This window comes from Ascaphus truei, unplaced genomic scaffold, assembly GCF_040206685.1.
Source record: "Ascaphus truei isolate aAscTru1 unplaced genomic scaffold, aAscTru1.hap1 HAP1_SCAFFOLD_1571, whole genome shotgun sequence".
NCBI classification, from domain to species: domain Eukaryota; kingdom Metazoa; phylum Chordata; class Amphibia; order Anura; family Ascaphidae; genus Ascaphus; species Ascaphus truei.
Genome location: NW_027454462.1, coordinates 1 through 70,657, shown reverse-complemented (window position 1 = coordinate 70,657; position 70,657 = coordinate 1). Strand labels below are relative to the sequence as shown.

General features: G+C 55.8%; 1 protein-coding gene across 4 annotated transcripts; it reads right to left on the bottom strand.

Annotated features, from left to right (window-relative positions):
- Positions 1-16,256: 16,256 nt before the first annotated feature.
- On the bottom strand, positions 16,257-70,570 carry LOC142476330 (thialysine N-epsilon-acetyltransferase-like). 4 transcript variants are annotated; one of them, XR_012791583.1, is made up of 9 exons: positions 70,404-70,569; positions 70,211-70,312; positions 67,427-67,467; positions 53,998-54,049; positions 23,912-23,995; positions 23,725-23,826; positions 23,492-23,561; positions 18,563-18,603; positions 16,812-16,863 (listed from the first exon to the last, which is right to left on the bottom strand). XR_012791583.1 is itself a non-coding variant. In XM_075581779.1 (8 exons), exons 1-8 carry the CDS (start codon positions 70,504-70,506, stop codon positions 16,669-16,671), a joined length of 756 nt encoding a protein of 251 aa, XP_075437894.1. In that variant the 5' UTR covers positions 70,507-70,570; the 3' UTR covers positions 16,257-16,668. The 4 variants fall into 4 exon arrangements, 3 of the variants coding, with proteins under 3 accessions (XP_075437894.1, XP_075437895.1, XP_075437896.1); XM_075581779.1 differs by lacking the exon at positions 23,492-23,561 and having other exon boundaries at positions 16,257-16,863; positions 23,689-23,826; positions 70,404-70,570; XM_075581780.1 differs by lacking the exon at positions 23,492-23,561 and having other exon boundaries at positions 16,257-16,863; positions 70,404-70,568.
- Positions 70,571-70,657: the final 87 nt, after the last annotated feature.

Genomic DNA, 70,657 nt, shown 5'->3' with positions numbered 1-70,657 from the left:
GATACTCTCCTATCCTGAACCTGGCTACGCACCCCGACTATCCGCTACTCTCCTATCCTGAACCTGGCTACGTACCCCGACTATCCGCTACTCTCCTATCCTGAACCTGGCTACGTACCCCGACTATCCGATACTCTCCTATCCTGAACCTGGCTACGTACCCCGACTAGCCGCTACTCTCCTCTCCTGAACCTGGCTACGTACCCCGACTATCCGATACTCTCCTATCCTGAACCTGGCTACGTACCCCGACTATCCGATACTCTCCTATCCTGAACCTGGCTACGTACCCCAACTATCCGATACTCTCCTATCCTGAACTTAGCTACGCACCCCGACTATCCGCTACTCTCCTATCCTGAATCTGGCTACGTACCCCGACTATCCGATACTCTCCTATCCTGAACCTGGCTACGCACCCCGACTATCCGATACTCTCCTATCCTGAACCTGGCTACGTACCCCGACTATCCGCTACTCTCCTATCCTGAACCTGGCTACGTACCCCGACTATCTGATACTCTCCTATCCTGAACCTGGCTACGTACCCCGACTATCCGATACTCTCCTAGCCTGAACCTGGCTTCGTACCCCGACTATCCGATACTCTCCTATCCTGAACCTGGCTACGTACCCCGACTATCCGATACTCTCCTATCCTGAACCTGGCTATGTACCCCGATAATCCGCTACTCTCCTATCCTGAACCTGGCTATGTACCCCGACTATCCGATACTCTCCTATCCTGAACCTGGCTACGCACCCCAACTATCCGCTACTCTCCTATCCTGAACCTGGCTACTTACCCCGACTATCCGCTACTCTCCTATCCTGAACCTGGCTATGTACCCCGACTATCCGCTACTCTCCTATCCTGAACCTGGCTATGTACCCCGACTATCCGATACTCTCCTATCCTGAACCTGGCTACGCACCCCAACTATCCGCTACTCTCCTATCCTGAACCTGGCTACGTACCCCGACTATCCGCTACTCTCCTATCCTGAACCTGGCTACGCACCCCGACTATCCGCTACTCTCCTATCCTGAACCTGGCTACGTACCCCGACTATCCGATACTCTCCTATCCTGAACCTGGCTACGTACCCCGACTATCCGATACGCTCCTATCCTGAACCTGGCTACGCACCCCGACTATCCGATACTCTCCTATCCTGATCCTGGCTACGCACCCCGACTATCCGATACTCTCCTATCCTGAACCTGGCTACGTACCCCGACTATCCGATACTCTCCTATCCTGAACCTGGCTACGCACCCCGACTATCCGCTACTCTCCTATCCTGAACCTGGCTACGTACCCCGACTATCCGCTACTCTCCTATCCTGAACCTGGCTACGTACCCCGACTATCCGATACTCTCCTATCCTGAACCTGGCTACGTACCCCGACTAGCCGCTACTCTCCTCTCCTGAACCTGGCTACGTACCCCGACTATCCGATACTCTCCTATCCTGAACCTGGCTACGTACCCCGACTATCCGATACTCTCCTATCCTGAACCTGGCTACGTACCCCAACTATCCGATACTCTCCTATCCTGAACTTAGCTACGCACCCCGACTATCCGCTACTCTCCTATCCTGAATCTGGCTACGTACCCCGACTATCCGATACTCTCCTATCCTGAACCTGGCTACGCACCCCGACTATCCGATACTCTCCTATCCTGAACCTGGCTACGTACCCCGACTATCCGCTACTCTCCTATCCTGAACCTGGCTACGTACCCCGACTATCCGATACTCTCCTATCCTGAACCTGGCTACGCACCCCGACTATCCGATACTCTCCTATCCTGAACCTGGCTACGTACCCCGACTATCCGATACTCTCCTATCCTGAACCTGGCTACGTACCCCGACTATCCGCTACTCTCCTATCCTGAACCTGGCTACGCACCCCGACTATCCGATACTCTCCTATCCTGAAACTGGCTACGTACCCCGAATATCCGCTACTCTCCTATCCTGAACCTGGCTACGTACCCCGACTATCCGATACTCTCCTATCCTGAACCTGGCTACGTACCCCGACTATCCGCTACTCTCCTATCCTGAACCTGGCTACGTACCCCGACTATCCGATACTCTCCTATCCTGAACTTAGCTACGCACCCCGACTATCCGCTACTCTCCTATCCTGAATCTGGCTACGTACCCCGACTATCCGATACTCTCCTATCCTGAACCTGGCTATGTACCCCGACTATCCGATACTCTCCTCTCCCGAACCTGGCTACGTACCCCGACTATCCGATACTCTCCTCTCCCGAACCTGGCTACATACCCCGACTATCCGATACTCTCCTATCCTGAACCTGGCTACGTACCCCGACTATCCGCTACTCTCCTATCCTGAACCTGGCTTCGTACCCCGACTATCCGATACTCTCCTATCCTGAACCTGGCTACGTACCCCGACTATCCGATACTCTCCTATCCTGAACCTGGCTACGCACCCCAACTATCCGATACTCTCCTATCCTGAACCTGGCTACGCACCCTGACTATCCGATACTCTCCTCTCCCGAACCTGGCTACGTACCCCGACTATCCTATACTCTCCTATCCTGAACCTGGCTTCGTACCCCGACTATCCGATACTCTCCTATCCTGAACCTGGCTTCGTACCCCGACTATCCTATACTCTCCTATCCTGAACCTGGCTTCGTACCCTGACAATCCGATACTCTCCTATCCTGAACCTGGCTTCGTACCCTGACTATCCGATACTCTCCTATCCTGAACCTGGCTTCGTACCCCGACTATCCGATACTCTCCTATCCTGAACCTGGCTACGTACCCCGACTATCCGATACGCTCCTATCCTGAACCTGGCTACGTACCCCGACTATCCGATACTCTCCTATCCTGAACCTGGCTACGTACCCCGACTATCCTATACTCTCCTATCCTGAACCTGGCTTCGTACCCTGACTATCCGATACTCTCCTATCCTGAACCTGGCTACGTACCCCGACAATCCGCTACTCTCCTATCCTGAACCTGGCTACGTACCCCGACTATCCGCTACTCTCCAGTCCTGACCTTGGCTAAGTACCCCGACTATCCGCTACTCTCCTATCCTGATCCTGGCTACGTACCCCGACTATCCGCTACTCTCCTATCCTGAACCTGGCTACGTACCCCTACTATCCGATACTCTCCTATCCTGATCCTGGCTTCGTACCCCGACTATCCTATACTCTCCTATCCTGAACCTGGCTACGTACCCCGACTATCCGCTACTCTCCTATCCTGAACCTGGCTACGTACCCCGACTATCCGCTACTCTCCTATCCTGAACCTGGCTACGTACCCCGACTATCCGATACTCTCCTATCCTGAACCTGGCTACGTACCCCGACTATCCGATACTCTCCTATCCTGAACCTGGCTACGCACCCCGACTATTCGTAACTCTCCTATCCTGAACCTGGCTACGTACCCCGACTATCCGATACTCTCCTATCCTGAACCTGGCTACGCACCCCGACTATCCGCTACTCTCCTATCCTGAACCTGGCTACGTACCCCGACTATCCGCTACTCTCCTATCTTGAACCTGGCTACGTACCCCGACTATCTGCTACTCTCCTATCCTGATCCTGGCTATGTACCCCGACTATCCGCTACTCTCCTATCCTGAACCTGGCTACGTACCCCGACTATCCTATACTCCTATCCTGAACCTGGCTTCGTACCCTGACTATCCGATACTCTCCTATCCTGAACCTGGCTACGTACCCCGACTATCCGATACTCTCCTATCCTGAACCTGGCTACGTACCCCGACTATCCGCTACTCTCCTATCCTGAACCTGGCTTCGTACCCTGACTATCCGATACTCTCCTATCCTGAACCTGGCTACGTACCCCGACTATCCGATACTCTCCTATCCTGAACCTGGCTACGTACCCCGACTATCCGCTACTCTCCTATCCTGAACCTGGCTACGCACCCCGACTATCCGCTACTCTCCTATCCTGAACCTGGCTACGCACCCCGACTATCCGATACTCTCCTATCCTGAACCTGGCTACGTACCCCGACTATCCGCTACTCTCCTATCCTGAACCTGGCTTCGTACCCCGACTATCCGATACTCTACTATCCTGAACCTGGCTACGTACCCCGACTATCCGCTACTCTCCTATCCTGAACCTGGCTACGCACCCCGACTATCCGCTACTCTCCTATCCTGAACCTGGCTACGTACCCCGACTATCCGATACTCTCCTATCCTGATCCTGGCTACGTACCCCGACTGTCCGATACTCTCCTATCCTGACCTGGCTAAGTACCCCGACTATCCGATACTCTCCTATCCTGAACCTGGCTACGTACCCCGACTATCCGCTACTCTCCTATCCTGAACCTGGCTACGTACCCCGACTATCCGCTACTCTCCTATCCTGAACCTGGCTACGTACCCCGACTATCCGATACTCTCCTATCCTGAACCTGGCTACGTACCCCGACTATCCGATACTCTCCTATCCTGAACCTGGCTACGTACCCCGACTATCCGCTACTCTCCTATCCTGAACCTGGCTACGCACCCCGACTATCCGCTACTCTCCTATCCTGAACCTGGCTACGCACCCCGACTATCCGATACTCTCCTATCCTGAACCTGGCTTCGTACCCCGACTATCCGATACTCTCCTATCCTGAACCTGGCTACGTACCCCGACTATCCGATACTCTCCTATCCTGAACCTGGCTATGTACCCCGATAATCCGCTACTCTCCTATCCTGAACCTGGCTATGTACCCCGACTATCCGATACTCTCCTATCCTGAACCTGGCTACGCACCCCAACTATCCGCTACTCTCCTATCCTGAACCTGGCTACGTACCCCGACTATCCGCTACTCTCCTATCCTGAACCTGGCTATGTACCCCGACTATCCGCTACTCTCCTATCCTGAACCTGGCTATGTACCCCGACTATCCGATGCTCTCCTATCCTGAACCTGGCTACGCACCCCAACTATCCGCTACTCTCCTATCCTGAACCTGGCTACGTACCCCGACTATCCGCTACTCTCCTATCCTGAACCTGGCTACGCACCCCGACTATCCGCTACTCTCCTATCCTGAACCTGGCTACGTACCCCGACTATCCGATACTCTCCTATCCTGAACCTGGCTACGTACCCCGACTATCCGATACGCTCCTATCCTGAACCTGGCTACGCACCCCGACTATCCGATACTCTCCTATCCTGATCCTGGCTACGCACCCCGACTATCCGATACTCTCCTATCCTGAACCTGGCTACGTACCCCGACTATCCGATACTCTCCTATCCTGAACCTGGCTACGCACCCCGACTATCCGCTACTCTCCTATCCTGAACCTGGCTACGTACCCCGACTATCCGCTACTCTCCTATCCTGAACCTGGCTACGTACCCCGACTATCCGATACTCTCCTATCCTGAACCTGGCTACGTACCCCGACTAGCCGCTACTCTCCTCTCCTGAACCTGGCTACGTACCCCGACTATCCGATACTCTCCTATCCTGAACCTGGCTACGTACCCCGACTATCCGATACTCTCCTATCCTGAACCTGGCTACGTACCCCAACTATCCGATACTCTCCAATCCTGAACTTAGCTACGCACCCCGACTATCCGCTACTCTCCTATCCTGAATCTGGCTACGTACCCCGACTATCCGATACTCTCCTATCCTGAACCTGGCTACGCACCCCGACTATCCGATACTCTCCTATCCTGAACCTGGCTACGCACCCCGACTATCCGCTACTCTCCTATCCTGAACCTGGCTACGTACCCCGACTATCCGATACTCTCCTATCCTGAACCTGGCTACGTACCCCGACTATCCGATACTCTCCTATCCTGAACCTGGCTACGTACCCCGACTATCCGATACTCTCCTATCCTGAACCTGGCTACGCACCCCGACTATCCGATACTCTCCTATCCTGAACCTGGCTACGTACCCCGACTATCCGATACTCTCCTATCCTGAACCTGGCTACGTACCCCGACTATCCGCTACTCTCCTATCCTGAACCTGGCTACGCACCCCGACTATCCGATACTCTCCTATCCTGAAACTGGCTACGTACCCCGAATATCCGCTACTCTCCTATCCTGAACCTGGCTACGTACCCCGACTATCCGATACTCTCCTATCCTGAGCCTGGCTACGTACCCCGACTATCCGCTACTCTCCTATCCTGAATCTGGCTACGTACCCCGACTATCCGATACTCTCCTATCCTGAACCTGGCTATGTACCCCGACTATCCGATACTCTCCTCTCCCGAACCTGGCTACGTACCCCGACTATCCGATACTCTCCTCTCCCGAACCTGGCTACATACCCCGACTATCCGATACTCTCCTATCCTGAACCTGGCTACGTACCCCGACTATCCGCTACTCTCCTACCCTGAACCTGGCTTCGTACCCCGACTATCCGATACTCTCCTATCCTGAACCTGGCTACGTACCCCGACTATCCGATACTCTCCTATCCTGAACCTGGCTACGCACACCAACTATCCGATACTCTCCTATCCTGAACCTGGCTACGCACCCTGACTATCCGATACTCTCCTATCCTGAACCTGGCTACGTACCCCGACTATCCGATTCTCTCCTATCCTGAACCTGGCTACGTACCCCGACTATCCGCTACTCTCCTATCCTGAACCTGTCTACGCACCCCGACTATCCGATACTCTCCTCTCCCGAACCTGGCTACGTACCCCGACTATCCGATACTCTCCTCTCCCGAACCTGGCTACGCACCCCGACTATCCGATACTCTCCTATCCTGAACCTGGCTACGTATCCCGACTATCCGCTACTCTCCTATCCTGAACCTGGCTTCGTACCCCGACTATCCGATACTCTCCTATCCTGAACCTAGCTACGCACCCCGACTATCCGCTACTCTCCTATCCTGAATCTGGCTACGTACCCCGACTATCCGATACTCTCCTATCCTGAACCTGGCTATGTACCCCGACTATCCGATACTCTCCTCTCCCGAACCTGGCTACGTACCCCGACTATCCGATACTCTCCTCTCCCGAACCTGGCTACATACCCCGACTATCCGATACTCTCCTATCCTGAACCTGGCTACGTACCCCGACTATCCGCTACTCTCCTATCCTGAACCTGGCTACGTACCCCGACTATCCGATACTCTCCTATCCTGAACCTGGCTACGTACCCCGACTATCCGATACTCTCCTATCCTGAACCTGGCTACTTACCCCGACTATCCGCTACTCTCCTATCCTGAACCTGGCTACGTACCCCGACTATCCGATACTCTCCTCTCCCGAACCTGGCTACGCACCCCGACTATCCGCTACTCTCCTATCCTGAACCTGGCTACGCACCCCAACTATCCGATACTCTCCTATCCTGAACCTGGCTACGCACCCTGACTATCCGATACTCTCCTATCCTGAACCTGGCTACGTACCCCGACTATCCGCTACTCTCCTATCCTGAACCTGGCTACGTACCCCGACTATCCGATACTCTCCTATCTTGAACCTGGCTACAGTACGTACCCCGACTATCCGATACTCTCCACTCCTGAACCTGGCTTCGTACCCCGACTATCCGCTACTCTCCTATCCTGAACCTGGCTACGCACCCCAACTATCCGATACTCTCCTATCCTGAACCTGGCTACGCACCCTGACTATCCGATACTCTCCTATCCTGAACCTGGCTACGTACCCCGACTATCCGCTACTCTCCTATCCTGAACCTGGCTACGTACCCCGACTATCCGATACTCTCCTATCTTGAACCTGGCTACGTACCCCGACTATCCGCTACTCTCCTATCCTGAACCTGGCTTCGTACCCCGACTATCCGATACTCTCCTATCCTGAACCTAGCTACGCACCCCGACTATCCGCTACTCTCCTATCCTGAATCTGGCTACGTACCCCGACTATCCGATACTCTCCTATCCTGAACCTGGCTATGTACCCCGACTATCCGATACTCTCCTCTCCCGAACCTGGCTACGTACCCCGACTATCCGATACTCTCCTCTCCCGAACCTGGCTACATACCCCGACTATCCGATACTCTCCTATCCTGAACCTGGCTACGTACCCCGACTATCCGCTACTCTCCTATCCTGAACCTGGCTACGTACCCCGACTATCCGATACTCTCCTATCCTGAACCTGGCTACGTACCCCGACTATCCGATACTCTCCTATCCTGAACCTGGCTACTTACCCCGACTATCCGCTACTCTCCTATCCTGAACCTGGCTACGTACCCCGACTATCCGATACTCTCCTCTCCCGAACCTGGCTACGCACCCCGACTATCCGCTACTCTCCTATCCTGAACCTGGCTACGCACCCCAACTATCCGATACTCTCCTATCCTGAACCTGGCTACGCACCCTGACTATCCGATACTCTCCTATCCTGAACCTGGCTACGTACCCCGACTATCCGCTACTCTCCTATCCTGAACCTGGCTACGTACCCCGACTATCCGATACTCTCCTATCTTGAACCTGGCTACAGTACGTACCCCGACTATCCGATTCTCTCCTATCCTGAACCTGGCTACGTACCCCGACTATCCGCTACTCTCCTATCCTGAACCTGGCTACGCACCCCAACTATCCGATACTCTCCTATCCTGAACCTGGCTACGCACCCTGACTATCCGATACTCTCCTATCCTGAACCTGGCTACGTACCCCGACTATCCGCTACTCTCCTATCCTGAACCTGGCTACGTACCCCGACTATCCGATACTCTCCTATCTTGAACCTGGCTACGTACCCCGACTATCCGATTCTCTCCTATCCTGAACCTGGCTACGCACCCCGACTATCCGATACTCTCCTATCCTGAACCTGGCTACGCACCCCGACTGTCCGCTACTCTCCTCTCCCGAACCTGGCTACGTACCCCGACTATCCGATACTCTCCTATCCTGAACCTGGCTACGTACCCCGACTATCCGATACTCTCCTATCCTGAACCTGGCTACTTACCCCGACTATCCGCTACTCTCCTATCCTGAACCTGGCTACGTACCCCGACTATCCGATACTCTCCTCTCCCGAACCTGGCTACGCACCCCGACTATCCGCTACTCTCCTATCCTGAACCTGGCTTCGTACCCCGACTATCCGATACTCTCCTATCCTGAACCTGGCTACGCACCCCGACTATCCGCTACTCTCCTATCATGAACCTGGCTACGCACCCCGACTATCCGATACTCTCCTATCCTGAACCTGGCTACGTACCCCGACTATCCGATACTCTCCTATCCTGAACCTGGCTACGCACCCTGACTATCCGATACTCTCCTATCCTGAACCTGGCTACGCACCCCGACTGTCCGCTACTCTCCTCTCCCGAACCTGGCTTCGTACCCCGACTATCCGATACTCTCCTATCCTGAACCTGGCTACGCACCCCGACTATCCGCTACTCTCCTATCCTGAACCTGGCTACGTACCCCGACTATCCGCTACTCTCCTATCCTGAACCTGGCTACGTACCCCGACTATCCGATTCTCTCCTATCCTGAACCTGGCTACGTACCCCGACTATCCGCTACTCTCCTATCCTGAACCTGGCTACGTACCCCAACTATCCGATACTCTCCTATCCTGATCCTGGCTACGCACCCCGACTATCCGATACTCTCCTATCCTGAACCTGGCTACGTACCCCAACTATCCGATACTCTCCTATCCTGAACCTGGCTACGCACCCCGACTATCCGATTCTCTCCTATCCTGAACCTGGCTACGCACCCCGACTATCCGATACTCTCCTATCCTGAACCTGGCTACGCACCCCGACTGTCCGCTACTCTCCTCTCCCGAACCTGGCTACGTACCCCGACTATCCGATACTCTCCTATCCTGAACCTGGCTACGTACCCCGACTATCCGCTACTCTCCTATCCTGATCCTGGCTACGCACCCCGACTGTCCGCTACTCTCCTCTCCCGAACCTGGCTACGTACCCCGACTATCCGATACTCTCCTATCCTGAACCTGGCTACGCACCCCGACTGTCCGCTACTCTCCTCTCCCGAACCTGGCTACGTACCCCGACTATCCGATACTCTCCTATCCTGAACCTGGCTACGTACCCCGACTATCCGCTACTCTCCTATCCTGATCCTGGCTACGCACCCCGACTGTCCGCTACTCTCCTCTCCCGAACCTGGCTACGCACCCCGTCTATCCGATACTCTCCTATCCTGAACCTGGCTACGTACCCCGACTGTCCGCTACTCTCCTCTCTCGAACCTGGCAGGTACCTCACTATTCTCGCATCTCCACCCCTGACCTGGCTTGAACGACTACTCTACATCCTAGGCGCGCCCGCGTGGCTGTGGGTCGGCGTTAACCAATTCCCCGCCTCAGCGCTGCGGTCGCGCTTTGTTTGTGGTGAGCTACGCCTTACACCTATAAACGGAGACACAGGCCTTATAAACACAGACCCTATATCTCATTGGCCTTGAGACACAGACCCTATAAAAGTACTGTAGTATAAATAGTATATATAGGATGGATCTTCGAACATATATCCCGAGACACAGACATTCTCAAAGTTATTGTGAATAAATGGGATAAATAATCGTGAATCTGTCCTATAAACTCAAAGACCCTATACATGTCCAATAAACTCAAAGACCCTATACATGTCCTATAAACTCAGACAAAGACCCTATACATGTCCTATAAACTCAGACAAAGACCCTATACATGTCCTATAAACTCAGACAAAGACCCTATACATGTCCTATAAACTCAGACAAAGACCCTATACATGTCCTATAAACTCAGACAAAGACCCTATACATGTCCTATAAACTCAGACAAAGACCCTATACATGTCCTATAAACTCAGACAAAGACCCTATACATGTCCTATAAACTCAGACAAAGACCCTATACATGTCCTATAAACTCAGACAAAGACCCTATACATGTCCTATAAACTCAGACAAAGACCCTATACATGTCCTATAAACTCAGACAAAGACCCTATACATGTCCTATAAACTCAGACAAAGACCCTATACATGTCCTATAAACTCAGACAAAGACCCTATACATGTCCTATAAACTCAGACAAAGACCCTATACATGTCCTATAAACTCAGACACAGACCCTATACATGTCCTATAGTATAAATGGTTTATAGGAGAGAGTGTCCAACATATATTCTATTTATATTATAGGAAATGTATAGGGTCTGTGTCAGCTTATAGGACAGAGCGTCCAACATATACTCTGAGAAACAGACCCTACAGATATCCTATAGTATAAGTAGAATATATGTTGGATGCTCCGTCATATAAGCTGAGACACAGACCCTACAAAGTCCCGTTGAGGAAATAGAATATGCGTTGAGCGTACACTATCCCTATAGAAGTCCTGTACTATCGCGTTACCCCGTATACCTCAGCAACGCAGGTACACATCGCACACAAAGCCGGTGTGGAAACAGGTACCAGTAACTTGTTATCCGACCTGCCCCAGCATGTCCCACGGGCAAGGGACAACAAGCAAGTCCATTGTCCGTCCCTTCTACACCTTCCTCCTGGGAAAACACTTAGCCTATACCCCCCCCCCCCCCCCGCGCTACTCGCACGGCGTGAGCCCCGCTTTGTGGCAGAGGGGCAGCTGGATCAAGTGTGGAGTTAAAACCGTGAAGAGTTAAAACAGGAAATGCCACACCTATGCAAATAACACACACAGCGACACAACGGAGCGAAAGCCAGAACAGCCTGACCACACCGTTCCCCATTCTTGGCAGGCAGAATACTTTGTTGCCCTGTGGCTATGCCGTGCCACCCCACATACCTCCACCCGCCCCGTGCTCAAACACACAGAACAATAAGACACAACGGGGAGTGAAAGTGACCAGCAGGTGAACTTGTACGTCAGACACCAGCATTACCGGCCCGACGGGTACAAAACAGCACCAGAACCAACATTCCACGAGAGGACACCGTCTCCCCCTGCCGCTCAGTATCAAGTATTACCTCTGCCTCCCCCACCATGAGAGGACATCACACCGTTACCTGGCACGGGCTGTGACAGTCCCTCCCCCACCAAGAGAGGACATCACACCGTTACCTAGCACGGGCTGTGACAGTGACTCCCCCACCATGAGAGGACATCACACAGATACCTAGCACGGGCTGTGACAGTGCCTCCCCCACCATGAGAGGACATCACACATATACCTAGCACGGGCTGTGACAGTGCCTCCCCCACCATGAGAGGACATCACACCGTTACCTAGCACGGGCTGTGACAGTGCCTCCCCCACCATGAGAGGACATCACGCCGTTACCTAGCACAGGCTGTGACAGTGCCTCCCCCACCATGAGAGGACATCACACCGTTACCTAGCACAGGCTGTGACAGTGCCTCCCCCACCATGAGAGGACATCACACCGTTACCTAGCACGGGCTGTGACAGTGCCTCCCCCACCATGAGAGGACATCACACCGTTACCTAGCACGGGCTGTGACAGTGCCTCCCCCACCATGAGAGGACATCAAACAGATACCTAGCACGGGCTGTGACAGTGCCTCCCCCACCATGAGAGGAGATCACACCGTTACCTAGCACGGGCTGTGACAGTGCCTCCCCCACCATGAGAGGACATCACACCGTTACCTAGCACGGGCTGTGACAGTGCCTCCCCCACCATGAGAGGACATCACACAGATACCTAGCACGGCTGTGACAGTGACTCCCCCACCAAGAGAGGACATCACACCGTTACCTAGCACGGGCTGTGACAGTGCCTCCCCCACCATGAGAGGACATCACAACGTTACCTAGCACGGGCTGTGACAGTGCCTCCCCCACCATGAGAGGACATCACACCGTTACCTAGCACGGGCTGTGACAGTGACTCCCCCACCATGAGAGGACATCACACCGTTACCTAGCACGGGCTGTGACAGTGCCTCCCCCACCATGAGAGGACATCACACAGATACCTAGCACGGGCTGTGACAGTGCCTCCCCCACCATGAGAGGACATCACACCGTTACCTAGCACAGGCTGTGACAGTGCCTCCCCCACCATGAGAGGACATCACACTGTTACCTAGCACGGGCTGTGACAGTGCCTCCCCCACCATGAGAGGACATCACGCCGTTACCTAGCACGGGCTGACAGTGCCTCCCCCACCATGAGAGGACATCACACCGTTACCTAGCATGGGCTGTGACAGTGCCTCCCCCACCATGAGAGGACATCACACAGATACCTAGCACGGGCTGTGACAGTGCCTCTCCCACCATGAGAGGACATCACAACGTTACCTAGCACGGGCTGTGACAGTGCCTCCCCCACCATGAGAGGACATCACAACGTTACCTAGCACGGGCTGTGACAGTGCCTCCCCCACCATGAGAGGACATCACACCGTTACCTAGCACGGGCTGTGACAGTGACTCCCCCACCATGAGAGGACATCACACCGTTACCTAGCACGGGCTGTGACAGTGCCTCCCCCACCATGAGAGGACATCACACAGATACCTAGCACGGGCTGTGACAGTGCCTCCCCCACCATGAGAGGACATCACACCGTTACCTAGCACAGGCTGTGACAGTGCCTCCCCCACCATGAGAGGACATCACACCGTTACCTAGCACGGGCTGTGACAGTGCCTCCCCCACCATGAGAGGACATCACAACGTTACCTAGCACGGGCTGTGACAGTGCCTCCCCCACCATGAGAGGACATCACACCGTTACCTAGCACGGGCTGTGACAGTGACTCCCCCACCATGAGAGGACATCACACCGTTACCTAGCACGGGCTGTGACAGTGCCTCCCCCACCATGAGAGGACATCACACAGATACCTAGCACGGGCTGTGACAGTGCCTCCCCCACCATGAGAGGACATCACACCGTTACCTAGCACAGGCTGTGACAGTGCCTCCCCCACCATGAGAGGACATCACACTGTTACCTAGCACGGGCTGTGACAGTGCCTCCCCCACCATGAGAGGACATCACACCGTTACCTAGCACGGGCTGTGACAGTGCCTCCCCCACCATGAGAGGACATCACACCATTACCTAGCACGGGCTGTGACAGTGCCTCCCCCACCATGAGAGGACATCACACCGTTACCTAGCACGGGCTGTGACAGTGCCTCCCCCATCATGAGAGGACATCACATCCTTACCTAGCACGGGCTGTGACAGTGCCTCCCCCACCATGAGAGGACATCACGCCGTTAGCTAGCACGGGCTGTGACAGTGCCTCCCCCACCATGAGAGGACATCACACCGTTACCTAGCACGGGCTGTGACAGTGTCTCCCACACCATGAGAGGACATCACACCGTTACCTAGCATGGGCTGTGACAGTGCCTCCCCCACCATGAGAGGACATCACACCGTTACCTAGCACGGGCTGTGACAGTGCCTCCCCCACCATGAGAGGACATCACACCGTTACCTAGCACGGGCTGTGACAGTGCCTCCCCCACCATGAGAGGACATCACACCGTTACCTAGCACGGGCTGTGACAGTGCCTCCCCCACCATGAGAGGACATCACACCGTTACCTAGCACGGGCTGTGACAGTGCCTCCCCCACCATGAGAGGACATCACACCGTTACCTAGCACGGGCTGTGACAGTGCCTCCCCCACCATGAGAGGACATCACACCATCACCTAGCACGGGCTGTGACTGTGCCTCCCCCACCATGAGAGGACATCACACCGTTACCTAGCACGGGCTGTGACAGTGCCTCCCCCACCATGAGAGGACATCACACAGATACCTAGCACGGGCTGTGACAGTGCCTCCCCCACCATGAGAGGACATCACACCGTTACCTAGCACGGGCTGTGACAGTGCCTCCCCCACCATGAGAGGACATCACACAGATACCTAGCACGGGCTGTGACAGTGACTCCCCCACCATGAGAGGACATCACGCCGTTACCTAGCACGGGCTGTGACAGTGCCTCCCCCACCATGAGAGGACATCACACAGATACCTAGCACGGGCTGTGACAGTGCCTCCCCCACCATGAGAGGACATCACACAGTTACCTAGCACGGGCTGTGACAGTGCCTCCCCCACCATGAGAGGACATCACACCGTTACCTAGCACGGGCTGTGACAGTGCCTCCCCCACCATGAGAGGACATCACACCGTTACCTAGCACGGGCTGTGACAGTGCCTCCCCCACCATGAGAGGACATCACACCGTTACCTAGCACGGGCTGTGACAGTGCCTCCCCCACCATGAGAGGACATCACACCATCACCTAGCACGGGCTGTGACTGTGCCTCCCCCACCATGAGAGGACATCACACCGTTACCTAGCACGGGCTGTGACAGTGCCTCCCCCACCATGAGAGGACATCACACCGTTACCTAGCACGGGCTGTGACAGTGCCTCCCCCACCATGAGAGGACATCACACAGATACCTAGCACGGGCTGTGACAGTGCCTCCCCCACCATGAGAGGACATCACACAGATACCTAGCACGGGCTGTGACAGTGCCTCCCCCACCATGAGAGGACATCACACCGTTACCTAGCACGGGCTGTGACAGTGCCTCCCCCACCATGAGAGGACATCACACAGATACCTAGCACGGGCTGTGACAGTGCCTCCCCCACCATGAGAGGACATCACACCGTTACCTAGCACGGGCTGTGACAGTGCCTCCCCCACCATGAGAGGACATCACACCGTTACCTAGCACGGGCTGTGACTGTGCCTCCCCCACCATGAGAGGACATCACACAGATACCTAGCACGGGCTGTGACAGTGCCTCCCCCACCATGAGAGGACATCACACAGATACCTAGCACGGGCTGTGACAGTGCCTCCCCCACCATGAGAGGACATCACACCGTTACCTAGCACGGGCTGTGACAGTACCTCCCCCACCATGAGAGGACACCACACAGATACCTAGCATGGGCGGTGACAGTGCCTCCCCCACCATGAGAGGACATCACACCGTTACCTAGCACGGGCTACATGTTGGGGGGGGGGGGAGGGGAGTAAATACATATTCTGCCCACAGGAGCTGGGATTTCAAACATTTGTCAAATAAATTCAATAGAAGAAAAAGAGAATAATATATTGAACATTTTTAATGCCGCAAATAAATACTGAAATCGGATCGATAGAAATGTTTGAAATTGTTTTTATTCCTTGTTTTAAATTTTTTATTTAGAGGTTAAACCAGGGTCAGGGGTTACATTGAGGTTATGGGTCACTGTAAAGCCAGGGTCAGGTCAGGGTCATGTAGTGTCCGAGGTGACAAGGGGCAGGGATCGATGGTTCGGATGGTAGGTGGAAGGTCAGAGGTCACACAAAATTACGCTGGGGGAAAAGGTCAAGCATGGTCATTAGCGCCAGAGTTATTTTTTTGCTAGGGTCAGGGGTCAGTTGTGGTCAGAGGTCACCTTGGTTAGGAAGTCACTCAAGGTCAGACTAAACCGAAGTTAAACATAGTAAAGGGTCAGGGGTCATACAGGAGCATCATGGTCAGGGGTCATAGGACAACCCAGGGTCTTGTCAGGCTGCATCAGGTCGAACGTCACAAGGGGACAGAGGTTGAATGGCCAGGGTCAGAGGTCATCCGGCGTAGGTCGTCCGGTAGAAATCGGAAGATGCGCCAGCCCTCCGCCTGAGAGAGGTCCCGCGCCCCGCGGGAGAGGTAGAAAGAAATGGAGGGCTGATTCCAATCCAAGACGGAGAACTGGAGGTGTGAACAGCCGAGAGAGAGGCAGGACTGAGGGAGGAGAGGGAGGAGAGGGAGGAGAGGGAGGAGAGGGAGGAGAGGGAGGGAGGAGAGAAAGGAGAGAGAGGAGAGGAGAGAAAGGAGAGAGAGGAGAGGAGAGGGAGGAGAGGGAGGAGAGGGAGGAGAGGGAGGAGAGGGAGGAGAGGGAGGAGAGGGAGGAGAGGGAGGAGAGGGAGGAGAGGGAGGAGAGGGAGGAGAGGGAGGAGAGGGAGGGAGGGAGGAGAGGGAGGAGAGGGAGGAGAGGGAGGAGAGGGAGGAGAGGGAGGAGAGGGAGGAGAGGGAGGAGAGGGAGGAGAGGGAGGAGAGGGAGGAGAGGGAGGAGAGGGAGGAGAGGGAGGAGAGAGAGGAGAGGGAGGAAGGAGAGAGGAGAGAGAGAGGAGAGAAGTAGGAGAGAGGAGAGGGAGGAGAGGGAGGAGAGGGAGGAGAGGGAGGAGAGGGAGGAGGAAGGAGAGAGAGGAGGGAGGAGAGAGAGGAGGGAGGAGAGAGAGGAGGGAGGAGAATGGAGGGAGGAGAGAGAGGAGGGAGGAGAGGGAGGAAAGAGGAGAGGGAGGAGAGAGGAGAGAGAGGGTTGGAGAGGGAGGAGGGAAGAGAGAGAGGAGGAAAGAGAGGGAGGAGGGAAGAGAGGGAGGAGGGAAGAGAGGGAGGAGGGAAGAGAGGGGGAGAGGGTGGAGGGAGAGGAGGGAGGAGAGGGAGGAGAGAGGGAGGAGAGAGGGAGGAGAGAGGGAGGAGAGAGGGAGGAGAGAGGAGAGGGAGGAAGAGGAGAGGGAGGAGGGAGGAGAGGGAGGAGGGAGGAGAGGGAGGAGAGGGAGGAGGGAGGAGAGAGAGGAGGGAGGAGAGAGAGGAGGGAGGAGGGAGAGAGAGAGGAGGGAGGAGAGAGAAGAGGGAGGAGAGAGACGGGTGGAGGGTGAGAGAGAGGGGAAAGAGGAGAAATGGGAGAAAGAGAGAGGAGGGAAAGAGGAGAGAGAGATGAGGGGGAGAGAGAGGGGGGGAGAGAGAGAAGAGGGAGGAGAGGTAGGAGAGGGAGGGAGGAGAGAGAGGAGGGAGAGAGAGGAGAGGGAGGAGAGAGAGGAGGGAGAGAGAGGAGAGGGAGGAGAGGGAGGAGAGAGAGGAGGGAGGAGAGAGGAGAGGGAGAGAGAGAGGGGAGGAAGGAGAGAGAGGGGAGGAAGGAGAGAGAGAAGAGGGAGGAGAGAGGAGAGGGAGGAGAGAGAGGAGGGAGGAGAGGGAGAGAGAGAAGGAGAGGGAGAAGGAGAGAAAGAAGGAGAGGGAGGAGAGAGACGGGTGGAGGGGGAGAGAGAGGGATGGGAAAGAGAGGGGGAGATGAGAGAGGGGGAAAGTGGAAAAGCAGGGAGAAAGAGGGGAGAAAGAGAGGGGAGAGAGGGGAGAAAGAGAGGGGGGAAAGAGGAGAGAGAGGCGAGGGAGAGAGAGGAGGGAGGAGAGAGGAGAGGGAGAGAAGAGGGAGGAAGGAGAGGAAGGAGAGAGACGGGTGGAGGGGGAGAGAGAGGGATGGGAAAGAGGAGAGAGAGACGAGGGAGAGAGAGGAGAGGGAGAGAAGAGGGAGGAAGGAGAGAGACGGGTAGATGGGGAGAGAGAGGGATGGGAAAGAGGAGAGAGAGACGAGGGGGAGAGAGATACTGTATTATTATACATACTTTACAAGACTCCCCCCCCCCCCCCCCCCTCAGGTGCTCACCTCTGCAACAGCTGCTAGGAGCCGGGACCCGATACCTTTGCCTGACAAAGACAAAAGGAGTGCAGTGTATACCTGTGTGTATATGTACAGAGCAGTGTATACCTGTGTGTATACGTACAGAGCAGTGTATACCTGTGTGTATATGTACAGAGCAGTGTATACCTGTGTGTATATGTACAGAGCAGTGTATACCTGTGTGTATATGTACAGAGCAGTGTATACCTGTGTGTATACGTACAGAGCAGTGTATACCTGTGTGTATATGTACAGAGCAGTGTATACCTGTGTGTATATGTACAGAGCAGTGTATATCTGTGTGTATATATACAGAGCAGTGTATACCTGTGTATATGCGCAGAGCAGTGTCTACCTGTGTGTATATGTACAGAGCAGTGTATACCTGTGTGTATACGTACAGAGCAGTGTATACCTGTGTGTATATGTACAGAGCAGTGTATACCTGTGTGTATATGTACAGAGCAGTGTATATCTGTGTGTATATGTACAGAGCAGTGTATACCTGTGTATATGCGCAGAGCAGTGTATACCTGTGTGTATATGTACAGAGCAGTGTATACCTGTGTGTATATGTACAGAGCAGTGTATACCTGTGTGTATATGTACCGAGCAGTGTATACCTGTGTGTATATGTACAGAGCAGTGTATACCTGTGTGTATATGTACCGAGCAGTGTATACCTGTGTGTATATGTACAGAGCAGTGTATACCTGTGTGTATATGTACAGAGCAGTGTATACCTGTGTGTATATGTACAGAGCAGTGTATACCTGTGTGTATATGTACAGAGCAGTGTATACCTGTGTGTATATGTACAGAGCAGTGTATACCTGTGTGTATATGTACAGAGCAGTGTATACCTGTGTGTATATGTACAGAGCAGTGTATACCTGTGTGTATATGTACAGAGCAGTGTATACCTGTGTGTATATGTACAGAGCAGTGTATACCTGTGTGTATATGTACAGAGCAGTGTATACCTGTGTGTATATGTACAGAGCAGTGTATACCTGTGTGTATATGTACAGTGCAGTGTAGACCTGTGTGTATATGTACAGAGCAGTGTATACCTGTGTGTATATGTACAGAGCAGTGTATACCTGTGTGTATATGTACAGTGCAGTGTATACCTGTGTGTATATGTACAGAGCAGTGTATACCTGTGTGTATATGTGCAGAGCAGTGTATACCTGTGTGTATATGTGCAGAGCAGTGTATACCTGTGTGTATATGCACAGAGCAGTGTATACCTGTGTGTATATGCACAGAGCAGTGTATACCTGTGTGTATATGCACAGAGCAGTGTATACCTGTGTGTATATGTACAGAGCAGTGTATACCTGTGTGTATATGTACAGAGCAGTATATATCTGTGTGAATATTGTATTATGTGTGTGTGTGTGTGTTTGTCGTACACCGTGTGTGTGTGAATCTATCTCTATATATTTATATCTGTGTGTATACTGTATTGTATGTCTTTATTTATATAGCGCCAAAAGTGTACTCAGCGCTTCACAAAGAATACAGTACAAGGAATTATAATAATACAATAAGTGCAGCAAAATCAGACAATAGGAAAGGAAATCCCTGCCCCAAAGAGCTTACACTCTAAGAGGTTTAATGGGGAACTTACAGAGACAGCAGGTGAGGGAATAAGTGCTGTAGATGGCAGTGCTTGGCCACAATGGGTGGTACGAGTGATTATGAGTGTGGGACAGTAACCATGAGTGCAGGCTGTTGGGGTGCTTGATTTGTGGGGTGAGATTTAAGGTTAGTCAGTATTAAATCAGAAGGTTAACACCATTTGCACGAGAAGAGGTGGCAGGGAGGCATGGGTGAGAGGAGGTGGCAGGGAGGCGTGGGTGAGAGGAGGTGGCAGGGAGGCATGGGTGAGAGGAGGTGGCAGGGAGGCGTGGGTGAGAGGAGGTGGCAGGGAGGCGTGGGTGAGAGGAGGTGGCAGGGAGGCGTGGGTGAGAGGAGGTGGCAGGGAGGCGTGGGTGAGAGGAGGTGGCAGGGAGGCGTGGGTGAGAGGAGGTGGCAGGGAGGCGTGGGTGAGAGGAGGTGGCAGGGAGGCGTGGGTGGGAAGAGATGGCAGGGAGGCGTGGGTGAGAAGAGATGGCAGGGAGGCGTGGGTGAGAGGAGATGGCAGGGAGGCGTGGGTGAGAGGAGATGGCAGGGAGGCGTGGGTGAGAAGAGGTGGCAGGGAGGCGTGGGTGAGAGGAGGTGGCAGGGAGGCGTGGGTGAGAGGAGGTGGCAGGGAGGCGTGGGTGAGAGGAGGTGGCAGGGAGGCGTGGGTGAGAGGAGGTGGCAGGGAGGCGTGGGTGAGAGGAGGTGGCAGGGAGGCGTGGGTGAGAGGAAGTGGCAGGGAGGCGTGGGTGAGAGGAGGTGGCAGGGAGGCATGGGTGAGAGGAGGTGGCAGGGAGGCGTGGGTGAGAGGAGGTGGCAGGGAGGCATGGGTGAGAGGAGGTGGCAGGGAGGCGTGGGTGAGAGGAGGTGGCAGGGAGGCGTGGGTGAGAGGAGGTGGCAGGGAGGCGTGGGTGAGAAGAGATGGCAGGGAGGCGTGGGTGAGAGGAGATGGCAGGGAGGCGTGGGTGAGAGGAGATGGCAGGGAGGCGTGGGTGAGAAGAGGTGGCAGGGAGGCGTGGGTGAGAGGAGGTGGCAGGGAGGCGTGGGTGAGAGGAGGTGGCAGGGAGGCGTGGGTGAGAGGAGGTGGCAGGGAGGCGTGGGTGAGAGGAGGTGGCAGGGAGGCATGGGTGAGAGGAGGTGGCAGGGAGGCGTGGGTGAGAGGAGGTGGCAGGGAGGCGTGGGTGAGAGGAGAAGGCAGGGAGGCATGGGTGAGAGGAGGTGGCAGGGAGGCGTGGGTGAGAGGAGGTGGCAGGGAGGCGTGGGTGAGAGGAGGTGGCAGGGAGGCGTGGGTGAGAAGAGGTGGCAGGGAGGCGTGGGTGAGAGGAGGTGGCAGGGAGGCGTGGGTGAGAGGAGGTGGCAGGGAGGCGTGGGTGAGAGGAGATGGCAGGGAGACATGAGTGAGATCAGCTGTGTGTATGTCTGACTTCAGGCTTAGGGGAGATCCCCAGCAGCAGAAAGGAGTAGATAGAGGGTGTGAATAGAGGATTTGTGTGGGTGCTTTTATTGAGGGGTATAGAAGTTGTTGGGGGAGGGGTGTATAAATAATGGTGCAGTGGGGAAGTTGGAGAGAACAGAGACATTCACCAAGGAGTGAGGAAACCGTAAACAAAAAAAGCCGTAGGGTGGGCATAGTGAGATGCAGGAGGAGAGGGCACAGTGAGATGCAGGAGGAGAGGGCATAGTGAGATGCAGGAGGAGAGGGCATAGTGAGATGCAGGAGGAGAGGGCATAGTGAGATGCAGGAGGAGAGGACATAGTGAGATGCAGGAGGAGAGGGCATAGTGAGATACAGGAGGAGAGGGCACAGCGAGATGCAGGAGGAGAGGACATAGTGAGATGCAGGAGGAGAAGACATAGTGAGATGCAGGAGGAGAGGACATAGTGAGATACAGGAGGAGAGGACATAGTGAGATGCAGGAGGAGAGGACATAGTGAGATACAGGAGGAGAGGGCACAGTGAAATGCAGGAGGGAGGGCACAGGAGGAGAGGGCATAGTGAGATGCAGGAGGAGAGGGCATAGTGAGATGCAGGAGAGGACATAGTGAGATGCAGGAGGAGAGGACATAGTGAGATGCAGGAGGAGAGGACATAGTGAGATGCAGGAGGAGAGGACATAGTGAGATGCAGAGGAGGAGAGGGCATAGTAAGATGCAGGAGGAGAGGGCATAGCGAGATGCAGGAGGAGAGGGCATAGTGAGATGCGGGAGGAGAGGACATAGTGAGATGCAGGAGGAGAGGACATAGAGAGATGCAGGAGGAGAGGGCATAGTGAGATACAGGAGGAGAGGGCACAGCGAGATGCAGGAGGAGAGGACATAGTGAGATGCAGGAGGAGAAGACATAGTGAGATGCAGGAGGAGAGAGCATAGCGAGATGCAGGAGGAGAGGGCATAGTGAGATGCAGGAGGAGAGGGCATAGTGAGATGCAGGAGGAGAGGACATAGTGAGATACAGGAGGAGAGGGCATAGTGAGATGCAGGAGGAGAGGGCATAGTGAGATGCAGGAGGAGAGGACATAGTGAGATGTAGGAGGGAGGGCATAGTGAGACGGTGGAGGAGAGGACATAGTGTGATGCAGGAGGAGAGGGCATAGTGAGATGCAGGAGGAGAGGACATAGTGAGATACAGGAGGAGAGGACATAGTGAGATGCAGGAGGAGAGGGAATAGTGAGATGCAGGAGGAGAGGACATAGTGAGATGCAGGAGGAGAGGACATAGTGAGATGCAAGAGGAGATGGCATAGTGAGATGCAGGAGGAGAGGACATAGTGAGCTGCAGGAGGAGAGGACATAGTGAGATTCAGGAGGAGAGGACATAGTGAGATGCAGGAGGAGAGGGCATAGTGAGATGCAGGAGGAAAGGACATAGTGAGATGCAGGAGGAGAGGACATAGTGAGATGCAGGAGGAGAGGGCATAGTGAGATGCAGGAGGAGAGGGCATAGTGAGATGCAGGAGGAGAGGGCACAGTGAGATGCAGGAGGAGAGGACATAGTGAGATGCAGGAGGATAGATTCCCAGGTACTGGGGGGTAGGAAGAGTACAAAGAATCACAGCTTTTGGAAAGTAAAGTTCTCCCAGCTGCAGAGTTGTTGTTGTGCAGAGTCCCGATCTTCCTCCAATCTTCACCTCCAATTTCAACTCCAAAATGAACTCTGCCAGACACTTTCCATGCGACACTACGATGGGACTCACAGCCAATATAGTCTGTCTAAAATACTGTGATCACATGCATTTGACTAACAATTAAGGGAGGGGTTTGCCTAATCAACTCACAGAAACATACCCCAATAGTTAACTAAATTTTAAGTTCTCTTGCACTTGATGGTAGGAGAATTCAGCTCACAGACACATACCTGTTTGAAGAAGTAAATCAGGATGTTAGTCCAGATATTCAGCGTGCGTCCATGATTAAAGATATAGAAAGAAAACATCCAGAGATGATAACTCCAAAATGATATATATGCCCAGGGCAGCATGTACCTGTGTGTATACGCGCCGGACTGTGTATATTAATACCTCGGTACTCTGGCATGATATATAAATCCTCCAGGTATAAGGACCTCCCTTTCCAGGTGCTGTATGTAAGGTAGGACAGCGCGTACCCCACCAACGCGGGACCTGAAACACACATTCACAGAGGGGACTCTCCCACTTCAGAGGTTAGCATCTCATCCCCTCCTCCCCAGGCTCTACCGTGTCTCACCTGTGTCTCCTCTGTCACCGCCCCCGAGCTCGGCCACCAGGCAACGGAAGACGGGGGACTCCCCAAAACCGTCCCGCATGAGACCTGGGGGTTATATATATTTTTATATATATATATATACATACACACACACACACACACACACTCTCTCTCACTCTCTCACACTCACTCCCACACACTCACTCACATACAGTACACTCACTGACACACACCACAGATTTGTCCTACAAATTATATTTAAGGCAGTGTTTTCCAGAACTTTCTGCGGATAGAAAATCTGTTCCTGCCAGTGTTTTATCCTATACCCGAGGTCCACACGGACTTCCAGCGTCCTCCCGGGTGGCCAATCGCATCGGGGTGGGGGGGGACTCTATTTTACCACCTCTATCCATCGTCCTGGGTCCGTATTTGCAGACGATTGTCGTGGGAATGACATCCTATTTGAAGGACACATCGGAGCTTCAGCTCAAGGTCGGACAAGGTGACATACTATGCCCGGTAGAGGGAAGTCATTTCTAAACCTCCTTACCTAGGGTGGCCACATTTGCCCGGTGACAAAACTCGCGCATGCGCATTCACGAGCGCCGACCGTGCACACACGATGGGCACTTGCTGTCCGCGCATGCACGATTCGGAGCTTGCCGGGTCGCACATGTGCTTTTATGCAGCTGACAAACGCCGATGGCGCGTGAGCGGCCAGCGCAGAGAAAAACCTGGACGGCGGCCTGAAAAGTCAGGACAAAACGGCTAAAACCGGGGCGCCGGGTCACCCTATCAATACCACATGAGGAGCAGGGGGACAGGACCTGCGGGACATCAAAGGACGGTGGGATTAAAACAATTCTGGATTGACACACTGTGTGCTCATTTGCATGTCCTTTTCCCAGAATCCCTGGCTGCAGTGGGAGCGCTGTACGCTAAGAGGTAATGGGGAGGGGCGGGGCTGCAGACCTGCCGGAAACGTGGGAAAGTGCGCGCGCGTGATATGTTTATTTGCTGGACACGGCATGGAGGGATTTCGTCACTTTTTTTCCACTCACCATAACTTATTTAAGGTGCGGTGGAAACCTATCCCAGTTTCACATTACAAAGCCAGTGTAACCAGCCTCGCCAAAGGTCACAACTGCTGCCTGTGAGCAGGTTGCTGGCTCTGCGCTTTAACCCAGGCTGTGCTGAAAAGTTGTGTGACATGATAGGCAGATGTTTATAGGGGGGGGGGTCAATGTCAAAACGGATTTGAAGCAAAAAGGTGACACTGTGTGTGCTCATATGCATGCCATTACCCAGAATCCCCGGCTGCAGCGGAAGCACGGTATGCTAAGAGATAATGGGGAGTGGCAGGGTTGCAGACCTAACTGAGACGTGTGCTCACGAGTGGGGTCTTCCCTTGCTGATTGGTAGACAAACTTTCACGTTGACCAAAAACTATCTCCACTTTGATTGGCCAGTTCTTCTGCACGGACAAGGTACGGACATGGGGTCCTAACATGGCCCCGTCGTCCGCAAACATGTTCATGGGTTTATTCGAGCGCTCACACGTTTACGTGCATCCCTTACACTGGCGCCATGTTATCACGTGGCTCCGATATATAGACGATGTTTTTATGGTATGGCGGCAGGGGGGGGGGGCCACGAGAGGAATGGAGTGACGGTATTAACATGCTCCGTTCGTGTCACAGAACGATTGCTGCGGACACACTGGTGGCTGTGATCCACTTTTGGGATGTAATAGTGTGAAAGAGAGGGTGGGATAGGTACGGATATCTATACGAAGGAGACGAAACGCAATTCCTTATCAATCGCTTCTAGCTTTCATCCCAGCAATCTAAAAGAATCTCTTTCGTGTCGCCAGGGTCTGCGCGTCCGTAGAATTGTAGAGTAGGGGGTGCGCAAAGTTTCTTGCATGCGCCCCCGCCTCCTCTCCGGCTCGTGCCCCCTCCACCCCCCTCCCCCCCTGCACGGCTCCGGAGTCAACTGACGTTGCGGGGTCATGTCACGTCGCCATGACCCCGCAACGTCATTTGACGCCCGATTGCCGTGGAGACGCGTCGCTGGAAGGCCAGTTAAGTAACGTTACAGATGCCTCACGCGACACCCGGCATTTATTTAAATGCTTTCAGAGAAGCGCGGGGCCTCCGTATCAGCTGCGCCCCACCCCAGAAAATCTCGCGCGCGCCCCTGTTGTAGAGGATAAAGCATTGGTCAGAATGCGGAGTATGTCCAAAAATATATATATACACAACGGGGATATCAACAGGATAAATTAGAGGTATTAACAAATAGAGCTTTATCTGAAGAAAGAGATCGGTTTTATTGAGGTCACGGAAAAAGACAACAGAATTCCCTGAGTATCGACTTACTCGTTGCAATCGAACCATTAATGTAAAACGCGCTTCGCAGCAGTAATACACGAGACATAATATAAATCACAAATGTAGCACCTATCCCCCCTGCCACGGAAGATCCGGCCACTACATGGGTAGTGTCCCCGGTGCTGTCGCTCACCTGCTGGTTCAGGAGATCCGAGCGGCTCCGCAGGTGTAGTTTGGGAGCAGCAGCAGGGCAGGCTTTCTCGTGGTTCTTACTGGGCAGTGCCTCCATCCCATGAGGATTCCACAGGGAATACTACTTCCCAATAATCACACACCATAGTGGGTCCAACGGCAGTTACTTTTGTACAACAGCATGATCATCCTCCAGCCCTGGAGCAGACCCCACGGGGCTTGAGGCCCCCAGAGCCCCTCCCAATCTGCTTAACCCTCTGGTAGGGAAAAGGGTATCACGCTGTCCCATAATCACCCACTTCAATTTGGTGGAGTGTCAGCTTTTATACCCGGGGGGAAGGGCTTGTAACCCTGCCCCATAACAGGGCAGGTCTAGGTACTGACAGGCATCACACCATATACATGTGACCCAGTCAGTACCCTCCCCAGGTATGACACTCCAAATGCCGGTTTAGGCCTGCCCCTGGATATGGCAACATAGTACCCATACAGGCTGCAGCTGCAGGCTAGGCCCTGCGCAGGAGTTTAACCCCAACACTGCCTGTTCCTATCAGCACTTATAGTGTTGAGGCCAGTGGAAGGCTATAGCCAGGGGCACTTGGCTACATAAATAACACATAATGTGAAGAAGTGATTCAGACAAAAGTAACATTTAGGAAAAGGAGTCCCTGCCCCGAAGAGCTTACAATCTAATTGGTACGTAGGAGGGACGTACAGAGACAGCAGGAGGGCGTTCTGGTAAGTGCGTCTGCAGGGGGCCGAGCTTTATGTAAGAGGTGTAAAGTATCAGCCGCGGAGATACTCAGTGATGACGGAATAGCGGGGGAAGCTTGAAGTTCCTCCTGATGTCGTACAGAGGGTTGAATGATATTAAGGGTAAGATCGCACAGATGGATTTGATATCTGATGAGAAGGAATAATTATGGTTTACGTAAACCGGTGGGATTGTACTGGTGTGGACACTGCGGTCACAGCAATGAGGCCACTGAAGGAAAGACGTTCTCCCTGCCCTCCACCCTCCCCCCAGTGGGAAACCATGTACTATCAAACATTTCCTCAATTATCAATCTGATAATAACAAATGTGGAACAGTTCCCCGCATTCAGTAAGAACAATATGGTCTAGAGATAAGCAAAACTGAGTTTAATGTGAAAGCACATTCTGTAATAGACTATGCACACACAGCCACTGATGAGTTCTTAAAACTCTGTGATACCCATGCTCCACTACGCAGAATAAGGGTACGGGGTGCACACCTTCCATGGGTTACACCTGACCTTATATCGCTCTACCAGTACAAAATAACTGGCACTACCAAGGATCTCAATCACTACAGATGCATGCGGAACATGTGCACAAGGCAAACAAGGCACGCAAAAGCACAATATTACTCTGATAATCTCCTCCAGAATACATCAAACCCAGCTAACTTCTGGACAATATATTCTAGCCTCCTAACCATCAACAACCAAGTAATATAACTAAGGGGGATATTACTCTGATAATCTCCACCAGAACACATCAAACCCAGCTAACTTCTGGAAGTTTATCAACAACATATTCCAGCCTTCTAACCATCAACCCCCAAGTAATATCACCAACGGCGATATTACTCTGACAAACCCCACCGACATTGCAAATGCATTCAATGATTACTTTGTGGGGTGTGCTACTAACTTATTAGCGAAACGCAACCCAAACCCGAAACCTGAATCTCATCCTGGGAGTACCCCTATAGTCCCACCCCCTCCCAACACTGCCCACAATTTTCAATTTGGCCCAGTATCCGAAGAGGAGATTACACAAGCGCTTCTCAAACTAAAACTAAGCAGCCAATGTGGACCTGACTTACTACAATCTAGGTTCCTACGACTTGGTGCCCCCAGCCATTGCCAAACCAATTGCGTCCATAGTCAACTCTATCCTGTCTGCAGGCCATATCCCTAAGACCTGGAAAACTGCCAGAGTTGTCCCAATCTTCAAAAGTGGGGACAAAAACACTGTCTCAAACTACAGGCCAATCTCCCTTCTCCCAATTCTATCCAAAGTCATGGAAAAATGTGTCCTCTCCCAATTAAGCGATTTCTACACCAAGACAAATTTCCCTAGCCAATTCCAATCTGGCTTCCGCCCCAAACACCCCACCATAACTACCCTGCTAAAAGTTTGCAATGAAATCCAGTGTGGAATGGAACGGGGACAACTCACTGGTGCAGTATTCCTAGATTTTGCAAAGGCTTTTGACCCAGTTGATCATGTTATCCTGCTTAACAAACTCCAGAGCTCTGGAATAGGGGCGCATGCTTTAAACTGGTTTCAGTCCTACCTATCAGGAAGATCCCAACATGTGTCCATCTCAGGCTCTAACACAAAACCCCTGGATATCACCTGTGGTGTCCCGCAAGGCTCTGTTCTGGGGCCCCTACTCTTCTCAGTGTTCATCAATGATCTTCCCACAGCTTGTAAGGAAGCCTCAATACACATGTATGCAGATGACACAATCCTATATGCACACAGCCATAGCCTCTCCGACCTTCAGCACTTACTTCAGTCTGACTTTTTGGATTTCCCAAAACAAACTGTTTTTAAGCACTGACAAGACAGTAACAATGGTATTTGGGACCAAGACTAAATTTTTAAAGCTTCCAGCGACTGAGCTCCAGATTAGAACCAGCGCTAACACCACCCTAACCCCTGTCACTAGTTTTAAATACCTGGGCTTATGGTTTGACTCCCACTTAACATTCGGGATGCACATTGATACCCTGACAACCAAGACCTATGCCAAACTAGGGGTACTTTACAGGAACAAATCCTCCCTAAGTCTCCTGGTCAGAAAGCGTATCGCACAGCAGATGCTAATGCCAATTATTGACTATGGAGACATAGTATATGGCTCGGCTCCTCAAACCCACCTTAGCAAACTTGACACCATCTACAATTCAGTTTGTCGTTTTGTTCTCCAATGCAACTACAACACACATCACTGCGAAATGCTCAAAGAACTAGATTGGTCATCACTAGAGTCTAGGTGCAAAGTTCATCTTTCCTGTCTTGCCTTTAAATTCTTCATGGACAAGCTACCCAGCTACCTGAACAAGCTCCTCACCCCTACCACATGCAGCACCTATCACCTGAGATCAGACTCCAAAAGACTGTTCATGGTCCCAAGGCTCAACAAAGTATCCGGCCGCTCCTCCTTCTCTTACTGTGCACCCAAAAACTGGAACAACCTACCGGAGACCCTCATATCGACCACCAGTCTACGTTCTTTCAAATCTAAGGCTGTCTCACATTTTAATCTGGTCTGTAACTGTTACATACGCCTATAATATATATTACCTGTAACTGTTACATACGCCCATAATATATATTATCTGTCACTGTTACATACACCTATAATATATATTATCTGTAACTGTTACAAACGCTCATAATATATATTACCTGTAACTGTTACATACGCCTATAATATATATTATCTCTAACTGTGCATGCAATGTATTGTATATAATGTATACCCTGCTCATTTATGTAACTGTACTTGTAACCATGTATTATTTGTCTTAACTCTGTGCCCAGGACATACTTGGAAACGAGAGGTAACTCTCAATGTATTACTTCCTGGTAACATATATTTTAAATAAATAAATAAATAATACTCTCAAACATGAAGCAATATCTACAGGTGATACGGGACACCAATGAAGAAATATAACCGGAGGACATGGGGCGAGGGAAGGAGAGGGGGGTGGGGGGCGGGGGGAAACAACAAGGGCAATGGAATCCGGGGAAAAGAGGGGGTGCAACGTTTCAGGGTGTGAACCCCTTCTTCAGGCCCGTTCCCAATGATCTGGGGGGGATCAATGGTACTTCCCTCACCCTGAACTAAAGCCTCCTAAACACAATGGGATGGGGGTGCTGGGGCCACCCCTGCTGCCCGTAGGAATAAGCCCCAGCACACCTATGTAGCCAGACTAAATACTGGACAGAATAATGCAACCACATATAATAATATATCCGGACAGTGAGGTCCCGTTAGCAGCTGTGATGAACACAATGTAACTGCGTACAACGGTGCATGTGAGTGCCCAGCGCCGGCTCACACACAGAGAGGAGGCATCGCTCAGAACAAGCCGACACTCTCAGGCGGAACAGCAGCAAGGTTCCGGTCTGGCACCGGCTCAAAGCAAGAGCTGCCGGTCTATCTCCCGATGGGATCCTGGCTTGCCGCCTGCTGCAGGCGGCGGAGCGCACGTTTCCGTGACTCGCATGTGGCCGCGTTTTAACCCTCTCCGCGTCACCGGCGGGGGGAGGGGTGGTCGTGGTTTCAAGCCAGTCCCGTCTCCATACTCCGGCTGTGTTTTAGCCGGAAGACGTCACTTTAGGGGCGTGGCTTCACGAACTGGCGATTGGTTGGACGCGCGATCGTCCTCGTGACGTCACGGGACACCCGGGAGGGGTGCGCACCCATTGGCTGGCCGCCAGCGTTGTTGACATGCTCGGTAGTCCGTCGCGATGGTGACGGTATAATATCTTTTTCTCACAAGCTCACGTGGGGACATTGTGAAGATATGTTTGTTACCATTAGCGATTTATTTTTGTAGATTTTTTTTATTTATAAAAATGTTTGACCAGGAAGTAATACGTTGAGAGTTACCGCTCGCTTCCTAGTATGTCCTGGGCACAGAGTTATAACGTGTTCTGAAGTTGCATGTATGTCCCGTGTTCCCTTCCCCCTATCCCTTGTCATCACGTGTCCTTTAGCCTGTTTGTAAGTTTGTTACGGGGTTTGGCACGCAGCCGCGCGATCCTCGATAGCCCCTCCCCTTTGTGGGTGTGGCTTACTGAGGAACCAATGGGATACAAGTTCCTAAGAGGAGGGGTCGATGTGACCTGGTCGCCTTTGTCACGGGGGCAGTTGGGGGGGGTAGGTGCTTATCCTTGCCAGACTGGGAGACGGGCTGGTAAAGCCCGGGGCGGGTGGGGGTGTAAGGGAGTGGCGAGTGGGCGGGGTCATTTAAACGTGACTTCCGGGAGCCCACTTGCGACAATGACCGGGTCGCGTTAGCCCGGCCGTAAGGTCAGCGGTTCAAGGACCGTCTGACCTCCACCCCTTTTAAAGGAGCATTCTGGCGGGGATTGGCGCTTACTCGGTTATTTCATGGAAGATAACAAAGCCGCTGGCCTTCCATACCTCCAGATCCGGTCTGCGTCGCTATTGGTACGCGTTTATATGTGGGTGCTGGGCAGCTGGGGGAGGGGAGCTCCCTCGCAGCTTCCCTGGTCACGTATGTAGGTCCGGTACATAGGGCTGACCAGCGGTCGGAGGGGGGGGGGATGAAACGGTCAGTGGATTTATGGTGTCAATTTGTAGCGAGATCCAGCAAGTCGGTGATCGCCCCCTGGTGTAGAGAGCAAGGAGTGAACTCGGTGATCGCCCCCTGGTGTAGAGAGCAGGGAGTGAACTCGGTGATCGCCCCCTGGTGTAGAGTGCAAGGAGTGAACTCGGTGATCGCCCCCTGGTGTAGAGAGCAAGGAGTGAACTCGGTGATCGCCCCCTGGTGTAGAGAGCAAGGAGTGAACTCGGTGATCGCCCCCTGTGTAGAGAGCAAGGAGTGAACTCGGTGATCGCCCCCTGGTGTAGAGAGCAGGGAGTGAACTCGTGATCGCCCCCTGGTGCAGAGAGCAAGGAGTGAACTCGCGATCGCCCCCTGGTGCAGAGAGCAAGGAGTGAACTCTGTGATCGCCCCCTGGTGTAGAGAGCAAGGAGTGAACTCGGTGATCGCCCCCTGGTGTAGAGAGCAGGGAGTGAACATACAACTAGTGTCTACGATGTGTCAGCGAAGAAGTATGGAATGAATGCAGTGCGTGCACTCTAATACATAGGTTGCACCCACCGTTGCGCTGGTCCTGGGGAGCTCCTGAAGTCCCAATGTGACCCAGTGAAGAAGAAGAATCAGGCATGCGGTCTTCATCGTCAGTGAAAGGGGTTTATCGTGCCGAGAAATCCAACGTTTCGACAGTAATACTGCCTTTCTCAAGGTGTAGGCTTGTAGGCTTGTAGGCTTGTAGGCTTGTAAGCTTGTAGGCTTGTAGGCTTGTAGCTTGTAGCTTGTAGGCTTGTAAGCTTGTAGGCTTGTAGGCTTGTAGCTTGTAGCTTGTAGCTTGTAGGCTTGTAGGCTTGTAGCTTGTAGGCTTGTAGGCTTGTAGGCTTGTAGCTTGTAGCTTGTAGCTTGTAGGCTTGTAGGCTTGTAGGCTTGTAGCTTGTAGGCTTGTAGGCTTGTAGGCTTGTAGGCTTGTAGGCTTGTAGGCTTGTAGGCTTGTAGCTTGTAGCTTGTAGGCTTGTAGGCTTGTAGCTTGTAGCCTTGTAGGCTTGTAGGCTTGTAGCTTGTAGCTTGTAGGCTTGTAGGCTTGTAGCTTGTAGCTTGTAGCTTGTAGGCTTGTAGGCTTGTAGGCTTGTAGGCTTGTAGGCTTGTAGGCTTGTAGGCTTGTAGGCTTGTAGCTTGTAGCTTGTAGGCTTGTAGCTTGTAGGCTTGTAGGCTTGTAGGCTTGTAGCTTGTAGCTTGTAGCTTGTAGCTTGTAGCTTGTAGGCTTGTAGCTTGTAGGCTTGTAGGCTTGTAGGCTTGTAGCTTGTAGGCTTGTAGGCTTGTAGGCTTGTAGCTTGTAGCTTGTAGGCTTGTAGCTTGTAGGCTTGTAGGCTTGTAGGCTTGTAGGCTTGTAGCTTGTAGCTTGTAGCTTGTAGGCTTGTAGCTTGTAGGCTTGTAGGCTTGTAGCTTGTAGCTTGTAGCTTGTAGGCTTGTAGCTTGTAGCTTGTAGCTTGTAGGCTTGTAGGCTTGTAGCTTGTAGGCTTGTAGGCTTGTAGCTTGTAGGCTTGTAGGCTTGTAGGCTTGTAGCTTGTAGGCTTGTAGCTTGTAGGCTTGTAGGCTTGTAGGCTTGTAGCTTGTAGCTTGTAGCTTGTAGGCTTGTAGGCTTGTAGGCTTGTAGGCTTGTAGGCTTGTAGGCTTGTAGGCTTGTAGGCTTGTAGCTTGTAGGCTTGTAGGCTTGTAGGCTTGTAGGCTTGTAGCTTGTAGCTTGTAGCTTGTAGGCTTGTAGGCTTGTAGCTTGTAGCTTGTAGCTTGTAGGCTTGTAGCTTGTAGGCTTGTAGCTTGTAGCTTGTAGCTTGTAGCTTGTAGGCTTGTAGGCTTGTAGCTTGTAGGCTTGTAGCTTGTAGGCTTGTAGGCTTGTAGCTTGTAGGCTTGTAGGCTTGTAGGCTTGTAGCTTGTAGGCTTGTAGGCTTGTAGGCTTGTAGGCTTGTAGGCTTGTAGCTTGTAGCTTGTAGCTTGTAGGCTTGTAGGCTTGTAGCTTGTAGCTTGTAGGCTTGTAGGCTTGTAGGCTTGTAGGCTTGTAGGCTTGTAGCTTGTAGCTTGTAGGCTTGTAGGCTTGTAGGCTTGTAGGCTTGTAGCTTGTAGCTTGTAGGCTTGTAGGCTTGTAGGCTTGTAGGCTTGTAGCTTGTAGCTTGTAGGCTTGTAGGCTTGTAGCTTGTAGGCTTGTAGCTTGTAGGCTACCCCTTGAGAAAGACAGTATTCCTGTCGAAACGTTGGATTCCTCGGCACGATAAACCCCTTTCACTGATGGTTAAAGACCGTGCGACTGATTCTTCTTCTTCTTCACCGGAGAAGTAACCAACTTCAGCTGCGGAAAAACTAATTCGTCTGCAATAAATAAAAATACAAACGAAGCTGCTTATGTATCAACAAAGGCCGTTCGGTCACCTGCCGTGTACCGTGCCCCCCCCCCCCCCCCCCCCGTGTGTATGGCAAAGCTGGCTGACTGGTGAGTTATCGGGGTAAGTCAGGGACCGCAGAGAAAAGCTTAGTGGGGGGAGGGAGGGGGGGGATCTTTGGTAATTCAGTGTAGTAGATAAACACTTTTACGGGTTATTCAGTGTATCTGATGTTATCTACTGAAATAGTCAGCTGGGTATTTATAAAAAAAGGTCACGAAGTGTCTGCTTCATATTAAGTGTCTCAATATCTGGTGAGTGGGGATAGTAAAGGTCCCTAGTAATGCATCGGGGGGGGGGGGGGGGGCTAATAAAGGGTCCCGTCCTCGGAATGACCAATGGTGGTCTGAGTTAACACCCCCCCCCCCCCCTTCTCCTGTGTGTGTCTTGGTGCCGGTAATCGGGCAGATGGCAGTCAGCCGCGCGCGCACTGGTCGTTATGAGAATCGAGACGTAGGAAATCAGTGATCCTGCTTGTGGGGGCCACGATGGGGGGGGGGGGCCCAGCTCGGAGATAACCGCTTAGGGTACTTAGCGAATGGACTCCCTCCTCTCTTACGTGCGGCGTGGCAGCAGGAACTGGCTAAATGGCCGGTGTGCCACCTACAATTACCCACAGGCGCATTATTAGTTCTGAGAGTCTGGGTGTAGGGGGTCTCTGTTCATACTGTGGGGTGGGGGGGGGGGCGTAATGAGGTCCCATCTCCGAGATAGTGGATCGCCGCTTAGAGTACTTGGCGAATTAATACTATCCCCACGTATGTCGGTATCACTGGCCGGCTCGATGAACCGCGAACCGCATAGCGTCTGTGGCTGACGCACTACTTATTATTGCGCCAGTTGTCCGCATGCGAGAGGCACGGAAATACTCTTGGCGCGTTGCGGTTTAAAATGGCAGACTTGCCGTTAGTACAGCGAGTCATCGGAAATGCATTCAGCGTTAGCGACGGCCCATCCAATGTGTGATGTCCGGAGGCCCGGTCCATCTCAGACCATCGTCTCCAGTTCCAGCCTCGTAAGCTGGCCAGTGACAATGAGTGGAAGCCATTTGTACTCGCGTCGCGAAAGTGTTGGGTCGTGACGTCACCATCAACGTACCTCCGACACGCATTTTACGTCAGAACGCTTCCTCAGCGGTCCCCTGGACCTTCTTTCCCTACTTCATGGGACTAATGGAGGACGGCAGGCTAAGGAATATTAAGGTACTGGCTTTGGCCATTACATTGTCCGAGATTATGTCATGAATTGACCTGGTCATTGCCATATCTGTGAGTACTTGTCAGGAATATCCTGACAGTTTAGGAGTTCTCCCTTTCTGCTCCTCTGCCTGTCTGCCGGGTGTGCTGCTGTTTCTGCCTGCTCTGTGGTTTCCCTCTGCCTGTCTGCCGGGTGTGCTGCTGTCTCTGCCTGCTCTGGGGTTTCCCTCTGCCGGCCTGCCGGGTGTGCCGCTGTTTCTGCCTGCTCTGGGGTTTTCCTCTGCCTGTCTGCCGGGTGTGCTGCTGTTTCTGCCTGCTCTGGGGTTTCCCTCTGCCTGTCTGCCGGGTGTGCTGCTGTTTCTGCCTGCTCTGGGGTGTTCCTCTGCCTGTCTGCCGGGTGTGCCGCTGTCTCTGCCTGCTCTGGGGTTTCTCTCCTCTGCCTGTCTGCCGGGTGTGCCGCTGTTTCTGCCTGCTCTGGGGTTTTCCTCTGCCTGTCTGCCGGGTGTGCTGCTGTCTCTGCCTGCTCTGGGGTTTCTCTCCTCTGCCTGTCTGCCGGGTGTGCCGCTGTTTCTGCCTGCTCTGGGGTTTCCCTCTGCCTGTCTGCCGGGTGTGCTGCTGTTTCTGCCTGCTCTGGGGTTTCCCTCTGCCTGTCTGCCGGGTGTGCTGCTGTTTCTGCCTGCTCCGGGGTTTCCTCTGCCTGTCTGCCGGGTGTGCTGCTGTCTCTGCCTGCTCCGGGGTTTCCCTCTTCCTGTCTGCCGGGTGTGCCGCTGTTTCTGCCTGCTCCGGGGTGTTCCTCTGCCTGTCTGCCGGGTGTGCCGCTGTTTCTGCCTGCTCTGGGGTTTCCCTCTGCCTGTCTGCCGGGTGTGCCGCTGTTTCTGCCTGCTCTGGGGTTTTCCTCTGCCTGTCTGCCGGGTGTGCCGCTGTTTCTGCCTGCTCTGGGGTTTCCCTCTGCCTGTCTGCCGGGTGTGCTGCTGTTTCTGCCTGCTCTGGGGTTTTCCTCTGCCTGTCTGCCGGGTGTGCTGCTGTTTCTGCCTGCTCTGGGGTTTTCCTCTGCCTGTCTGCCGGGTGTGCCGCTGTTTCTGCCTGCTCTGGGGTTTCCCTCTGCCTGTCTGCCGGGTGTGCCGCTGTTTCTGCCTGCTCCGGGGTTTCCTTCTGCCTGTCTGCCGGGTGTGCCGCTGTTTCTTCCTGCTCTGGGGTTTCCCTCTGCCTATCTGCCGGGTGTGCCGCTGTTTCTGCCTGCTCTGGGGTTTCCCTCTGCCTATCTGCCGGGTGTGCCGCTGTTTCTGCCTGCTCTGGGGTTTCCCTCTGCCTGTCTGCCGGGTGTGCCGCTGTTTCTGCCTGCTCTGGGGTTTCCCTCTGCCTGTCTGCCGGGTGTGCCGCTGTTTCTGTCTGCTCTGGGGTTTTCCTCTGCCTGTCTGCCGGGTGTGCCGCTGTTTCTGCCTGCTCTGGGGTTTTCCTCTGCCTGTCTGCCGGGTGTGCCGCTGTTTCTGCCTGCTCTGGGGTTTCTCTCTGCCTGTCTGCCGGGTGTGCCGCTGTTTCTGCCTGCTCTGGGGTTTCCCTCTGCCTGTCTGCCGGGTGTGCCGCTGTTTCTGCCTGCTCCGGGGTTTCCTTCTGCCTGTCTGCCGGGTGTGCCGCTGTTTCTGCCTGCTCTGGGGTTTTCCTCTGCCTGTCTGCCGGGTGTGCCGCTGTTTCTGCCTGCTCTGGGGTTTTCCTCTGCCTGTCTGCCGGGTGTGCCGCTGTTTCTGCCTGCTCTGGGGTGTTCCTCTGTCTGTCTGCCGGGTGTGCCGCTGTTTCTGCCTGCTCTGGGGTGTTCCTCTGTCTGTCTGCCGGGTGTGCCGCTGTCTCTGCCTGCTCTGGGGTTTTCCTCTGCCTGTCTGCCGGGTGTGCCGCTGTTTCTGCCTGCTCTGGGGTTTTCCTCTGCCTGTCTGCCGGGTGTGCCGCTGTTTCTGCCTGCTCTGGGGTTTCCCTCTGCCTGTCTGCCGGGTGTGCCGCTGTCTCTGCCTGCTCTGGGGTTTCCCTCTGCCTGTCTGCCGGGTGTGCCGCTGTTTCTGCCTGCTCTGGGGTTTGCCTCTGCCTGTCTGCCGGGTGTGCCGCTGTTTCTGCCTGCTCTGGGGTTTCCCTCTGCCTGTCTGCCGGGTGTGCCGCTGTTTCTGCCTGCTCTGGGGTTATCCTCTGCCTGTCTGCCGGGTGTGCCGCTGTCTCTGCCTGCTCTGGGGTTTCCCTCTGCCTGTCTGCCGGGTGTACTGCTGTTTCTGCCTGCTCTGGGGTGTTCCTCTGCCTGTCTGCCGGGTGTGCCGCTGTTTCTGCCTGCTCTGGGGTTTCCCTCTGCCTGTCTGCCGGGTGTGCCGCTGATTCTGCCTCCTCTGGGGTTTTCCTATGCCTGTCTGCCGCTGTTTCTGCCTGCTCTGGGGTTTTCCTCTGCCTGTCTGCCGGGTGTGCCGCTGTCTCTGCCTGCTCTGGGGTTTCTCTCCTCTGCCTGTCTGCCGGGTGCGCTGCTGTTTCTGCCTGCTCTGGGGTTTCCTCTGCCTGTCTGCCGGGTGTGCCGCTGTTTCTGCCTGCTCTGGGGTTTCCTCTGCCTGTCTGCCGGGTGTGCCGCTGTTTCTGCCTGCTCTGGGGTTTCCTCTGCCTGTCTGCCGGGTGTGCCGCTGTTTCTGCCTGCTCCGGGGTTTCCTTCTGCCTGTCTGCCGGGTGTGCCGCTGTTTCTGCCTGCTCTGGGGTTTCCCTCTGCCTGTCTGCCGGGTCTGCTGCTGTTTCTGCCTGCTCTGGGGTGTTCCTCTGTCTGTCTGCCGGGTGTGCCGCTGTCTCTGCCTGCTCTGGGGTTTTCCTCTGCCTGTCTGCCGGGTGTGCCGCTGTTTCTGCCTGCTCTGGGGTTTCCCTCTGCCTGTCTGCCGGGTGTGCCGCTGTTTCTGCCTGCTCTGGGGTTTCCCTCTGCCTGTCTGCCGGGTGTGCCGCTGTTTCTGCCTGCTCTGGGGTTTCCTCTGCCTGTCTGCCGGGTGTGCCGCTGTTTCTGCCTGCTCTGGGGTTTCCCTCTGCCTGTCTGCCGAGTGTGCTGCTGTTTCTGCCTGCTCTGGGATTTTCCTCTGCCTGTCTGCCGGGTGTGCCGCTGTTTCTGCCTGCTCTGGGGTGTTCCTCTGCCTGTCTGCCGGGTGTGCCGCTGTTTCTGCCTGCTCTGGGGTTTCCCTCTGCCTGTCTGCCGGGTGTGCCGCTGTTTCTGCCTGCTCTGGGGTTTCCCTCTGCCTATCTGCCGGGTGTGTCGCTGTTTCTGCCTGCTCTGGGGTTTCCCTCTGCCTGTCTGCCGGGTGTGCCGCTGTTTCTGCCTGCTCTGGGGTTTCCCTCTGCCTGTCTGCCGGGTGTGCTGCTGTTTCTGCCTGCTCTGGGGTTTTCCTCTGCCTGTCTGCCGGGTGTGCCGCTGTTTCTGCCTGCTCTGGGGTTTCCCTCTGCCTGTCTGCCGGGTGTGCCGCTGTTTCTGCCTGCTCTGGGGTTTCCCTCTGCCTATCTGCCGGGTGTGTCGCTGTTTCTGCCTGCTCTGGGGTTTCCCTCTGCCTGTCTGCCGGGTGTGCCGCTGTTTCTGCCTGCTCTGGGGTGTTCCTCTGCCTGTCTGCCGGGTGTGCCGCTGTTTCTGCCTGCTCTGGGGTGTTCCTCTGCCTGTCTGCCGGGTGTGCCGCTGTCTCTGCCTGCTCTGGGGTTTTCCTCTGCCTGTCTGCCGGGTGTGCCGCTGTTTCTGCCTGCTCTGGGGTTTCCCTCTGCCTGTCTGCCGGGTGTGCCGCTGTTTCTGCCTGCTCGGGGGATTTACTCTGCCTGTCTGCCGGGTGTGCCGCTGTTTCTGCCTGCTCTGGGGTTTCCCTCTGCCTGTCTGCCGGGTGTACCGCTGTTTCTGCCTGCTCTGGGGTTTCCCTCTGCCTGTCTGCCGGGTGTGCCGCTGTTTCTGCCTGCTCTGGGGTTTCCCTCTGCCTGTCTGCCGGGTGTGCCGCTGTTTCTGCCTACTCAGGGGTTTTCCTCTGCCTGTCTGTCAGGTGTGCCGCTGTTTCTGCCTGCTCGGGGGATTCCCTCTGCCTGTCTGCCAGGTGTGCCGCTGTTTCTGCCTGCTCTGGGGTTTCCCTCTGCCTGTCTGCCGGGTGTGCCGCTGTTTCTGCCTGCTCTGGGGTTTCCCTCTGCCTATCTGCCGGGTGTGCCGCTGTTTCTGCCTGCTCTGGGGTGTTCTTCTGCCTGTCTGCCGGGTGTGCCGCTGTTTCTGCCTGCTCTGGGGTTTCCCTCTGCCTGTCTGCCGGGTGCGCCGCTGTTTCTGCCTGCTCTGGGGTTTTCCTCTGCCTGTCTGCCGGGTGTGCCGCTGTTTCTGCCTGCTCTGGGGTTTTCCTCTGCCTGTCTGCCGGGTGTGCCGCTGTTTCTGCCTGCTCTGGGGTTTCCCTCTGCCTGTCTGTCGGGTGTGCCGCTGTTTCTGCCTGCTCTGGGGTTTTCCTCTGCCTGTCTGCCGGGTGTGCTGCTGTTTCTGCCTGCTCTGGGGTTTTCCTCTGCCTGTCTGCCGGGTGTGCCGCTGTTTCTGCCTGCTCTGGGGGTTTCCTCTGCCTGTCTGCCGGGTGTGCCGTGGTTTTTCTGCCTGCTCTGGGGTTTTCCTCTGCCTGTCTGCCGGGTGTGCCGCTGTTTCTGCCTGCTCTGGGGTTTCTCTCCTCTGCCTGTCTGCCGGGTGTGCCGCTGTCTCTGCCTGCTCTGGGGTTTCTCTCCTCTGCCTGTCTGCCGGGTGTGCCGCTGTTTCTGCCTGCTCTGGGGTTTTCCTCTGCCTGTCTGCCGGGTGTGCTGCTGTCTCTGCCTGCTCTGGGGTTTCTCTCCTCTGCCTGTCTGCCGGGTGTGCTGCTGTCTCTGCCTGCTCTGGGGTTTCCCTCTGCCTGTCTGCCGGGTGTGCTGCTGTTTCTGCCTGCTCTGGGGTTTCCCTCTGCCTGTCTGCCGGGTGTGCTGCTGTTTCTGCCTGCTCCGGGGTTTCCTCTGCCTGTCTGCCGGGTGTGCTGCTGTCTCTGCCTGCTCCGGGGTTTCCCTCTGCCTGTCTGCCGGGTGTGCCGCTGTTTCTGCCTGCTCCGGGGTGTTCCTCTGCCTGTCTGCCGGGTGTGCCGCTGTTTCTGCCTGCTCTGGGGTTTCCCTCTGCCTGTCTGCCGGGTGTGCCGCTGTTTCTGCCTGCTCTGGGGTTTTCCTCTGCCTGTCTGCCGGGTGTGCTGCTGTTTCTGCCTGCTCTGGGGTTTTCCTCTGCCTGTCTGCCGGGTGTGCTGCTGTTTCTGCCTGCTCTGGGGTTTTCCTCTGCCTGTCTGCCGGGTGTGCCGCTGTTTCTGCCTGCTCTGGGGTTTCCCTCTGCCTGTCTGCCGGGTGTGCCGCTGTTTCTGCCTGCTCCGGGGTTTCCTTCTGCCTGTCTGCCGGGTGTGCCGCTGTTTCTTCCTGCTCTGGGGTTTCCCTCTGCCTATCTGCCGGGTGTGCCGCTGTTTCTGCCTGCTCTGGGGTTTTCCTCTGCCTGTCTGCCGGGTGTGCTGCTGTTTCTGCCTGCTCTGGGGTTTCCCTCTGCCTGTCTGCCGGGTGTGCCGCTGTTTCTGCCTGCTCTGGGGTTTCCCTCTGCCTATCTGCCGGGTGTGCCGCTGTTTCTGCCTGCTCTGGGGTTTCCCTCTGCCTGTCTGCCGGGTGTGCCGCTGTTTCTGCCTGCTCTGGGGTTTCCCTCTGCCTGTCTGCCGGGTGTGCCGCTGTTTCTGTCTGCTCTGGGGTTTTCCTCTGCCTGTCTGCCGGGTGTGCCGCTGTTTCTGCCTGCTCTGGGGTTTTCCTCTGCCTGTCTGCCGGGTGTGCCGCTGTTTCTGCCTGCTCTGGGGTTTCTCTCTGCCTGTCTGCCGGGTGTGCTGCTGTTTCTGCCTGCTCTGGGGTTTCCCTCTGCCTGTCTGCCGGGTGTGCCGCTGTTTCTGCCTGCTCCGGGGTTTCCTTCTGCCTGTCTGCCGGGTGTGCCGCTGTTTCTGCCTGCTCTGGGGTTTTCCTCTGCCTGTCTGCCGGGTGTGCCGCTGTTTCTGCCTGCTCTGGGGTTTTCCTCTGCCTGTCTGCCGGGTGTGCCGCTGTTTCTGCCTGCTCTGGGGTGTTCCTCTGTCTGTCTGCCGGGTGTGCCGCTGTTTCTGCCTGCTCTGGGGTGTTCCTCTGTCTGTCTGCCGGGTGTGCCGCTGTCTATGCCTGCTCTGGGGTTTTCCTCTGCCTGTCTGCCGGGTGTGCCGCTGTTTCTGCCTGCTCTGGGGTTTCCCTCTGCCTGTCTGCCGGGTGTGCCGCTGTCTCTGCCTGCTCTGGGGTTTCCCTCTGCCTGTCTGCCGGGTGTGCCGCTGTTTCTGCCTGCTCTGGGGTTTGCCTCTGCCTGTCTGCCGGGTGTGCCGCTGTTTCTGCCTGCTCTGGGGTTTCCCTCTGCCTGTCTGCCGGGTGTGCCGCTGTTTCTGCCTGCTCTGGGGTTATCCTCTGCCTGTCTGCCGGGTGTGCCGCTGTCTCTGCCTGCTCTGGGGTTTCCCTCTGCCTGTCTGCCGGGTGTACTGCTGTTTCTGCCTGCTCTGGGGTGTTCCTCTGCCTGTCTGCCGGGTGTGCCGCTGTTTCTGCCTGCTCTGGGGTTTCCCTCTGCCTGTCTGCCGGGTGTGCCGCTGTTTCTGCCTCCTCTGGGGTTTTCCTCTGCCTGTCTGCCGCTGTTTCTGCCTGCTCTGGGGTTTTCCTCTGCCTGTCTGCCGGGTGTGCCGCTGTCTCTGCCTGCTCTGGGGTTTCTCTCCTCTGCCTGTCTGCCGGGTGTGCCGCTGTTTCTGCCTGCTCTGGGGTTTGCCTCTGCCTGTCTGCCGGGTGTGCCGCTGTTTCTGCCTGCTCTGGGGTTTCCCTCTGCCTGTCTGCCGGGTGTGCCGCTGTTTCTGCCTGCTCTGGGGTTTCCCTCTGCCTGTCTGCCGGGTGTGCCGCTGTTTCTGCCTGCTCTGGGGTTTTCCTCTGCCTGTCTGCCGGGTGTGCCGCTGTTTCTGCCTGCTCTGGGGTTTCCCTCTGCCTGTCTGCCGGGTGTGCCGCTGTTTCTGCCTGCTCAGGGGATTTACTCTGCCTGTCTGCCGGGTGTGCCGCTGTTTCTGCCTGCTCTGGGGTTTCCCTCTGCCTGTCTGCCGGGTGTACCGCTGTTTCTGCCTGCTCTGGGGTTTCCCTCTGCCTGTCTGCCGGGTGTGCCGCTGTTTCTGCCTGCTCTGGGGTTTCCCTCTGCCTGTCTGCCGGGTGTGCCGCTGTTTCTGCCTACTCAGGGGTTTTCCTCTGCCTGTCTGTCAGGTGTGCCGCTGTTTCTGCCTGCTCTGGGGTTTCCCTCTGCCTGTCTGCTGGGTGTGCCGCTGTTTCTGCCTGCTCTGGGGTGTTCTTCTGCCTGTCTGCCGGGTGTGCCGCTGTTTCTGCCTGCTCTGGGGTTTGCCTCTGCCTGTCTGCCGGGTGCGCCGCTGTTTCTGCCTGCTCTGGGGTTTTCCTCTTCCTGTCTGCCGGGTGTGCCGCTGTTTCTGCCTGCTCTGGGGTTTTCCTCTGCCTGTCTGCCGGGTGTGCCGCTGTTTCTGCCTGCTCTGGGGTTTCCCTCTGCCTGTCTGTCGGGTGTGCCGCTGTTTCTGCCTGCTCTGGGGTTTTCCTCTGCCTGTCTGCCGGGTGTGCTGCTGTTTCTGCCTGCTCTGGGGTTTTCCTCTGCCTGTCTGCCGGGTGTGCCGCTGTTTCTGCCTGCTCTGGGGGTTTCCTCTGCCTGTCTGCCGGGTGTGCCGCTGTTTCTGCCTGCTCTGGGGTTTTCCTCTGCCTGTCTGCCGGGTGTGCCGCTGTTTCTGCCTGCTCTGGGGTTTCTCTCCTCTGCCTGTCTGCCGGGTGTGCCGCTGTCTCTGCCTGCTCTGGGGTTTCTCTCCTCTGCCTGTCTGCCGGGTGTGCCGCTGTTTCTGCCTGCTCTGGGGTTTTCCTCTGCCTGTCTGCCGGGTGTGCTGCTGTCTCTGCCTGCTCTGGGGTTTCTCTCCTCTGCCTGTCTGCCGGGTGTGCCGCTGTTTCTGCCTGCTCTGGGGTTTCCCTCTGCCTGTCTGCCGGGTGTGCTGCTGTTTCTGCCTGCTCTGGGGTTTCCCTCTGCCTGTCTGCCGGGTGTGCTGCTGTTTCTGCCTGCTCTGGGGTTTCCCTCTGCCTGTCTGCCGGGTGTGCTGCTGTCTCTGCCTGCTCTGGGGTGTTCCTCTGCCTGTCTGCCGGGTGTGCTGCTGTCTCTGCCTGCTCCGGGGTTTCCCTCTGCCTGTCTGCCGGGTGTGCCGCTGTTTCTGCCTGCTCCGGGGTGTTCCTCTGCCTGTCTGCCGGGTGTGCCGCTGTTTCTGCCTGCTCTGGGGTTTCCCTCTGCCTGTCTGCCGGGTGTGCCGCTGTTTCTGCCTGCTCTGGGGTTTTCCTCTGCCTGTCTGCCGGGTGTGCTGCTGTTTCTGCCTGCTCTGGGGTTTCCCTCTGCCTGTCTGCCGGGTGTGCCGCTGTTTCTGCCTGCTCTGGGGTTTCCCTCTGCCTGTCTGCCGGGTGTGCCGCTGTTTCTGCCTGCTCTGGGGTTTTCCTCTGCCTGTCTGCCGGGTGTGCTGCTGTTTCTGCCTGCTCTGGGGTTTTCCTCTGCCTGTCTGCCGGGTGTGCCGCTGTTTCTGCCTGCTCTGGGGTTTCCCTCTGCCTGTCTGCCGGGTGTGCCGCTGTTTCTGCCTGCTCCGGGGTTTCCTTCTGCCTGTCTGCCGGGTGTGCCGCTGTTTCTTCCTGCTCTGGGGTTTCCCTCTGCCTATCTGCCGGGTGTGCCGCTGTTTCTGCCTGCTCTGGGGTTTTCCTCTGCCTGTCTGCCGGGTGTGCTGCTGTTTCTGCCTGCTCTGGGGTTTCCCTCTGCCTGTCTGCCGGGTGTGCCGCTGTTTCTGCCTGCTCTGGGGTTTCCCTCTGCCTATCTGCCGGGTGTGCCGCTGTTTCTGCCTGCTCTGGGGTGTTCCTCTGCCTGTCTGCCGGGTGTGCTGCTGTTTCTGCCTGCTCTGGGGTTTCCCTCTGCCTGTCTGCCGGGTGTGCCGCTGTTTCTGCCTGCTCTGGGGTTTTCCTCTGCCTGTCTGCCGGGTGTGCCGCTGTTTCTGCCTGCTCTGGGGTTTCCCTCTGCCTGTCTGCCGGGTCTGCTGCTGTTTCTGCCTGCTCTGGGGTGTTCCTCTGTCTGTCTGCCGGGTGTGCCGCTGTCTCTGCCTGCTCTGGGGTTTTCCTCTGCCTGTCTGCCGGGTGTGCCGCTGTTTCTGCCTGCTCTGGGGTTTCCCTCTGCCTGTCTGCCGGGTGTGCCGCTGTTTCTGCCTGCTCTGGGGTTTCCCTCTGCCTGTCTGCCGGGTGTGCCGCTGTTTCTGCCTGCTCTGGGGTTTTCCTCTGCCTGTCTGCCGGGTGTGCCGCTGTTTCTGCCTGCTCTGGGGTTTCCTCTGCCTGTCTGCCGGGTGTGCCGCTGTTTCTGCCTGCTCTGGGGTTTCTCTCTGCCTGTCTGCCGGGTGTGCTGCTGTTTCTGCCTGCTCCGGGGTTTCCCTCTGCCTGTCTGCCGGGTGTGCCGCTGTTTCTGCCTGCTCTGGGGTTTCCCTCTGCCTGTCTGCCGGGTGTGCCGCTGTTTCTGCCTGCTCTGGGGTTTCCCTCTGCCTGTCTGCCGGGTGTGCTGCTGTTTCTGCCTGCTCTGGGGTTTTCCTCTGCCTGTCTGCCGGGTGTGCTGCTGTTTCTGCCTGCTCTGGGGTTTTCCTCTGCCTGTCTGCCGGGTGTGCTGCTGTTTCTGCCTGCTCTGGGGTTTCCCTCTGCCTGTCTGCCGGGTGTGCCGCTGTTTCTGCCTGCTCTGGGGTTTCCCTCTGCCTATCTGCCGGGTGTGCCGCTGTTTCTGCCTGCTCTGGGGTTTCCTCTGCCTGTCTGCCGGGTGTGCCGCTGTTTCTGCCTGCTCTGGGGTTTCCTCTGCCTGTCTGCCGGGTGTGCCGCTGTTTCTGCCTGCTCCGGGGTTTCCTTCTGCCTGTCTGCCGGGTGTGCCGCTGTTTCTGCCTGCTCTGGGGTTTCCCTCTGCCTGTCTGCCGGGTCTGCTGCTGTTTCTGCCTGCTCTGGGGTGTTCCTCTGTCTGTCTGCCGGGTGTGCCGCTGTCTCTGCCTGCTCTGGGGTTTTCCTCTGCCTGTCTGCCGGGTGTGCCGCTGTTTCTGCCTGCTCTGGGGTTTCCCTCTGCCTGTCTGCCGGGTGTGCCGCTGTTTCTGCCTGCTCTGGGGTTTCCCTCTGCCTGTCTGCCGGGTGTGCCGCTGTTTCTGCCTGCTCTGGGGTTTTCCTCTGCCTGTCTGCCGGGTGTGCCGCTGTTTCTGCCTGCTCTGGGGTTTCCTCTGCCTGTCTGCCGGGTGTGCCGCTGTTTCTGCCTGCTCTGGGGTTTCTCTCTGCCTGTCTGCCGGGTGTGCTGCTGTTTCTGCCTGCTCCGGGGTTTCCCTCTGCCTGTCTGCCGGGTGTGCCGCTGTTTCTGCCTGCTCTGGGGTTTCCCTCTGCCTGTCTGCCGGGTGTGCCGCTGTTTCTGCCTGCTCTGGGGTTTCCCTCTGCCTGTCTGCCGGGTGTGCTGCTGTTTCTGCCTGCTCTGGGGTTTTCCTCTGCCTGTCTGCCGGGTGTGCTGCTGTTTCTGCCTGCTCTGGGGTTTTCCTCTGCCTGTCTGCCGGGTGTGCTGCTGTTTCTGCCTGCTCTGGGGTTTCCCTCTGCCTGTCTGCCGGGTGTGCCGCTGTTTCTGCCTGCCCTGGGGTTTCCCTCTGCCTGTCTGCCGGGTGTGCCGCTGTTTCTGCCTGCCCTGGGGTTTTCCTCTGCCTGTCTGCCGGGTGTGCTGCTGTTTCTGCTTGCTCTGGGGTTTCCCTCTGCTTGTCTGCCGGGTGTGCCGCTGTTTCTGCCTGCTCTGGGGTTTCCCTCTGCCTGTCTGCCGGGTGTGCCGCTGTTTCTGCCTGCTCTGGGGTTTTCCTCTGCCTGTCTGCCGGGTGTGCCGCTGTTTCTGCCTGCTCTGGGGTTTCCCTCTGCCTGTCTGCCGGGTGTGCCGCTGTTTCTGCCTGCTCTGGGGTTTTCCTCTGCCTGTCTGCCGGGTGTGCCGCTGTTTCTGCCTGCTCTGGGGTTTCCCTCTGCCTGTCTGCCGGGTGTGCCGCTGTTTCTGCCTGCTCGGGGGATTTACTCTGCCTGTCTGCCGGGTGTGCCGCTGTTTCTGCCTGCTCTGGGGGTTCCCTCTGCCTGTCTGCCGGGTGTGCCGCTGTTTCTGCCTGCTCTGGGGTTTCCCTCTGCCTGTCTGCCGGGTGTGCCGCTGTTTCTGCCTGCTCTGGGGTTTCCCTCTGCCTGTCTGCCGGGTGTGCCGCTGTTTCTGCCTACTCAGGGGTTTTCCTCTGCCTGTCTGCCAGGTGTGCCGCTGTTTCTGCCTGCTCGGGGGATTCCCTCTGCCTGTCTGCCGGGTGTGCCGCTGTTTCTGCCTGCTCTGGGGTTTTCCTCTGCCTGTCTGCCGGGTGTGCCGCTGTTTCTGCCTGCTCTGGGGTTTCCCTCTGCCTGTCTGCCGGGTGTGCCGCTGTTTCTGCCTGCTCTGGGGTGTTCCTCTGCCTGTCTGCCGGGTGTGCCGCTGTTTCTGCCTGCTCTGGGGTGTTCCTCTGCCTGTCTGCCGGGTGTGCCGCTGTTTCTGCCTGCTCTGGGGTTTCCCTCTGCCTGTCTGCCGGGTGTGCCGCTGTTTCTGCCTGCTCTGGGGTTTTCCTCTGCCTGTCTGCCGGGTGTGCCGCTGTTTCTGCCTGCTCTGGGGTGTTCCTCTGCCTGTCTGCCGGGTGTGCCGCTGTTTCTGCCTGCTCTGGGGTTTCCCTCTGCCTGTCTGCTGGGTGTGCCGCTGTTTCTGCCTGCTCTGGGGTTTCCCTCTGCCTGTCTGCTGGGTGTGCCGCTGTTTCTGCCTGCTCTGGGGTGTTCCTCTGCCTGTCTGCCGGGTGTGCCGCTGTTTCTGCCTGCTCTGGGGTTTCCCTCTGCCTGTCTGCCGGGTGCGCCGCTGTTTCTGCCTGCTCTGGGGTTTTCCTCTTCCTGTCTGCCGGGTGTGCCGCTGTTTCTGCCTGCTCTGGGGTTTTCCTCTTCCTGTCTGCCGGGTGTGCCGCTGTTTCTGCCTGCTCTGGGGTTTTCCTCTGCCTGTCTGCCGGGTGTGCCGCTGTTTCTGCCTGCTCTGGGGTTTCCCTCTGCCTGTCTGTCGGGTGTGCTGCTGTCTCTGCCTGCTCTGGGGTTTTCCTCTTCCTGTCTGCCGGGTGTGCCGCTGTTTCTGCCTGCTCTGGGGTTTTCCTCTGCCTGTCTGCCGGGTGTGCTGCTGTCTCTGCCTGCTCTGGGGTTTCCCTCTGCCTGTCTGCCGGGTGTGCTGCTGTTTCTGCCTGCTCTGGGGTTTTCCTCTGCCTGTCTGCCGGGTGTGCCGCTGTTTCTGCCTGCTCTGGGGGTTTCCTCTGCCTGTCTGCCGGGTGTGCCGCTGTTTCTGCCTGCTCTGGGGTTTTCCTCTGCCTGTCTGCCGGGTGTGCCGCTGTTTCTGCCTGCTCTGGGGTTTCCCTCTGCCTGTCTGCCGGGTGTGCCGCTGTTTCTGCCTGCTCTGGGGTTTCCCTCTGCCTGTCTGCCGGGTGTGCCACTGTTTCTGCCTGCTCTGGGGTTTCCCTCTGCCTGTCTGCCGGGTGTGCCGCTGTTTCTGCCTGCTCTGGGGTTTTCCTCTGCCTGTCTGCCGGGTGTGCTGCTGTTTCTGCCTGCTCTGGGGTGTTCCTCTGCCTGTCTGCCGGGTGTGCCGCTGTTTCTGCCTGCTCTGGGGTTTCCCTCTGCCTGTCTGCCGGGTGTGCCGCTGTTTCTGCCTGCTCTGGGGTTTCCCTCTGCCTGTCTGCCGGGTGTGCCGCTGTTTCTGCCTGCTCTGGGGTTTCCCTCTGCCTGTCTGCCGGGTGTGCTGCTGTTTCTGCCTGCTCTGGGGTTTCCTCTGCCTGTCTGCCGGGTGTACTGCTGTTTCTGCCTGCTCTGGGGTTTCCCTCTGCCTGTCTGCCGGGTGTGCCGCTGTTTCTGCCTGCTCTGGGGTTTTCCTCTGCCTGTCTGCCGGGTGTGCCGCTGTTTCTGCCTGCTCTGGGGTTTCCTCTGCCTGTCTGCCGGGTGTGCCGCTGTTTCTGCCTGCTCTGGGGTTTCCCTCTGCCTGTCTGCCGGGTGTGCCGCTGTTTCTGCCTGCTCTGGGGTTTCCTCTGCCTGTCTGCCGGGTGTGCCGCTGTTTCTGCCTGCTCTGGGGTTTCCCTCTGCCTGTCTGCCGGGTGTGCTGCTGTTTCTGCCTGCTCTGGGGTTTCCCTCTGCCTGTCTGCCGAGTGTGCCGCTGTTTCTGCCTGCTCTGGGGTTTTCCTCTGCCTGCCTGCCGGGTGTGCCGCTGTTTCTGCCTGCTCTGGGGTTTTCCTCTGCCTGTCTGCCGGGTGTGCCGCTGTTTCTGCCTGCTCTGGGGTTTTCCTCTGCCTGCCTGCCGGGTGTGCCGCTGTTTCTGCCTGCTCTGGGGTTTTCCTCTGCCTGCCTGCCGGGTGTGCCGCTGTTTCTGCCTGCTCTGTGGTTTTCCTCTGCCTGCCTGGCGAGTGTGCTGCTGTTTCTGCCTGCTCTGGGGTGTTCCTCTGCCTGTCTGCCGGGTGTGCCGCTGTTTCTGCCTGCTCTGGGGTTTTCCTCTGCCTGTCTGCCGGGTGTGCTGCTGTTTCTGCCTGCTCTGGGGTTTCCCTCTGCCTGTCTGCCGGGTGCGCCGCTGTTTCTGCCTGCTCTGGGGTGTTCCTCTGCCTGTCTGCCGGGTGTGCCGCTGTTTCTGCCTGCTCTGGGGTTTTCCTCTGCCTGTCTGCCGGGTGTGCTGCTGTTTCTGCCTGCTCTGGGGTTTCCCTCTGCCTGTCTGCCGGGTGCGCCGCTGTTTCTGCCTGCTCTGGGGTGTTCCTCTGCCTGTCTGCCGGGTGTGCCGCTGTTTCTGCCTGCTCTGGGGTTTCCCTCTGCCTGTCTGCCGGGTGTGCCGCTGTTTCTGCCTGCTCTGGGGTTTCCCTCTGCCTGTCTGCCGGGTGTGCCGCTGTTTCTGCCTGCTCTGGGGTTTCCCTCTTCCTGTCTGCCGGGTGTGCTGCTGTTTCTGCCTGCTCTGGGGTTTTCCTCTGCCTGTCTGCCGGGTGTGCCGCTGTTTCTGCCTGCTCTGGGGTTTTCCTCTGCCTGTCTGCCGGGTGTGCCGCTGTTTCTGCCTGCTCTGGGGTTTTCCTCTGCCTGTCTGCCGGATGTGCCGCTGTTTCTGCCTGCTCTGGGGTTTTCCTCTGCCTGTCTGCTGGGTGTGCTGCTGTTTCTGCCTGCTCTGGGGTGTTCCTCTGCCTGTCTGCCGGGTGTGCCGCTGTTTCTGCCTGCTCTGGGGTTTTCCTCTGCCTGTCTGCCGGGTGTGCCGCTGTTTCTGCCTGCCCTGGGGTTTCCCTCTGCCTGTCTGCCGGGTGCGCTGCTGTTTCTGCCTGCTCTGGGGTTTTCCTCTGCCTGTCTGCCGGGTGTGCCGCTGTTTCTGCCTGCTCTGGGGTTTTCCTCTGCCTGTCTGCCGGGTGTGCTGCTGTTTCTGCCTGCTCTGGGGTTTCCCTCTGCCTGTCTGCCGGGTGTGCCGCTGTTTCTGCCTGCTCTGGGGTTTCCCTCTGCCTGTCTGCCGGGTGTGCCGCTGTTTCTGCCTGCTCTGGGGTTTTCCTCTGCCTGTCTGCCGGGTGTGCTGCTGTTTCTGCCTGCTCTGGGGTTTTCCTCTGCCTGTCTGCCGGGTGTGCCGCTGTTTCTGCCTGCTCTGGGGTTTTCCTCTGCCTGTCTGCCGGGTGTGCCGCTGTTTCTGCCTGCCCTGGGGTTTTCCTCTGCCTGTCTGCCGGGTGTGCTGCTGTTTCTGCCTGCTCTGGGGTTTCCCTCTGCCTGTCTGCCGGGTGTGCCGCTGTCTCTGCCTGCTCTGGGGTTTCTCTCCTCTGCCTGTCTGCCGGATGTGCCGCTGTTTCTGCCTGCCCTGGGGTTTCCCTCTGCCTGTCTGCCGGGTGTGCCGCTGTTTCTGCCTGCTCTGGGGTTTCCCTCTGCCTGTCTGCCGGGTGTGCCGCTGTTTCTGCCTGCTCTGGGGTGTTCCTCTGCCTGTCTGCCGGGTGTGCTGCTGTTTCTGCCTGCTCCGGGGTTTCCTTCTGCCTGTCTGCCGGGTGTGCCGCTGTTTCTGCCTGCTCCGGGGTTTCCTTCTGCCTGTCTGCCGGGTGTGCCGCTGTTTCTGCCTGCTCCGGGGTTTCCTTCTGCCTGTCTGCCGGGTGTGCCGCTGTTTCTGCCTGCTCTGGGGTTATCCTCTGCCTGTCTGCCGGGTGTGCCGCTGTTTCTGCCTGCTCTGGGGTTTTCCTCTGCCTGTCTGCCGGGTGTGCCGCTGTTTCTGCCTGCTCTGGGGTTTCCTCTGCCTGTCTGCCGGGTGTGCCGCTGTTTCTGCCTGCTCTGGGGTTTTCCTCTGCCTGTCTGCCGGGTGTGCCGCTGTTTCTGCCTGCTCTGGGGTTTTCCTCTGCCTGTCTGCCGGGTGTGCCGCTGTTTCTGCCTGCTCTGGGGTGTTCCTCTGCCTGTCTGCCGGGTGTGCTGCTGTTTCTGCCTGCTCTGGGGTTTTCCTCTGCCTGTCTGCCGCTGTTTCTGCCTGCTCTGGTTTTTTCCTCTGCCTGTCTGCCGGGTGTGCCGCTGTTTCTGCCTGCTCTGGGGTTTTCCTCTGCCTGTCTGCCGGGTGTGCCGCTGTTTCTGCCTGCTCTGGGGTTTTCCTCTGCCTGTCTGCCGGGTGTGCCGCTGTTTCTGCCTGCTCTGGGGTTTTCCTCTGCCTGTCTGCCGCTGTTTCTGCCTGCTCTGGGGTTTTCCTCTGCCTGTCTGCCGGGTGTGCCGCTGTTTCTGCCTGCTCTGGGGTGTTCCTCTGCCTGTCTGCCGCTGTTTCTGCCTGCTCTGGGGTTTTCCTCTGCCTGTCTGCCGGGTGTGCCGCTGTTTCTGTCTGCTCTGGGGTTATCCTCTGCCTGTCTGCCGGGTGTGCCGCTGTTTCTGCCTGCTCCGGGGTTTCCCTCTGCCTGTCTGCCGGGTGTGCCGCTGTTTCTGCCTGCTCTGGGGGTTCCCTCTGCCTGTCTGCCGGGTGTGCCGCTGTTTCTGCCTGCTCTGGGGTTTTCCTCTGCCTCTCTGCCGGGTGTGCCGCTGTTTCTGCCTGCTCTGGGGTTTTCCTCTGCCTGTCTCCTCTTGGGTGCTCCTGTCTTGTCTCTGCCTGTTTTATAGTTTCCTGTTTCCTACACCTCTTTGCCTTTGCTCTGTTTGTGTCCAGACTCCTTCTGCCCCAGCCCCGATTTTTTTCCGTTTGGTTCCTGTTTGAGTCCTGGTAACATTATTAAAGGCCCTTGCTTATGAACCAGCTTGTCCCCATCTTTGAACTGCTGCCCAGTCCTGCTCCCCTGCCCTGTTCCTGCCTTCCTGCTGCTGACCCCTGTCTGTGACCCCAACGATCCTGCTTGCCGCCTGCCACCGAACCCTGCCTGTGACCCCGACGATCCTGCTTGCCGCCTGCCACCGAACCCTGCCTGTGACCCCGACGATCCTGCTTGCCGCCTGCCACCGAACTCTGCCTGTGACCCCCGACGATCCTGCTTGCCGCCTGCCACCGAACCCTGCCTGTGACCCCGACGATCCTGCTTGCCGCCTGCCACCGAACCCTGCCTGTGACCCCGACGATCCTGCTTGCCGCCTGCCATTAAACCCTGCCTGTGACACCGACGATCCTGTTTGCTGCCTGCCACCGAACCCTGCCTGTGACCCTGACGATCCTGTTTGCCACCTGCCACCGAACCCTGCCTGTGACGCCGACGATCCTGCTTGCCACCTGCCACGAACCCTGCCTGTGACCCCGACGATCCTTGCCTTCCCTGCTGTTCCGGCCATCGAGGTCCTACATTGCCCCTGGATTCCCGTGGCAGTACTGCAGCACGTCTCAATAGGCTAAGAACGTTTCATACTTGTGGTCCTGTATGACGATTTTTCCTACATGAGCCTGTTAAACCCAATATAAAGCCCCCCAGATTGACTCAGTGTTGTGTCTGCGAGGGTCTTCCAGCTGAGCACTATTTGCCTGGACTCTTTATTCTGGTACAATGAAGACTGAGGGTTATTTCCCCCGCACTTTGTAATGTTTATACTGTGGATTCCTTGAAGGAAGTTCCTATAGGGGGGTACAAGAGGATTTTAACCCCTAGCGATGCTAGCCAGGAAAGGTCCAAGTGTTGGATATGCAGATTAAAGCATTTGAATCGTCATCATTTTTCCAAACAAAACAGCTTATTGAACTCAGAGCTCCAAAATCCACAAAGTCTGTGATAGATGTATACCCCCCGTGATATACCCCCCGTGATATATCCCCCGTGATATACCCCCCGTGATATACCCCCCGTGATATACCCCCCGTGATATACCCCCCGTGATATACCCCCCGTGATATACCCCCCGTGATATACCCCCCGTGATATACCCCCCGTGATAAACCCCCCGTGATATACCCCCCGTGATATACCCCCCGTGGTGGTCCCTTAAACGCCACTGTCTATAGACTCCCAATAGCCTATAATAGGTACGTCTTATATGGGTGTCCAATGGCTGCGGGAACTAAATGGTAATAAAAGTCACGTAAATTGAGCGATATATAACGATGGGGTTACTCACTGATGACCATGTGGAGATCCGGCTGCTGTCGGCGTGATCCTACCAGGGGTTTCAGCATACAAAGGTCGTGAGAGGCGGTGCGCTTTATTAAAGCGCGGGTGACCACGCGAAACGCGTAAGCGTGTTCTCCTACCGTTTTTAAATTGTGCCTTCAATACATTTTTGTACCTGGATTGTTGCCGTACTGGTCATAAGTTTTTTCCGAGGCAGCTGCACCTCCACTCACGACCTTTGTACGCCGCTCACGACCTTTGTACGCCGCTCACGACCTTTGTATGCCGCTCACGACCTTTGTATGCCATAGGGGGTGTAGAGACGTTACCGGTCCTCAGGGCACAAAGTGGAAACTTTGTCTGTCCTGCGCTTATATACACTATACCATTCTTTATATATACCTGGGAGTTTTATATACCAGCAGGGGAGCGCGCTTCTATAATTACGTCCACTGTGGCTTTATATAAACACACACCCACACCTAATGCGCACACACACCCACACACCCACACACCCACACCTAACGCGCACACACACCCACACACCCACACCTAATGCGCACACACACCCACACACCCACACCTAATGCGCACACACACCCACACACCCACACACCCACACACCCACACACCCACACACCCACACACCCACACACACCCACACACCCACACACCCACACCTAATGCGCACACACACCCACACACCCACACCTAACGCGCACACACACCCACACACCCACACACCCACACCTAATGCGCACACACACCCACACACCCACACCTAATGCGCACACACACACCCACACCCACACCTAACGCGCACACACACCCACACACCCACACCTAATGCGGACACACACCCACACCCACACCTAACGCGCACACACACCCACACCTAATGCGCACACACACCCACACCTAACGCGCACACACACACCCACACCCACACACACCCACCCACACACCCACACAGTCTTACCCTCTGCCGTGATCTTCACTTGATCCAGTAACTTCTCATATTCAGCTAACTCCTGGAATATACAGAGATATATACACTGCTATGGATACGTAAATATATATATACACACACACACACACACACGCACGCACGCACGCACGCACGCACACACACACACACACACTATAAGACCATTGGGGAGCTGTGAACACCACACCTGCCCCTGATTATTGAGCCCATGTATTGGGAGGGGTGTAAGAAGAACGGTGGCTGCTTGGTTGGTTGTGCAAGGTGTGTCTACTGTAAGAGGTAGAAGGACATTGGGTTAAGGCGTCGTTAGGTTCGGGGAGGGGGCACGGGCACGGGGAGGGGGCACGGGCACGGGGAGGGGGCACGGGCACGGGGAGGGGGCACGGGGAGGGGGCACGGGGAGGGGGCACGGGGAGGGGGCACGGGGAGGGGGCACGGGGATTGGGCACGGGGAGGGGGCACGGGGAGGGGGCACGGGCACTTTGGTGGCAAACCATTGGGTCAAGCCAACAAAACTGCGGTCACAACAGGTCAGCATTGTGCCGTCACGTTACCCCTTTCCCGGGATTCTGTAGCCCACTGGTACCTCAGCCCATAAACGAGGTCCCCTTTCAACGCCTTGCTATGGATTTGGAGAGACCTACTGGGAAGTCTACCGAGGAGACGAGCGCACGCGCAAGTCCCAATGAACGTCGCCACTCGTAACCCTGCGGGGAAAATAACTGTAAAGGGCTACAGCCACGGAAACGGCGTTTGTCTTTCGCCGGAAGGGAATTCCCAAAGAGAGACCCAGACTGATGAAGTGTATGATATATATTATTTGATATATATACATATATATATAGCCAGGTCTCCCTCTTACCTCCAGGCTGTGTGAGGGGGGCGGCTGTGTGGTTGCTGTAGGGAGATTGTGAGCGGGCCTCAGCGGCTGCAGACAACCAATAGGGCTGCTGCATTTCTAACAGTTAGGACAGTTAGGGCAGTTGGTCAGTCAGGGGCAGGACAGCAAGGGGATAGGTAAGGTCCAGGGAGAAGTCCTCCGCTGGACTAGGCCAGAGTATCCCCCTTTCAGGTCCCAGCTAGACCTCATCACTAATAGCTTGTGTGCTGTATGGAAGGCCCCCCGTATACAGGGACGCTCCCCTTAGCGTTAGGCTGAGCGCCCTGACCGCGCTGAGCGCCCTGACCGCGCTGAGCGCCCTGACCGCGCTGTGTTTGAAGAGGTTGCTTCTGGCTATTTATATTTCTAAGTCCCTGCTCACGCGGAGCGCGCATGCGCGCGTGTGTGCACGTATGCTCTCCCCAAGCTTGCTGCTTGGAGAGACAGCTCCGTTTGAGTTCTGAGCGCGGAGCAGGGTCACATGACCCTGCTCTGACCAATGGGAAGAGAGAGGGCGCGTTTTGTGCTGTCACTTTCAAAGCAAACACAACATGGAATTTAGCGGGGGGGAGCGGGGGCGGAGAGAAGTGGGGGGGGCCCGCCTCGCGCCGGGCGGTCGGCGTTAATGTAGATCCGCCTGCGCGGTGATTCTCCCGGCGTCGCTCCGGTAATGGTCCTTCATATCGGGCGTGAGACGGCGCTTGCGGGTCTGGCGGTCCAGGCTAGTTTAAGGGGTTAAATAGCCCCGCTGGTGGGGGCTGGTTGGGGGGGGTTAGTGGCACGGTAATGCCTGGTGGTGGCGCGGTGGGTGAGTGGGCACATTGTGCTTGTAGTACCCGTGGCCCATCTCGTGGCTGATGCGGGGTCAGTGGCACGGTAATGCCTGGTGGTGGCGCGGTGGGTACATTGTGCTTGTAGTACCCGTGGCCCGTCTCGTGGCTGATGCGGGGTCAGTGGCATCGTAATGCCTGGTGGTGGCGCGGTGGGTACATTGTGCTTGTAGTACCCGTGGCCCGTCTCGTGGCTGATGCGGGGTCAGTGGCATCGTAATGCCTGGTGGTGGCGCGGTGTGTGAGTGGGCACATTGTGCTTGGAGTACCCGTGGCCCATCTCGTGGCTGACGCGGGGTTAGTGGCACGGTAATGCCTGGTGGTGGCGCGGTGTGTGAGTGGCACATTGTGCTTGGAGTACCCATGGCCCATCTCGTGGCTGACGTGGGGTCAGTGGCACGGTAATGCCTGATGGTGGCGCGGTGGGTACATTGTGCTTGTAGTACCCGTGGCCCATCTCGTGGCTGACATGGGGTCAGTGGCACAGTAATGCCTGGTGGTGGCGTGGTGGGTGAGTAGGTACATTGTGCTTGGAGTACCCGTGGCCCATCTCGTGGCTGATGCGGGGTCAGTGGCACGGTAATGCCTGGTGGTGGCGCGGTGGGTGAGTGGGCACATTGTGCTTGGAGTACCCGTGGCCCGTCTCGTGGCTGACGCGGGGTCAGTGGCACGGTAATGCCTGATGGTGGCGCGGTGGGTACATTGTGCTTGTAGTACCCGTGGCCCATCTCGTGGCTGACGTGGGGTCAGTGGCACAGTAATGCCTGGTGGTGGCGCGGTGGGTGAGTGGGCACATTGTGCTTGGAGTACCCGTGGCCCGTCTCGTGGCTGATGCGGGGTCAGTGGCATGGTAATGCCTGGTGGTGGCGCGGTGGGTGAGTGGGCACATTGTGCTTGGAGTACCCGTGGCCCATCTCGTGGCTGACGCGGGGTCAGTGGCACGGTAATGCCTGATGGTGGCGCGGTGGGTACATTGTGTTTGTAGTACCCGTGGCCCATCTCGTGGCTGATGCGGGGTCAGTGGCATGGTAATGCCTGGTGGTGGCGCGGTGGGTGAGTGGGCACATTGTGCTTGGAGTACCCGTGGCCCATCTCGTGGCTGACGCGGGGTCAGTGGCACGGTAATGCCTGATGGTGGCGCGGTGGGTACATTGTGCTTGTAGTACCCGTGGCCCATCTCGTGGCTGACGTGGGGTCAGTGGCACAGTAATGCCTGGTGGTGGCGCGGTGGGTGAGTGGGCACATTGTGCTTGGAGTACCCGTGGCCCGTCTCGTAGCTGACGCGGGGTTAGTGGCCCGGTAATGCCTGGTGGTGGCGCGGTGAATACATTGTGCTTGTAGTACCCGTGGCCCATCTCGTGGCTGATGCGGGGTCAGTGGCATGGTAATGCCTGGTGGTGGCGCGGTGGGTGAGTGGGCACATTGTGCTTGGAGTACCCGTGGCCCATCTCGTGGCTGACGCGGGGTTAGTGGCACGGTAATGCCTGGTGGTGGCGCGGTGGGTGAGTGGGCACATTGTGCTTGGAGTACCCATGGCACATCTCGTGGCTGACGTGGGGTCAGTGGCACGGTAATGCCTGATGGTGGCGCGGTGGGTACATTGTGCTTGTAGTACCCGTGGCCCATCTCGTGGCTGGCGTGGGGTCAGTGGCACAGTAATGCCTGGTGGTGGCGTGGTGGGTGAGTAGGTACATTGTGCTTGGAGTACCCGTGGCCCATCTCGTGGCTGACGTGGGGTCAGTGGCACGGTAATGCCTGATGGTGGCGCGGTGGGTACATTGTGCTTGTAGTACCCGTGGCCCATCTCGTGGCTGACGTGGGGTCAGTGGCACAGTAATGCCTGGTGGTGGCGTGGTGGGTGAGTAGGTACATTGTGCTTGGAGTACCTGTGGCCCATCTCGTGGCTGACGTGGGGTCAGTGGCACGGTAATGCCTGATGGTGGCGCGGTGGGTACATTGTGCTTGTAGTACCCATGGCCCATCTCGTGGCTGACGTGGGGTCAGTGGCACAGTAATGCCTGGTGGTGGCGTGGTGGGTGAGTAGGTACATTGTGCTTGGAGTACCCGTGGCCCATCTCGTGGCTGATGCGGGGTCAGTGGCACGGTAATGCCTGGTGGTGGCGCGGTGGGTGAGTGGGCACATTGTGCTTGGAGTACCCGTGGCCCGTCTCGTGGCTGACGCGGGGTCAGTGGCATGGTAATGCCTGATGGTGGCGCGGTGGGTACATTGTGCTTGTAGTACCCGTGGCCCATCTCGTGGCTGATGCGGGGTCAGTGGCATGGTAATGCCTGGTGGTGGCGCGGTGGGTGAGTGGGCACATTGTGCTTGGAGTACCCGTGGCCCATCTCGTGGCTGACGCGGGGTCAGTGGCACGGTAATGCCTGATGGTGGCGTGGTGGGTACATTGTGCTTGTAGTACCCGTGGCCCATCTCGTGGCTGACGTGGGGTCAGTGGCACAGTAATGCCTGGTGGTGGCGTGGTGGGTGAGTAGGTACATTGTGCTTGGAGTACCCGTGGCCCATCTCGTGGCTGATGCGGGGTCAGTGGCACGGTAATGCCTGGTGGTGGCGCGGTGGGTGAGTGGGCACATTGTGCTTGGAGTACCCGTGGCCCGTCTCGTAGCTGACGCGGGGTTAGTGGCCCGGTAATGCCTGGTGGTGGCGCGGTGAATACATTGTGCTTGTAGTACCCGTGGCCCATCTCGTGGCTGATGCAGGGTCAGTGGCATGGTAATGCCTGGTGGTGGCGCGGTGGGTGAGTGGGCACATTGTGCTTGGAGTACCCGTGGCCCATCTCGTGGCTGACGCGGGGTTAGTGGCACGGTAATGCCTGGTGGTGGCGCGGTGGGTGAGTGGGCACATTGTGCTTGGAGTACCCGTGGCCCATCTCGTGGCTGACGTGGGGTCAGTGGCACGGTAATGCCTGATGGTGGCGCGTGGGTACATTGTGCTTGTAGTACCCGTGGCCCATCTCGTGGCTGGCGTGGGGTCAGTGGCACAGTAATGCCTGGTGGTGGCGTGGTGGGTGAGTAGGTACATTGTGCTTGGAGTACCTGTGGCCCATCTCGTGGCTGACGTGGGGTCAGTGGCACGGTAATGCCTGGTGGTGGCGCGGTGGGTGAGTGGGCACATTATGCTTGTATATACACGTGTGCGAGTGCGTGCACATATATACACACCTATATATACACACACGTGTGCGAGTGCGTGCACATATATACACACCTATATATACACACACGTGTGCGAGTGCGTGCACATATATACACACCTATATATACACGTGTGCGAGTGCATGCACATATATACACACCTATATATACACGTGTGCGAGTGCGTGCACATATATACATACCTATATATACACACGTGTGCGAGGGTGTGCACATATATACATACCTATATATACACACGTGTGCGAGTGCGTGCACATATATACATACCTATATATACACGTGTGCGAGTGCGTGCACATATATACATACCTATATATACACGTGTGCGAGTGCGTGCACATATATACATACCTATATATACACGTGTGCGAATGCGTGCACATATATACATACCTATATATACACGTGTGCGAGTGCGTGCACATATATACATACCTATATACACACGTGTGCGAGTGCGTGCATATATATGTATATATAGATTTATTGCTCCGTACCTTTATCATGCGAATGATCTCTCCGCAGTCTCCAGGCTCTGCTGCTCGGACCCTGCATCCCGCCATGCTCCGCGCACACACTACGCTCCGCGCACACACTACGCTCCGCGCACACACTACGCTCCGCGCACACACTACGCTCCGCGCACACAATACGCTCCGCGCACACACTACGCTCCGCGCACACACCACGCTCCGCGCACACACCACGCTCCGCGCACACACCACGCTCCGCGCACACACACGCACACACTACGCTCCACACACTACGCTCTGCACACACACGCACACACCCTACGCTCTGCACACACACACGCACACACCCTACACTATGCTCTGCACACACACGCACACACACTACGCTCTGAACACACACTATGCTCTGCGCACACACACACACACACACACACTACTCTCCCCACCCACACATTACGCTCCGCACACACACTATGCTCTGCGCACACACACACGCACACACACACTACGCTCTGCACACACCCAAACACTACGTTCTGCGCACACCCACACACTACGCTCTGCGCGTGCACACACACTACACTCTATACACACACACTACGCTCCGCACACACTACGCTCTGCGCGTGCACACACACACACTACGCTCTGCGCGTGCACACACACACACTACGCTCCACACACACTATGCTCGCACACACATCCACACTATGCTTCGCACACACACACTATGCTCTGCGCGCGCACACACACCACGCTCTGCACAGACGCTCCCCTCCCCCAGACTCCCTCACAGCTAAACCCTGCAGACTTTGACCCCCCCCCTCTCCACCCCCAGGCTCCGCCTCGCCCCCCTGTGTGTGCAAAGCAGTCAGTAATGCAACGGCTCCTGGGATGTTAACTCTTTCAGGGTCCTGCAGAGCATCATGTGTGCGTGTGTGCAGAGCATTGTGTGTGTGTGTGTGTGTGCAGAGCATTGTGTGTGTACAGAGCATTGTGTGTGCGTGTGTGCAGCGCATTGTGTGTGTACAGAGCATTGTGTGTGCGTGTGTGCAAAGCATTGTGTGTGCAGAGCATTGTGTGTGTACAGAGCATTGTGTGTGCGTGTGCAAAGCATTGTGTGTGCAGAGCATTATGTGTGCGTGTGTGCAGAGCATTGTGTGTGTACAGAGCATTGTGTGTGTACAGAGCATTGTGTGTGCGTGTGTGCAAAGCATTGTGTGTGCAGAGCATTATGTGTGCAGAGCATTGTGTGAGCGCAGAGAAGTGTAAGTGTGTGTGAGTATGCGTGCTTCAGAGCAACTTGTATGTGTGCAGAGTATTGTGTGTGTGAGTATGCAGAGTGTGTGTCAGAGCAGTGTGTGTGTGTGCAGAGTATTGTGTGTGTGTGTGCAGAGTATTGTGTGTGTGTGTGTGTGCAGAGTATTGTGTGTGAGTATGCACAGCGTGTGTCAGAGCAGTGTGTGTGTGTGCACAGAGTATATACATGCTATCCTGCTTAACAAACTCCAGAGCTCTGGAATAGGGAAACATGCTTTAAACTGGTTTCAGTCCTACCTATCAGGAAGATCCCAACATGTGTCCATCTCAGGCTCTAACTCCAACCCCCTGGATATCACCTGTGGTGTCCCGCAAGGCTCTGTTCTGGGGCCCCTACTCTTCTCAGTGTTCATCAATGATCTTCCCACAGCTTGTAAGGAAGCCTCAATACACATGTACGCAGATGACACAATCCTATATGCACACAGCCATAGCCTCTCTGACCTTCAACACATACTTCAGTCTGACTTTTTGGATTTCCCCAAAAAAACTGTTTCTAAACACTGACAAGACTGTAACAATGGCATTTGGGACCAGGGCTACATTTCTAAATCCTCCAGTGACTGAGCTCCTGATTAGAACCAACGCTAACACCACCCTAACACCTGTCACTAGTTTTAAATACCTGGGCTTATGGTTTGACTCCCACTTAACATTCGGGATGCACATTGATACCCCGACATCCAAATCCTATGCCAAACTAGGGGTACTTTACAGGAACAAATCCTCCCTAAGTCTCCTGGTCAGAAAGTGTATCGCACAGCAGATGCTAATGCCAATTATTGACTATGGAGACATAGTATATGGCTCGGCACCTCAAACCCACCTTAGCAAACTTGACACCCTCTACAATTCAATTTGCCGTTTTGTTCTCCAATGCAACTACAACACACATCTCTGCGAAATGCTCAAAGAACTAGTTTGTCCATCACTAGAGTCTAGGCGCAAAGTTCACCTTTCCTGTCTTGCCTTCAAATACTTTCTGGGCAAGCTACCCGCCTATCTGAACAAGCTCCTCACCCCTACCACATGCAGCACCTATCACCTGAGATCAGACTCCAAGAGACTGTTCATGGTCCCAAGGTTCAACAAAGTATCCGGCCGCTCCTCCTTCTCTTACCGTGCACCCCAAAACTGGAACAACCTACCAGAGACTCTCACATCCACCACCAGTTTAAGTTCTTTCAAAACTAAAGCTGTCTCACATTTTAATCTGGTCTGTAACTGTTACATACGCCTATAATATATATTACCTGTAACTGTTACACACGCCTATAATATATATTATCTGTAACTGTTACATACGCCTATAATATATATTATCTGTAACTGTTACATACGCCTATAATATATATTATGTGTAACTGTTACATACGCCTATAATATATATTATCTGTAACTGTTACATACGCCTATAATATATATTACCTGTAACTGTTACATACGCCTATAATATATATTATCTGTAACTGTTACATACGCCTATAATATATATTACCTGTAACTGTTACATACGCCTATAATATATACTATCTGTAACTGTTACACACGCCTATAATATATATTATCTGTAACTGTTACACACGCCTATAATATATATTACCTGTAACTGTAACATACGCCTATAATATATATTATCTGTAACTGTTACATACGCCTATAATATATATTATCTGTAACTGTTACATACGCCTATAATATATATTATCTGTAACTGTTACATACGCCTATAATATATATTATCACTAACTGTTACATACGCCTATAATATATATTATCTGTAACTGTGACATACGCCTATAATATATATTATCTGTAACTGTTACATACGCCTATAATATATATTATCTGTAACTGTTACATACGCCTATAATATATATTATCACTAACTGTTACATACGCCTATAATATATATTATCTGTAACTGTTACATACGCCTATAATATATATTATCTGTAACTGTTACATACGCCTATAATATATATTACCTGTAACTGTTACATACGCCTATAATATATATTATCTGTAACTGTTACATACGCCTATAATATATATTATCTGTAACTGTTACATACGCCTATAATATATATTATCACTAACTGTTACATACGCCTATAATATATATTATCTGTAACTGTTACATACGCCTATAATATATATTACCTGTAACTGTTACATACGCCTATAATATATATTATCTGTAACTGTTACACACGCCTATAATATATATTATCTGTAACTGTTACATAAGCCTATAATATTATAATTAAAATGTGAGACAGCTTTAGTTATGAAAGAACTTAGACTGGTGGTGGATGTGAGAGACTCCGGTAGGTTGTTCCAGTTTTGCGGTGCACGGTAAGAGAAGGAGGAACGGCCGGATACTTTGTTGAAACTTGGGACCATGAACAGTCTTTTGGAGTCAGATCTCAGATAGGTGCTGCATGTGGTAGGGGTGAGGAGCTTGTTCAGGTAGGCGGGTAGCTTGTCCAGAAAGTATTTGAAGTCTGCAGCAACAACGGGGCTCCCACGGACCTCAATCTTGGTGTGCCGACATCCAATTTGGAACCAAGTCCTCCTGTATGTCCATATTGTCGCACCCAAACCGGCCCGGTATTAGGCGTCCGTGTTGAAAGGGAATCTCAGTGCAGTCAGGAATCGGCTGTGGCGTCTCATGCCAAGGCTGCGTAGTCAACGCAAATAGCCCTTTCGTCAGCAAACCGCTGACTTCATCAGAAAACGCCGGAGGTAAAAGCGCGAGGGAGGACAATCTCAGGGGCCCATCAGCTGGATATGTAAACCGTGAACAGATCCGGGAACACAGACTCCTGGGTATGCCGAGGTGGTGTGTCCGTTTCCGGCCTGGGGATCGGGAGGTGTAACTGCTACAATTGACCAATTCCTCCACACCACAGCCAGGGTCCCACAGGTCCTGCCTGCCCGAGCGTGATGACGCCACAGGCGAGAGTCCAGAGAATCCAGGAACGAGCCCTACGTCGCTTAGAATTATGACTTCATCAGGGGTTCAACTTCCACTGATGAAGTCGTAATTCTAAGCGACGAAACGCGTTGGGCTTGTTCCTGGATCCTTTTGAATTTTATACTGCATTTACTATTCACTATATTTTTTCTTTTATTGTATAGCTGTGCTGTAATTCCCCCTTTCTGATACACACACACACACACTATTCCCCCAGCGTGAACTCCTCCCTCGGACCTGACCCCCCCCCCCCCCCAAAGAAACACACTGACAACTTGAGTATGGTTCGATGGCCGCAGAATTTATCGATAACCACAAAACACGAAAAACTGATTGCACCCCGCATGTCCTGTCCCCCCAATACCCTCCCAAAGCCCGCCAATCCTGTCATCCTATCCCCCCCAATACTGCCCCGAGCCCGCCATCTGTGTCTTATCCGAGGACAGCATACCACTTGACCACGCCGGTCACATTTTGGGAACACCTCCACCACAAAATCCCAACTAAATGGGACTTTCAGCCCCCCAGAGTTCAATATATCCCGTCCTGGAGGCTGCACCCCACTCCCTAGCTTACCCTGACCCTCTTCCACCCCCAACACCCTCTGTGGTCATGGCACCACCCCACGTCCTGCCCCCTTTCTCCCGATTATGTACAGGGGGAAGATGGCCGGCCGCCATCTTCGTTGAGGCCACATGTCCCTTCCTCACACAGGAAGCGGTGGAAAGGAACACAAAGATCAATATGTAGAACAAGAGAAGCCCCCCTCCTGGCTCCTGCCCGTTTTTGCAGGGGGCCGTTGGTGGGGCAGTAGAGGCTCCTGCCCAATGTGGGCAGTTGCGGTGGGTAGAGGGTGGGGGAGGTTATTGGGGTCAGTTTTCCTGCCCCATCCTCCTGACGGCCTCCTCATCGAAGCTGAGCACTTGGTATCCAGGCTCCTGGGTGAGATTCTGGGCCCCCATGGACATGTACAACTGAAGGGCCGGACTGTTCCACTTCAGGACTGTAAGGTGCATGTGGGTGCAGCCCAACTTCAGGCCCTCCTGAATAAGAGAAGGAGGGGGGGCAAAAGACGGTATTTAGGACCCACACACAGCTTTGGGGTTTTAAATGGCCCAGTGTTTATTTACCCTCTCCTACACTCAATTGTATATCCTTTTGTATTTGTGAGCACCCCTGCTCCATACACTCAATGGTATGTCTCAGTGTCCTCGTGAGGCAACCCCTCATACACTCAAGGATATGGCCCAGCGTCTTTGTGAAGCTCCCGTCCCCCATACACTTAATGGTATGGCCCAGCGTCTTTGTGAAGCTCCCGTCCCCCATACACTTAATGGTATGGCCCAGCGTCTTTGTGAAGCTCCCGTCCCCCATACACTTAATGGTATGGCCCAGCGTCTTTGTGAAGCTCCCGTCCCCCATACACTTAATGGTATGGCCCAGCGTCTTTGTGAAGCTCCCGTCCCCCATACACTTAATGGTATGGCCCAGCGTCTTTGTGAAGCTCCCGTCCCCCATACACTTAATGGTATGGCCCAGCGTCTTTGTGAAGCTCCCGTCCCCCATACACTTAATGGTATGGCCCAGCGTCTTTGTGAAGCTCCCGTCCCCCATACACTTAATGGTATGGCCCAGCGTCTTTGTGAAGCTCCCGTCCCCCATACACTTAATGGTATGGCCCAGCGTCTTTGTGAAGCTCCCGTCCCCCATACACTTAATGGTATGGCCCAGTGTCTTTGTGAGGCCCCCCCAACCCCATACACTCAATGGTATGGCCCAGTATCTTCCTCAACTCCCCTCCTATATTCCCAGTTATATGGCTTAGGCTCTTCCTGCCCCCCCCCCCCCCCGAAGGCTTATTGAAAAGCCCCAGTGTCTACCTGCCCCAAAACACGCAATGGTATGGTCTAGTGCCTTCCTAACCCCACCTCCCCATCCGCATACACTTATTAGTATGGCCCAGGCTTTTTGCCGATTCCTCCATAAACTCAATAGTATAATCCAGTATTCCTGACCCCGCCCCCCCCCCCCCCCCATACACTTAATATCAGGACCCAGTTACCTACCCCCCTCCTTATAAACTCAGTGTTGGGTGGAACTTGGTCTCCCCCCTCACAACCTCTTCCTTGGTATGACCCATGCTCTTCCAACCTGCTGCAGCCCCAGGCCCTGCCCCTCCCCAGCTTTTAACTTGGTATCTTCCATACCTAGACTTTAGCTTTCCCCCTGTGGCGGTAGGGAGGGTTTGGCCCGGGGTTAACGGGGTTACCCCCCAAGGGCCCCCCTCTAACGTCGCCAGGGAGACAAGGGGTTAACTGGGCTGAGGCCCAGAAATGTGATTTTACCCTTGTTATAACCTGTAAATGTATTCTTCCCTGTTCCATTGTAATGTCTGGGTTAATCAGTACCTGCATAACACACACACTGGGTCATCAGGGGTTAATTGTGTAAGCCCAGTGGGCTAGTTAATGCGTTATCTGTGTATTCCCTTTGCCTCATGGGCCTGCAACTGCCTGTGTCAGAGTGTAAGTGATGTCTGGAACATGAGGGGAAAGGGGGGGAATATTTTGACCTGTCTTGCCTGCCAGCAAGGTATTCTGAGCTGGGGTCTTAGAGAAGAGAGGGTTTTAGCACCCCACATGATAGATGCATATGGGGGACATATATTTTTGATAAAGTGACTTTTTGCAGTTTGTAGAAATGTCCAGAAACCAAATGGTTTGCCTCATCTGAGTCTAGTCACTTGCCTATGCACGCTTCCTCTCTCCCAGTGCATATCAACAGGGAGGTGTGAACTGAAGGCCAGATTGGAGCCTGGCTTCCCAGGGGAATTGTTTATGCGGGAAGCAGGCAAAAGGAAGGGAAGGGTTTGTTATTCACACCTTCCAGCAAAAGGTATTCCCCAACAGGATATCAAAAGTGAGTAACTTTATTAAATATAAGGATACTATGAGATGTCCTTGGCTGAACCGGCTAAGAATTACATAAGTGTATTGGCGAGAGTAAGCCAATCTTGGGAAGTCTAAACATTGAATATGTAACTGCTGCTAAATGCCAGATATTAATATCTCTATTAATGTTCATATTACAATGTAATTTTTGGTCTTCCTACGAGCGTCAGGTGTCCCAGAATGCAGTAATATATCTCACCTGACTGTATGTATTACGGAGCGGAAGTTATGCAATGATTTGCAGTAAATATGAACTTTTGGTTAAGTCTGAGACCCCCCAGAGTTCTACTGCAGATGTGCCAGCTAGCAGGGGGGCCTGTCCTAAAATGTGTTCCCCCACCAAAGATTGGCTGGAGATAATTGCAAACCAATCCCAGGGTCTTAATGTTACAGATAGAGGGACAAAGGGTTTATAACCTGCTGTTTCCCATCTATCCTTTGTCTTCATTTTTGGTTGCCATGCAATGTCTTGGGCTGATTGCTGGATGAAACTGCCAGTTCAGATGGGACTGTTTTCATTATTTTCATCTTTTACGTAAGTGTCTATATTTTGCCTGTTATTGTATAATCTGTTGTGTTCACCTTTATCAAGGAATAAATTCTATTTATCATATCTAAGTCTCGTCCCAGTTCAAACCCAGGTATATATATATATTTATATATATAGTTTTTTGGTGTAAATTACAGCCTGTCGCAAGCTCTCGTGACACCCCCACCCTGACTAAATGGTATTGTCCGAACTACACAGGAGGAGCTCACCCCCCCCCCACCCTCACATTTCTTGGTATAGTCCGGGCCCCTTATCTCACCTGAGATACTCTCCTCATAAGCTGCTTCCCAAGGCCTCTCCCTGTGTGAGAGAGAGAGAGCAGGGACAAGGGAGCGACGCTCTGCGGGGACAAGGGAGCACCGCTCTGCGGGGACAAGGGAGCGACGCTCTGCGGGGACAAGGGAGGGAGAGGGGACAAGGGAGCGCCGCTCTGCGGGGACAAGGGAGCGCCGCTCTGCGGGGACAAGGGGGCGACGCTCTGCGGGCACAAGGGAGCGACGCTCTGCGGGGACAAGGGAGCGACGCTCTGCGGGGACAAGGGAGCGCCGCTCTGCGGGGACAAGGGAGCGACGCTCTGCGGGGACAAGGGAGGGAGAGGGGACAAGGGAGCGCCGCTCTGCGGGGACAAGGGAGCGCCGCTCTGCGGGGACAAGGGGGCGACGCTCTGCGGGCACAAGGGAGCGACGCTCTGCGGGGACAAGGGAGCGACGCTCTGCGGGGACAAGGGAGCGACGCTCTGCGGGGACAAGGGAGCGACGCTCTGCGGGGACAAGGGAGCGACGCTCTGCGGGGACAAGGGAGGGAGAGGGGACAAGGGAGGGAGAGGGGATAAGGGAGCGCCGCTCTGCGGGTCTCTGGCATGGAGAGGGGATAAGGGAGCGACGCTCTGCGGGTCTCTGGCATGGAGAGGGGATAAGGGAGCGACGCTCTGCGGGTCTCTGGCATGGAGAGGGGATAAGGGAGAGACGCTCTGCGGGTCTCTGGCAGGGAGAGGGGATAAGGGAGCGACGCTCTGCGGGTCTCTGGCAGGGAGAGGGGATGAGGGAGCGACGCTCTGCGGGTCTCTGGCAGGGAGAGGGGATGAGGGAGCGACGCTCTGCGGGTCTCTGGCAGGGAGAGGGGATAAGGGAGCGACGCCCTGCGGGTCTCTGGCAGGGAGAGGGGATAAGGGAGCGACGCTCTGCGGGTCTCTGGCAGGGAGAGGGGATAAGGGAGCGACGCTCTGCGGGTCTCTGGCAGGGAGAGGGGATGAGGGAGCGACGCTTTGCGGGTCTCTGGCAGGGAGAGGGGATAAGGGGGGCGACGTTCTGCGGGTCTCTGGCAGGGAGAGGGGATGAGGGGGCGACGTTCTGCGGGTCTCTGGCAGGGAGAGGGGATGAGGGAGCGACGCTCTGCGGGTCTCTGGCAGGGAGAGGGGATGAGGGAGCGACGCTCTGCGGGTCTCTGGCAGGGAGAGGGGATGAGGGAGCGACGCTCTGCGGGTCTCTGGCAGGGAAAGGGGATGAGGGAGCGACGCTCTGCGGGTCACTGGCAGGGAGAGGGGATGAGGGAGCGACGCTCTGCGGGTCACTGGCAGGGAGAGGGGATGAGGGAGCGACGCTCTGCGGGTCTCTGGCAGGGAGAGGGGATAAGGGAGCGACGCTCTGCGGGTCTCTGGCAGGGAGAGGGGATAAGGGAGCGACGCTCTGCGGGTCTCTGGCAGGGAGAGGGGATGAGGGAGCGACGCTCTGCGGGTCTCTGGCAGGGAGAGGGGATAAGGGAGCGACGCTCTGCGGGTCTCTGGCAGGGAGAGGGGATAAGGGAGCGACGCTCTGCGGGTCTCTGGCATGGAGAGGGGATAAGGGAGCGACGCTCTGCGGGTCTCTGGCAGGGAGAGGGGATAAGGGGGGCGACGTTCTGCGGGTCTCTGGCAGGGAGAGGGGATAAGGGAGCGACGCTCTGCGGGTCTCTGGCAGGGAGAGGGGATAAGGGAGCGACGCTCTGCGGGTCTCTGGCATGGAGAGGGGATAAGGGAGAGACGCTCTGCGGGTCTCTGGCAGGAGAGGGGATGAGGGAGCGACGCTCTGCGGGTCTCTGGCAGGGAGAGGGGATGAGGGAGCGACGCTCTGCGGGTCTCTGGCAGGGAGAGGGGATGAGGGAGCGACGCTCTGCGGGTCTCTGGCAGGGAGAGGGGATGAGGGAGCGACGCTCTGCGGGTCTGTGGCAGGGAGAGGGGATAAGGGAGCGACGCTCTGCGGGTCTGTGGCAGGGAGAGGGGATAAGGGAGCGACGCTCTGCGGGTCTCTGGCAGGGAGAGGGGATAAGGGAGCGACGCTCTGCGGGTCTCTGGCAGGGAGAGGGGATAAGGAGCGACGCCCTGCGGGTCTCTGGCAGGGAGAGGGGATAAGGGAGCGACGCCCTGCGGGTCTCTGGCAGGGAGAGGGGATAAGGGAGCGACGCCCTGCGGGTCTCTGGCAGGGAGAGGGGATAAGGGAGCGACGCTCTGCGGGTCTCTGGCAGGGAGAGGGGATAAGGGAGCGACGCCCTGCGGGTCTCTGGCAGGGAGAGGGGATAAGGGAGCGACGCCCTGCGGGTCTCTGGCAGGGAGAGGGGATAAGGGAGCGACGCCCTGCGGGTCTCTGGCAGGGAGAGGGGATAAGGGAGCGACGCTCTGCGGGTCTCTGGCAGGGAGAGGGGATAAGGGAGCGACGCTCTGCGGGTCTCTGGCAGGGAGAGGGGATAAGGGAGCGACGCTCTGCGGGTCTCTGGCAGGGAGAGGGGATGAGGGAGCGACGCTCTGCGGGTCTCTGGCAGGGAGAGGGGATGAGGGGGCGACGTTCTGCGGGTCTCTGGCAGGGAGAGGGGATGAGGGAGCGACGCTCTGCGGGTCTCTGGCAGGGAGAGGGGGATAAGGGAGTGACGCTCTGTGGGTCTCTGGCAGGGAGAGGGGATGAGGGAGCGACGCTCTGCGGGTCTCTGGCAGGGAGAGGGGATGAGGGAGCGACGCTCTGCGGGTCTCTGGCAGGGAGAGGGGATGAGGGAGCGACGCTCTGCGGGTTCTAACCTCTGAAGTGGGGGGCCACATACAGATCCTGCAGGTGCACGGTTCGGCCGGTCCAGCTGCTGTAACTGTTGGCAAACAGAGCGTAACCAGCGAAGGGGCCCCCTGCAGGGAGAGAGGCCATCTTTAATGATCCCGACCCTTTGAGGACGGTAGATACACAGAGATAATGTCACGCGGTTCCTCGGTCACTCGCCTGTGTCACTTCTCTCCTCGTCTGGCCGTTCTGCCACCAAACAGCGAAACCAGGGACTGTCCCCAAAGCCGTCCCGCAGCAAATCTAAGGAGACAGGGGACATTATACCTTCTGTCACCGTCCCCTCTCCTCCTCCTCTCTGTCACCGTCCCCTCTCCTCCTCCTCTCTGTCACTGTCCCTCTCCTCCCTCTCTCTGTCACTGTCCCCTCTCCCTCCTCCTCTCTGTCACTGTCCCCTCTCCTCCTCCTTCTCA

Bases quoted from the DNA above. Each gene is read 5' to 3' on its own strand.
- LOC142476330 (XM_075581779.1), bottom strand. From the start codon at position 70,506: ATGTCCCCTGTCTCCTTAGATTTGCTGCGGGACGGCTTTGGGGACAGT. The intron at 18,604-23,688 runs GTACATGCTGCC...TGTCTTTGTCAG, and splicing joins TCCGGCGCGTATACACACAG to GCAAAGGTATCGGGTCCCGG. The intron at 16,864-18,562 runs GTGAGCACCTGA...CTCCTCCCTCAG, and splicing joins TCCTAGCAGCTGTTGCAGAG to TCCTGCCTCTCTCTCGGCTG.